The following is a 70365-nucleotide window of genomic DNA, read 5'->3' on the forward strand; positions in this document are numbered from 1 at the left end:
GGATTGTGGATTGTTGAGGCTGTAGGAATTGAACCCCGGAATAAATCTCATTTTTGTGTCAACTTTTTTAGTTTACAGCAAGTTTAAATTCCGCATATTTCCTTTTGTATAGTTGCATTCAAGGGTATTTTAGGCTACTAGCTCCTGGAACCTGCTAAAAATCGACAACTAAATTTGAACCGTCTATTTGAAAGCAGAGGAAAGGGATTCCTGCTCTGCTATGATCTGCTGAACCATTGCCAGGCGAATGTGCAACAGCACTATATGTAGAGATGTGTAAGGTGGACACCTAGTTCTCTTGCAGTTGAGGCATCTATTTTAGTTTTCAGTAACCATTTCCTGTTGATAACTTTAGTAGCAGAGCATGGATGAGGTTCAGGTCCCTGGTACAGTGGTCTAAGAGCATCTCCAGCCGTTCCAGGGCGCATAAAAAGCGCCCCCTGAGGGCGAGCCGGCGACGCAATCGGCGCTGGGGGCGGTTTCGCGCCCAGTCGTCGCCCCTAGGCGCCGAAATTGGCCCACTTTTCAGTCTCATTTCGGCGAATAAAGGGCCCATATGGGCGACAATAGGCCCATATTCGACGTGGTTCGCCGTTGTTCGGCGTTCAATTATGCACATAAATTTTTTTTATCACATATTTCATCACAAAAATATCAAATACTTCAACAAAATAGTACAACAACAAATAGTTCAATACAAATTATATAGTTCAACAAATAAAAACTCATATTTCATCACACGTCGCGCCCGGCGTCACCCTTGAGCCTCCATAGATGCTCTATCAGATCTTGCTGCAGTTGATGATGCACCTGTGGGTCTCGGATCTCCTGACGCATACTGAGATAGGCAGTCCAGGTTGCCGGTAGCTAGTGATCAACTTCGGTTAGAGGACCCTGCCTGTAGTATGGTTCAGTGTCAAACACCGTGTCTTCTTGCTCGCTCTCGATGATCATGTTGTGCAAGATGACACACCAAGTCATAATCTCCCACATTTGATCTTTCGACCAGGTCTGAGCGGGGTATCGGACAACAGCAAATCGAGATTGGAGCACACCAAATGCCCTTTCGACATCCTTCCCGCAAGCCTCCTGAACCTTAGCAAACCAGGCGTTCTTGCCTCCTGGCACAGGGTTTGAGATCGTCTTCACAAATGTTGACCATCTCGGATAGATGCCATCAGCTAGATAGTACCCCTTGTTGTAGTGTCGCCCATTGATCTCGAAGTTCACCGGAGGAGAATGACCTTCAACAAGCTTGGCAAAGACAGGAGAGCACTGCAGCACGTTGATGTCATTGTGAGTTCCATGAATGCCCAAAGAAGGAGTGCCAAATCCAGAGGTCCTGTGTGGCCACCGCCTCAAGCACCACACTGCAACCGCCTTTGGCGCCTTTGTACATCCCCTGCCAAGCAAATGGGCAATTCTTCCATTTCCAATGCATGCAGTCGATGCTTCCAAGCATCCCAGGAAATCCTCTTGCTACATTCTGTGCTACGATCCGAGCAGTGTCTTCCACATTGGGTGTTCTCAAGTATTGTGGTCCAAACATTGCCACCACTGCCCGACAGAACTTGTAGAAACACTCTATGCTGGTGGACTCGGCCATGCGCCCATAGTCGTCGAGTGAATCACCGAGAGCTCCATATGCAAGCATCCTCATTGCTGTCGTGCACTTCTGGATGGAGGTGAATCCAAGAGCGTCGGTGCAATCCATCTTGCACTTGAAGTAGTTGTCGAACTCCCGGATGGAATTCACAATCCTGAGGAAGAGCTTTCGGCTCATCCGATAACGGCGCCGAAATGTTTTCTCGCCGTGAAGTGGAGCATCAGCGAAGTAGTCGGAGTAGAGCATGCAGTAGCCTTCGAGACGATGCCGGTTCTTTGCTTTCACCCGCCCAGGCGCCGAGCCACCTCGCCGCGGCTTTTCATTTCTCGCCAGCAGCTGGGCGAGGGCGGCGAGCACCATAAGATGCTCTTCTTCCTGGACGTCGGCCTCGGCTTCCTCCTCCAGCAGCGCGGCGAGCGCTTCCTCGTCATCCGAGTCCATCGCCGAGGCAGGCAAATCGCCGAACACCTTGCGCTCGGTGGGCGTGTACCCGCCACTAAACCGTGCCTCCGCGACCGGAAACGCCCAACTGCTGTTGGAGGGGCTGCCGCGGTGAAGCGCTGCTATTTTTTCGGCGGGGAATGGCTATCTAGCGGTGTAGGGCGGCGGGCGGCGTTGGGATATAGCTACTGGTGGCCGAGGGCGCGAGGGGTGGGAGGCGAGTCGGGGAAGAAAACCTTGACTTTTCCCCTGACGGTGTGGGCCAGCCACGCTTTTCCCGTGCGCCGGAGCCCCAACTGCTCCCGAGTGCGCCGGGTTCGGCCTGTGACCGCCGGGCGGAAAAAGGGCCGAACCGGCGATTTTCGGCGTCCTGAGGGCGCGACTGGGCCGTTTTTTCGGCGCCGGCGCCGAAAAAGTGGCCTGGGGAGGCCTGTTGGAGGCGCGGCTGGAGATGCTCTAATCATCTTTACTACCCATCTTTGCAACGGTGGCTTACAGGTCACTGTGACGACTTGCTAGTGATGAGAGCACATTCTGCCAGTGCTGTCACAACCCATTGTGCTGATCCTATTCGAGAGAATTTTTTTTAAACAAAGAAGGTGGCAGGCTGCCGACCTTATATTTCAAAACAAGCCAAAGCCTGATGAAGTAACAAGTATCAGTACAAGTACAGCTTGTTTGGTGCACCAAGGTGCAACATACAAGCAGGCTGAAAGAAGAAAAGAGGAAGGAAGAGGAAGAGGAAGGGAGGGGAGGGGAGAAGGATTACATCATTCGTCTACACACTATGCAGCAGCTTTTGTCTCCAAACCTGGAGAACCTCCCTGGTGCGCTGATTTTGAGTTCTGAAACTCCAAAGACGGAGCATGTCTGCTGCATAAAGGCATGTGTATGTTACAGACCAGATTTTGGAGTTGAAGACTCTGTCATTCCTAGCATGCCACAAGGCAATAGCACAAGCCGCGAAAGCCACATTCCATTTGTGCCTGAAACTGAACTGGTGTTGTGCTTGCTCCACAAAAGAAAGAACATTAGTAGCCGAGCAAGCCAGAACGTCCAACTCCATCTTGCACAGCGTAGTAGTAAGTGATCGATTGACTCAACAGCGGGGCAACTGTCACAATGTGCAAACGGGGCAGCCTCCGACCAGCCTTTCTTTACCATGTTATCCTTAGTGTTTAGGCGGCCACGGAAAGCAAGCCATAGGAAGATTCTGTGCTTGAGGGGGATCACCACATCCCAAACCCAAGTGTGAAAAGTTGTCAAAACCCCTCGGAAGGTGAGTAGCCTGTAGAAGTATCCAGTGCAAAGCTGTCCTGAGCTCACAGAAGCAGATCGTTTGTCCTCATGCAGTAAGTTTGGAGCAATGCCCATCAACAAACCCTGCAGGGCAGCTAGCTCAATTGAGGCCGTTTGTGAGAGATTAGGGTGGAGCTGAATAGCCCATGAACCATTAGAATGTTGTGATTGTACTGAGCAAGCTGGCTGCGCCGCGAAGGAATACAGCGTCGGGAAGAGCTGGCATAAACGGCCCACTTCTAGCCATTGGTCCTTCCAGAAGGAAATCAAAAGCCCAGACCCTAGAACACATTTAGAGGAGTTGATGACCATAGGAACGAGATCTCTGAACCCTTTCCAGATGGTAGTGTCTCTGCTACTAGCACGTTGTGGAAGAACAGCCCGGCAGTAATGTGTGGCAAACCAGTTATAACATGGTATGTCCGAACCTTGTAGAACTTTGGAGACAAACTTGCACATCATAGCTTGATTGTGAGCCTGCAGCTGACGGATTCCCAACCCTCCATTGATACGAGGCAACGATACTGTATCCCAAGCCACTAGGCATTGGCCACCCTTGACTTTGTTCTTGCCTTGCCAGAAGAAAGCACGTAAGAGACTTTCTAATTTCCCAAGAGACTCCTTGGGCCAAGCAAAGCATGACATGAAGTAGCTTGGTATACCAGTGAGAACTGAGTTGATGAGAGTCAGTCTACCCCCTAAGGATAAGAAGGTAGCTAACCAGCCTGAAAGACGACGGTCAACCTTGTGTATAATAGGCAGTAACATACCATGCGTAATTTTGTGCAGAGAGAGAGGCAGACCCAGGTAGTTGCATGGAAAGGATGAAACGGGGCAGCCTAGGATCTGGACAATGGCCGAAGCGGTGCTGGAGTCCACAACAACAGGTACGAGAGTGCTCTTGTGGAAATTTATGGTGAGCCCAGAAAATGCAGAGAAAGCTATGAGGGCTGACTTAACAACTGCCGCCTGCTGCATAGTGCCTTGAAAAAGGATCAGCGTGTCATCTGCGTATTGCAGAACCGGGAAGAAACTGTCCGAACCGAGTGGGTGAACCAGGGAGCCATCCTGTAACAAATGGCAGCACATTCTCTGCAGTACGTCTGCAACAATAATGAAGAGGTACGGGGATAAGGAGTCGCCTTGCCGAAACCCTCGCTTAGCTCGGATGGGAGCACCCATCTCGCCATTAAGAAGGACTTTAGAGCTGCCAGTTGACAAAAGCGTATGAATCCAACTAATCCACAACTGAGGAAAACCTCTGGCTTCAAGTACTTTGTGTAAACAGGACCAACTGACACTGTCAAAAGCTTTATGGAAGTCCAACTTCAGAGCAATGACCGGCAATTTCCGTTTGTATGCATATTGGATCATTTCGGCAGCCAGGGTAAAATTTTCTATGATCGATCTGCTCCGCAAGAAGCCAGACTGGAGGGAGTGAATCAAGAGAGGGGTCCAAGTTTTCAGTCTGCATGCCAGAACCCTAGAAACCAGCTTGGGTATACTGTGTACGAGAGAAATTGGTCTGAAATCCCGCATCTCCAGGGGCGTATCCTTTTTGGGTAGCAGGGTGATGAGAGCAGAGTTAATACCAGCAATATCAACTTCAGTTTTGTGGAAATCATCAAAAAAACGGAGCAGGTCATCCTTTAGCAGTAGCTTGAAAGTCTTGTAAAACTCGTTGGTGAAACCGTCAGGTCCCAGGCTTCTGTTATTGGGTGAGCCACTGATGGCTTGCACGATTTCAGCCCAGGAAAACTGTGCCGTCAGGGCAGATAAATCAAGCGGAGTGTATAGGGAGTGCACATCCACTGTGTTCAAGGAGGGGGCAGGCTGTCCCAAGATTGCTTTAAAGTACTCTGTGGCCAAACTGAGTTTTTGACCATTCTGGAAATGCTCCACCCCATTGTGCACAAGCACTTTAATCTTATTACGCCGGGCCTGACAGTTGGCTGCAGCATGAAAGAACTGAGTGCTCTCATCTCCAGAGACACACCACCGCACCTTGGCCCGGCGCCGCCAAAACGCAGTCTGCCAGAGTATCAGCTGTTCGGCCTTGGCATTGGCAAAAGCTCTTAACACTATTTCAATATCGGATAGCGACCTCTTCTCTTCAACTACATTGAGATAAGAGACGACATGCTTGTTGTTGTCCAAGAGAACCCGCAGACTAGGCTTCATACGGCCCCAATCCCGCAGGGCTGCCTGAACACGCCTCATTTTGAAGCTGATCAGTGATGCAGAAGAGTGGATTTCTCGTGTGCCTCGACCCCAAGCCTCAGTGATGATGTTTCTAGGCTCCTCCATGTCCAGCCAGTAATTTTCCATACGGAACAGCTTGCTGGCAGGTGTGTCAGTGGAGAAGGATAGAAGAACAGGCGCATGGTCTAAAGTGGTTGAGTCAATGCAAGTAGCACTTGATTATAAGAAACTGAGATTCCAAGCTGCATTGACAAGTACCCGGTCTAAGCGAACAAGAGTAGGAAGATCTCGTTTGTTAGACCAGGTAAAAAGCCTGTTGTCAATCCACACATTATCCAAACCATGCCCTCTGATCCAAGCGTTGAAGCATTCCATCAAATTCCAATTTATCTGGCCACGAGACTTCTCATGAGCATATCTGTACATGTTGAAATCGCCCAGAACCACCCAAGGGAGATCAGGCGATCCAACAACCGAACTGACTACATCAGAGAAACTTGGCCTCTCACTGTTCAGACATGGAGCATAAACCGTTGTAAGCAGGAAGGAGGTGTTCGTTGTTGTGGAGGACATTCTGACAGTAACGTGAAACTTATGCAGCGCAACCACTTGTCCCATAACCGCAGCAGGGTCCCAGGCCACCAAAATCCCGCCAGCTGTGCCGTCAGAGAGAGTGACAACATGCTCTTTGAGGTGCATAGGCAAGAAAGCTCGCAACTTGAGAGGAGAGACAGAGGAGAGCTTGGTTTCCTGCAAGCAAATAACACTAGGACAGCAAGAGGTTATAGTGTCACGGACCAACGAGCACTTGTCATCCTCACCAAGTCCACGGACATTCCAGTTCAGAATCCTCATAATGCAGTAAAGAACACACAGCCAGGGACCGAGGGGCTAGGAAGCAAATACAGCATGATCATGAAAGTAAAGCAAGCGGTGCTAAGCATTGAGACATAGATGCTAGAAAAACAACATACAGACTCTAGACTGACAGACGACCAACACCCACTAACTCTGAAGAGAGACTGACTCTGACAGACTGAAACTCGAAAGACTAGACAGAACAACAGATAACTGCAGTACACTAACACAGGTAAACTCTTGATCCAAACCACTACAAGTAGCACTGCCCGAAGGCCTACAAGGAAGACGTCAGCTCTAACCATTGAAAGAGTTGAAGACACATGCAGGAGAGCCAGTAGAAGCACTGGCAGAGTTGGAGGCATCGCCCGAAGAGACGGAGACGGCTCTGTCCTTAGCTTGTTCCAGGATGGCATTGGCGTTGAGGTCGCAACACTGAGCGATCTGCTTCAGCTTGCCCCGAGTGAGCGGTGACGGTGTGTTCATAAGTGGTAGCTCGAGGAGTTCTGACACGGCCACTGTCTTGACTTTCTTGCGGCGCCAAGAAGAACCGGAGCGGTGGGACGATCCCAAACTGGAGTCGGATCCTGTTGCCACCGCCTTCCTCTTAGCAGCCCGCTCAACAGATCCCACGCGCACCCCGTCGTAGGCGCGCCTGATGCGTGGACTGCGCCTCGGCGAAGCAGTGAGCACTGGCGGTGGCGCTTCCTCCTCCTCCGCCGGCTGGCCAAGAACAAGATTGGGAGCCCTGGCCGCCTCCAGGGTCCCCAGAGCAGCCGGCGCCAGGTCCTGGATCTCCGCCGCATTGTTGAGATCGAAGGCCGCAGGGACGGCCGGGGCCGCCACCCCTACACCCATAGAGGGGGAGGGGAAGAGTCGCAGCGCGGCAGTAGATCACCAGCGGGAGGTTCACGCGGTGGTAAGCGGCCGCTGCAGAGGGCGGTGGCCACCTGGGGCGGAAGTGCAGCGCACGCCCCGTGCAGAAGATCAGTGGAGATGACTGGGGACGGTTGGCCGCTCAACAGTATCCCTGGCTCAGGACGAGGGATGCAGTGGAAAGGCCTGGAGCAGATGGGCCGTGCCACCAGAATCTGGTGGGCCCGGTAGTGTTGCTGGGCTGGGAATTGGTTCTCTATTGGCAAGTCGCTGGGTGCGAAAGCAAGTGCGGGCCCAACAGCAGGAAGCAGCCCAACATGCACATTAGCTTTAGGTGGATGCCTGCATTCCACAGACGGAAGCAATGGAAGGGTGCGAGAGCAAAGCCCCCCATCCAGCATCTTGGGCCAGAAGTTGAAGAAGAGGGAGCGAGAACTTTCCCGCGAAAGCTTCCCCTTGGTGTAATCAAAGCATGGGAAAAAACCATCATCCAAAGAGAGCAGGCGGACAGGAATGACACCCATAGCCTCCCTGCTGTTGTTGATCTCAAGCTTGAAAGTGAAGCTGAGATCGTCAGGGTTGAAGGAGACCGAGACGCACGGCTTGCGTACGTCCACCGCCCAGAGTGACGCGTTGAGGCAGACTCTAAGCTCGTCCTCGTGCAGGATTTGAGCTTCAGTGGGCAGTGAAAAAGCACTGCCTCTAATGAGCTTGGGCTTGGCCGCCAGCTGGAGCATAGCCAGGAAGTCACTTGGTGCAGCCATCTCTGGGTGCAGGAAGGCACGGAAGGCACAATCCGTCATGCCCTCGCCGCCATCCACACGCCCGCCATCCGCACGCCCTCGGCCCGAAGAAGACCCAGGGAGAGCATGCCCCCGTCGAGGCTCAAGATGAGCAGGAGGGCGGTGACCATTGGCCCCCCTGTCGTGTCCATCGTACCGCCCAGGTGGCCGTGGCGTGGCCGTGGGGGCGCCAAGGGAGCGAGCGACATCCTAGATCTCGTTGATGATGACATCGGCATAGATGCCGTTGTCGTCGACCCGATGGAAAGTGATATGGTGGGGGATGTGGTGCAGAGCTTCCACCTTGACGAGGACGAATATACTGGAGAACTCGCTGCCGTGGAGGTAGGCGTGCTCCAGACGGAAGAGGCTAGCAAAGCCGGCAACGCTCGCTGCCACCCCCTTCCGGTTCCATAGCTCCAACGGCATCTTCTCTAGCGAAAGGCTGACGACGTGGCGGTAGGCGAACCGGAACGCGTTGTCCCCGGCGTTGTGAGGCAGGATCCAAACGGTGCGGTCACCTATCTCCAACGGGCTAGCACGCATGGCAGCGACTTGTTCAGACTCACGCTGGAACACGACGAAAGCCGTGCCAACCGTGGATCCGGCAAACCGTACCGCAGTGATGCCAAGAAGGTTTCGAAAAGCCCTACGGAGCCAGGGGAGGAAGGAAGCTTTGGGTGGAGAGATAGTGACGAGGCATGCTAACGAGTTCTGGTCGGAGACCAGTGGGTAGTGGACATCAAGGGAGGAAGGACGACCATGCACGACCGGCTCCATAGCAAAGCAACTTATTCTTCTGGTCGATGCTGCAATGGAGAAAGAATTTATGCGCGTACCTCTTTCCTTTGTGCGGCCCGTGGAAACGACAGCGACGGCGGCCAGGCGACGCGTGAACCACCGCCGCCAGCCGTCGCTGTCGGGCACCGCAGCGCCCGTGACCGGCCAGGACCTGAGGAGGGAGTACACGCTTGCCCATGCCCATGCCCAGCAAGGAAAGCAGAGGAGGCATCCATGCCAAGATAAGCAAAAAATCTGAGATAAGACGGCGACGGCCCCCCATTGATGCGCTTAAGTGGCGAACCGCAATGAATGGCCGGATAATCCCGTCGCCATCGCCCGGACGCTTGTTCGGTTCGGACTGCGGTGCGCGTGCCGGTCACCGCGGTCACCGTCCGACACCGCAAGCTAGTGGGGGCGTGCGTGCCCCACGCATCAGCAGAACGTCCGCTCTGCCCCGCCGCTGACCTTGCCCAAAGCAGTATAAAACCGGCGCCACCTCCTGTGCTGTGCTATGCTATGCTTGGCCGCACCGACCGCACTAACCATGCCCATTTAACTCCACCGGCCACTGCAGCTAGCCTTCTCGTCTCCAAGAAGCAGAGCACCCGCAGCCAGCACCATGGCGAGTCGGGCTGCCGTGTCCGCGGCCCTGGCGCTGCTGGTGGCGTCGGCGTCCGCGTGGCTGCACGAAGAGTTCACCACGGAGGGCAACGTGCGCGCGGGCTACGACGCGCGGGGGCAGCAGGTGGCGTCGATCGTCCTCGACCGGCAGTCCGGTGGCGCCTTCCGCTCCCGGCGCCGCTACCTCTACGGCCAGTTCAGCGTCCAGATCAAGCTCGTCCCCGGCAACTCCGCCGGCACCGTCGCCTCCTTCTACGTACGTATTCCATTCCCGTTCAAATCGAGCACAGAATATATATCTAGTTGATTGACATTCGACTGACGACGCCGGCGTTGCTACTTGAACTTGATTGATGCAGCTGTCGTCGGGCGAGGGGCCGGGGCACGACGAGATCGACATGGAGTTCATGGGCAACACGACGGGCCAGCCGGTGGCGCTCAACACCAACGTGTGGGCCAACGGCGACGGCAAGAAGGAGCAGCAGTTCTACCTCTGGTTCGACCCGGCCGCCGACTACCACACCTACACCATCATCTGGAACGCCAAGAACGTCATCTTCAAGGTGGACGGCCTCTTCCTCCGCTGCTTCACCCGCCACGCCGACCTGCCCTACCCGGGCGCCAAGCCCATGGCGGTGCACGCCACGCTCTGGGACGGCAGCTACTGGGCGACGCAGCGGGGCAAGGTGAAGGTGGACTGGGCCGCCGCGCCCTTCGTCGCCTCCTACCGCGGCTACTCCGCGGACGCCTGCGTGCCCGCCGGCGCCGGCCGCCCGCTCGCCTGCCCCGCCGACACCGGCCGCTGGATGCGGCGCCGGCCCAGCGCCGCAGAGCGGGGCACCCTCGCTTGGGCTAAGAAGAATTACATGCGCTACAACTACTGCGACGACGGCTGGCGGTTCCCCAAGGGGTTCCCCGCCGAGTGCTCCCGCGGCTGATTCTCTTACTGGTTCTTGCTCGACACCGACCTCTTGTCGATCATCGGTGGACATACATGACATACGTTGGTTGCCTCTGTATGCCATTAATTCTTGCCTCCATGGATGTACATTTTGGCATCCATTGAGCCAAACTGTTCTTGATCTCGCTCTCTGCCTTTTCACTGTTACATAGTGATTGTTACCGAGACGGATTAAAGATAATAAAGGTGAACTCTTCAAGTAAAATGTTGGTGAAACTGTGAATTTGCCACTGTAATCGGGCGCCTGCACATGGTGTCAGTCTCGGGCAGGTAAAAACGAACCATAAACAATGCCCTGTCGGCTGATTCAGATTTGAATTGCGTTGAGATTCGCTGTAATCCATGTGGTTGTTTCCTCCCATTTCTCAAAGTTGTGCCTGGATCTGGCTTGGATTGGATTCCTTGCTGGAAAGCGTAGATAAATGCCGCCGGCTGCAGTAACTGCGGTCAGGTGAGGTGAGCGGACGAAGCTTTTCTCCCGACTTTCGGTTGCAGTCGTAGTACACGAGAAAGAGAGAGTACGGCGCATCTGCAGGAGTAACTTGCAACGCGGTGACATCAAATCAAACAGTTTAATTCCTCGTCTGCTTTTCGCCTGGATCTTCAAGTACATCCGCAAGGTCGCGCAGTTTCAGTGCATGCATGCTGTGTATACTGTACATTTCCGGTGCAGACTCTGTTCCGTGACTGTACATTCTGATAGTGTGCTGTTACAGCTTGTTGTGCTGGTCCCATATGAGAGCTACGGTGAACGTTTTAGCTTCAACCAGCTTCGTACTTTGTTGCTCTACTAACTACGTGTTTGGTTGCCGTAGTCTACAGTAGCTGCATTGCATAGCCTTTTCAACTCAGCCTGACTATGCAAATGCAGCCTCAAATACGCCATCTGCAAGTTGTTTGGTTGCCTGCATGGACTGAACCGCTATGCCCGGTGTTTGGTTGCATGCATCTTAGTGGACAAACCCAAGACATGGTGTTTGGTTGTATGCAATGCCTGGTGTGTGGTAACCTCTTTGGCTAGTCGGCGAGGTTACCAGCACACTTCGGCGCAACCATGTAGCACACATCATATGCAGAGCAGAGCATAAACAGAGCATCAACTACTTAACAACATAGTTCAGATAACATAGTACCACATATCATAACGATAGTTCAAACAGTTCAACGCATAAACCATAAAGCAGACTCGATAGTACTTGGGAAAGAGGTGCCCCGGCCCTAGTCCCTGGCGGCGAAGGCTTCGTCGTGCTTCCCGCACTTGTTGACCATCTCAATGCCATCGTCGTCGAAGATGATGACCTTGAGGGTGTCGGGAGTCAGGAGTTTGAACGTCACCATGTAGCCGATCGTGATCTGATGAACGCCGGCGTAGGTGGCCCAACCCTGATCCAGGGTCACCCTGCCGTTCATCAGCTTCACCGTCACCGTCCAGGAGCAGCCGGTGTTGTTCCTCAGCTTGAACTCCGTGGGCACCGCGACGAGTGCTTGGTGAAATCCAGGGGCATGGGGATGCACTCAAGCTTCGGTGCAAGGATGACCTTGCAGAAGTGAATTGGGCCACCGCCGTCCACGTGCACTGCTCGGGCCTGGCTCTGGAGAACTGCTGATTCGAGCGTTCCCAGGGAGCCAGGCCTAGAAGTGCTTTAAACATCATGCCATGCAGGCCCAACAGTGTATGCAGTCAACCAACACATGTTGTTTTCTTCCCGTGCGGGCCTAGTTGGGCCTCATGCAGGCAACCAAACACGGCCTAAGGAGGGAGAGTTTGTGCCCATCTTCTGCGCGCACTATTCTCTCAAATGTGTGCCAAGCGCACCTTTCCTTGAGTTGAATTATAATGATGATATCAAAATATGGAGTAAAGTGTGTCCTAGGCCCACACTGAGAGGTATGTTTTTGCTTCCGCGAGAGGCACGACAGTGCCTCTCGGAAACGAAAAAGCACACGTTTTCTCTTTTTTCTTCTTTCTGAAAGGCATAATTTTGCTTCCGCGAGAGGCACGACAGTGCCTCTCGGAAACGAAAAAGCACACGTTTTCTCTTTTTTCTTCTTTCTGAAAGGCATAATTTTGCTTCCGTAAGAGGCATGATTTTGCTTTCGTGAGCCTCTTGGAAACGAAAAAAAACATATTTTTTTCCTTCTGTGAGAGGCACGATTTTGCTTGCATGAGAGGCATGGTTTTGCTTTCGCGAGAGGCACGATAGTGCCTCTCGGAAACGAACCCCCCCCCCCCCCCCCCCGCGCATTTTCTCTTCTTTTTTCTTCTGTGAGAGGCACGATTTTGCTTGCATGAGAGGCATGGTTTTGCTTTCGCGAGAGACACGATAGTGCCTCTCGGAAACGACCCCCCTCCCTCCCCGCGCATTTTCTCTTCTTTTTCCTTCCGCGAGAGGTACGACAGTGCCTCTCGGAAACGGCTTCCAGAAAGGAAAAAAGTGTTTTCGGTTCGGTTTTTTCGTGAAAAAAGTTCGTCAAAATCTATCAACATGGGATCTAGTTTTAAAGATCTCGATGCGAGAAATCCAACGATAAAAACGGTTCGAGATTTGGATGTATGGTTTAAAAGATAAAATCATTTTGAATAGACCGATCTACGAAAAAGGGAAAACTCCCAGGTTATGACAAGTGACGCACATGCAATGCACCAACTATGACGACCTAAGAAGATGAAAGTGATCTTTGAAAAAAGTACTCCTCAATTAGTGATTTTTGAACAAAAGGTTTGATTTGGGAAGGATTCCCGAACGAACGAATACGCCGTGCGCTAATACTGCCGGCCCATCGATCACAATTCAGTCAGACCAAAAAACATGCTAGCACAGCCCCTTTGCTACTGTTGCACTACAAAAAAAAGCCCAAAACCCATAGAGAAAAAACATAACACCCTTGTGAACAGAACCACACAAATCGATTTGCCATCATATATGAAATGAAATTACCTATTATCTAAAAAAAACATATATAACAACTAAAGCTGCCATCATGTTCAAGATGGATCAAAACATAAAAACTTAACAAATACTCCCTCCATCTCAACATATAATTCGCCTTTTGACACTACCATAGTGTCAAAAATGTCTTATATTTTGATGCACAGGGAGTATGTTTTAAGCCACGTCGGCACAAGCAAGTTATGTTTCAACTTATGCTTGCCACTGTTTCATATAAAAGAAAGATGGCAAAACAGAAAATTTGAAAACAAGAATGTGAAAGAGTCTAATGAAAAAAATTCACCATATAATCAAAATTGCAATAGTATACAATTTTTCTACAAGGTTCTTTTCAACAAAGTTGTCATGTTTCAATTTTTTTTTTCAAAATAATAATAATTTATGATGGTGTGTGCGATACAAGTTTCCATGGTGGTGTACACATGAAGGTGTAAAACAATAAGTTTACCATGGTTAATAAAATTTCCCATGGTCTAATCATACATTTTGACCGTGTTTAAACTAATAAAATGTCCATGGTCCAAAATATAATTTTACCATGGTCTTAAACTACAGCAAAGTAGCCATGGTTCATTTTTTCCATGGTAGAAATATATATATATATATATATATATATATATATATATATATATATATATATATATAGGTAAAATAGATGGGGCACCTAGGTGCCTGGGCACCTTGTTAGTTTTGGAAACTATGATATATTAATTTGTTTTCTAATTATTCTTCATGCAAGACTTTCCATACTTACGTTTTATTTTTGGGTCTAATTATTAGGCATGCAACACTTGCCATACAATAAAATATATTAATGTTGATTTTGTTCGAATTGCTGCAGGTATATAATACACGTATTTTTGTTTTCTAACTATTTAATATGGGTATCTAATACCTACCAACGAAATTATATACATATGCATGTATGTATATATTCAGTAATTTATTTTTTGAACTATTACATTTTTTTCCTAATTATCTAAAATGGGTATCATACTTACTAACGAAAGGTTGTATGTACGTGGGTATGTATATGCACAATAATTTATTTGTTGACTAACTACATTTTATTTTTGTTTCCTAACTATCCAATACGGTTATACAATACCTACTGACGAAAATATTGTAACACCCAATCGACGTGTATAAGGCTATATGAAAAAGGGTAGAAAAATATTGTACATACCCAATCGATGTATATACCCGGTTATGTGAAAAAATGTAGAAAAATGTTATACATCAAATAATATACTTCAACTGAAAATACCCAAGGTGTCTGCACACTTGTATACCCGGCTGCGCGGAAAAAGCTTGGAAAATATTGTACATATCCAGTGGACATGTGTATCTAAAGTAAAATATGACTATGTATATGCCTGACTACGTGACGTATGGGTATTTAATATATATCCAACATATTTCGAGTATAAAAATATACCTAAGATATTTTAGGTTATGTATGTATATACCTAGTAATTTATTTAAGTTATTAGATAGTCGGTGAAAAATAAAGGAGCGCACATAAAAAAATACGACATCCATTATACACAAAAAATACCCAGCTACGTGACGTATGAGACATGCATGGACTTAATTTGGGTGGTCATTAAGTGTCCATATTAAGCAATAATTAGCAATAATTCTTTCCAAATAAAAATCTAACGCATTTATGAATTAGTGTTAATAGTAATTACACGTGCACACATCTTAGTGTGATCCAACGGTTTCTATATATATATATCCTAGGTGCCATATGGGGCACCTTGCCTAGAAACCGTTGGATCACACTAAGATGTGTGCTATATATATATATATATATATATATATATATATATATATATATATATTTGCCATATTATGAAGTATGAATTTTCCACGGCTAAACCAAAAAAAATTCCATGGTCAAGATTTTTTTTGCCATGTCCAAACAATGAATTTTCCATGGTTCAAACAAATAAAAATGTCATGCTCAGATAAAATAACCTTGCCATGGTTAAAAAGGTAAATTTGCCATAGACAAAAATAAAATTTGCCATGTTACACAATTAAAATTTGCCATGATATAGTACTAAAACAAATAATGTTCTCTAAAAATGATGGCAAACATGGAAAAGTTTATGCCATGGTATATTTTGAACAAAGAATGGAAACTTTGTTTCTCTAGACACAGGAAATTAGATCTTAAGATGCAATGACATTGTATTTGTAGTTTCCATGGAAAATTCAAAGGACATCTTGAAAAGTTTTTCATTTTGCACATGGCAAAATTAAGACCATTATTCTCTTGAAAATGATGGAACGTGTAGGGTATTTGTTCACTAGAGACAACATAAACAACCGTTTGAAAAAATGCCGCCGAACAAGTTTTACAGCATCTACTATAGATCATCTGTATTGTTCAGATCAAGAGTCAATCGACAGCCAGGGTATTGTTTATGCTTCGTTAATTGTACCTGGCCGAGACTTACACCATGTGCAGGTGCCGGTAGGAGATCAAGAACAGTACATGGGAATGTGAGGCAAAATGGCAGATCAGATCAGAGGATATCAGAGGTGAACCAAGAAACCACAGGCCAATCAGAACAACAATGAGCACGCAGGGACGACGGCGACGAATCAGTCGGTCATCAGCCGCGGGAGCATTCGGCGGGGAATCCCTGCGGGAACCGCCAGCCGTCCTGGCAGTAGTCGTAGTGCATGTAGTTCCTCCTGGCCCAGGCGACGGTGCCCTGCTCGGCGGCGCTGGGCTGCCGCTTCATCCAGCGGTCGGTGCCGGCGGGGCAGGCGAGCGGGCGGCCGTCGCCGGCGGGCACGCAGGCGTCCGCGAGGTAGCCGCGGTACGAGACGACGAAGGGCGCGGCGGACCAGTCCACCTTCACCCTGCCCTGCTCCGTCGCCCAGTAGCTGCCGTCCCAGAGCGTGGCGTGCACCGCCATGGGCTTGGCGCCCGGGTAGGGCAGGTCGGCGTGGCGGGTGAAGCAGCGGAGGAAGAGGTCGTCCACCTTGAAGATGATGTTCCTGTCGTTCCAGATGATGGTGTAGGTGTGGTAGTCGGCGGCAGGGTCGAACCAGAGGTAGAACTGCTGCTCCTTCTTGCCGTCGCCTTTGGCCCACACGTTGGTGTTGAGCGCCACCGGCTGCCCCGTGCTGTTGCCCATGAACTCCATGTCGATCTCGTCGTGCCCGGGGCCGTCGCCCGACGACAGCTGCACAGCAATGGCATCAGAAATCTATATGCTCTGTGCTCGATTTGAGCGGGAATGGAATACGTACGTAGAAGGAGGCGACGGTGCCGGCGGAGTTGCCGGGGACGAGCTTGATCTGGACGCTGAACTGGCCGTAGAGGTAGCTTTGCCGGGAGCGGAAGGCAGCGCCGGACTGGCGGTCGAGGAGGAGCGACGCCACCTGCTGCCCCCGCGCGTCGTAGCCCACGCGCACGTTGCCCTCCGTGGCGAACTCCTCGTACAGCCACGAGTCCGCGGCCGCCAGCAGCGCCAGCGCCAGCGCCACGGCGGCGGACATGGCAGCCCGGCCCGCCATGATCGACGGCGCTCTGCTTCCCGGGAGAGACGAGGACGAGGAGGCCAGTGGAGCGAGACGGGTATGGTTAGTGCGGTCGGTTCGGTTTGCGCGGCGGCCAGGCGAGCACGGCACGGCGAGGTGGGCTTTTATAGTGCGCTCGTTCGATGCTCGTCTCTGGGCGGGGGGCAAACGTTTTGCGGATGCGCGAGCGCCGAGTGGCGACGCGTCCCCGTGACGACGACGGGATTATCGCTCCGTTGCCATAACCGAGGGAGCGAGCGCGGCTTTCCTTGCTGGGCATGGGCAAGCGTGCACTCATGCTCACGTGAGCAGCGGAGGCGGTGGTTCACGCGTCGTGTGGCCGCCGTCGCTGTCTTTTGCACGGGACATACCCTCCCTCGCTTTCAGAGGGCGGATACGTGCCGCAGGAGTCGGTGCCCTGTGCGTGTCAGGTAGACGGTGGGAGCGGGGATGGACCGACGCGCGGTGGACGATAAGGCGCGTGACGTGTACATTGACTACAAGGTGTGTAAATTAATTGATTGTTTACGATTTTTCTTTCTTTCTTTCTTCTTGAAGAGTAATATCAACGTCACCAATTCATTCTTCCTTGTAAAACCTCGTTATTCCGATTTCTTTCAATTTTTATTGATTTTAAAGGGTAATACAAATGCCATTGATTTATTTATTTATTTTCCTTATAAAACCTCCCTATTTTGGTTCCGCTTTACTTTTTCTTTTTCCTTATTTAAGTGCAATACCAATGACACTAATCCATTCCTTCTTATATGGTATTACGCGTAAATTCCGCTGTCATACGCTTATTCTTGCATATTTTAAAAAAGTGCATTTGTCTGTGTGTGTGTGCGCGCGCGTGCAAATTGTCATTGCTCAATTTATTTTTTACAAAATCTTTCTTTTCAAAGGGTAAAACCAATGCCACTAATTCATTCTTCCTTAGAAACATTATTACGTTCATTTTGCTTCAGTTTTTATTTTATTTTATTTCTTCTTAAAGGGTAATACCAAAGCCGCTAGTTCATTTTTTCTTAACTTCATAATTTTGTTTTTTCTAGTTTTTATTTCATTTTTGCTTTTTCTTAATGGTAATGCCAATGCCACTAATTCATTCCTTCTTAGGAAACTTCCTTTTGTGAAAATTTCACTATTATATGCTTATTCTTCCATATTATAAAAGAGCATAATTTCCGTGTAAATTATGTGCAAAATTTGTCATTATTTTTTTTTCATTTTCTTTCTTCTCAAAGGGTAATATCAATGCCACTAATTCATTCTTTCTTAGAAAACTTCATTTTTTATTTTTTATTATGTTATCTCATTTTATTTGTTTTCAGGGTAATACAAGTGCTACTTACTCATTTTCCTTACAAAATTTCATCATTTTGACTATTTTCTTTTTTTTATTTTTTTATTTTTAGGGTAATACAAAATGTCACTTATTCATTCCTTATTAGGAAACTTTTTTTTGCTAAAATCCCGCTATTATATGCTAAATTTTGCATATTATAAAATAGTGCAGTTTTTGTGTTAATTTGTGCAAATTTTGTCATTGTTTATTTAAGATTATTTTTATTTTCTTTCTTCTTAAAGGGTACCAATGCCGCTAATCCCTACAAAATTCATTAGTTTTTTAGTATTAGTATAGGGGAAGAACAAGGCTGGTTGTCCACGTCACCATAGATTCAGTGCCGTCCTGCTCGGTGCCGCATTCATGTGTACAAAAGATGTACATAAACTATTTTCCGACGCAACGTAGACAAAATAAGTTGGTTGCTCTCATATAGGATTAGCACAACAAGCTGCAACGGCAGTAGCAGAATGTGCTCTCTCTCATGATGGATCAGCACAATAGGCTGTAACAGCACTGGCTAACAAGTCATCATAGCGACCTGTAAGGCACCGTTACAAAGATGGATATGTTGAGAAAGATGATTAGACAATACCACTACACCAGGGCCGGATCCGATTATCCGAACCAAACACATGCTCTGCTAGTAAAGTTATGCGGAGGAAATGGTTTCTGTAAAGATGCCTGAACTGAAAGAGAACCGATTGTCCACACTATATCTCTCTATATAGGCTGCTAGTGCAGGGAAGCACTTGTTGCACAGCAAGGACCGACAAAAATGGATACCGGAAGTTCACCTTGGTGGTATCAGAGGACAGAGGCAGTGTGTTCCTGTTTTTGTTGCCGCATTCGCCCGGCAATAGTTTCAGTAGAGCAGAGCAGGAATCCCTTTCCTCTCCTTCTTTTCCTGCCTGGAAGATCTTCCATTCTGGCTTCTCACGGGTGGAAGATGGACACTGTCAATTGGTCTTCCAAATTGTCAAGGATGAGGCGGCCATGAGGGTGTCCTAAATTTACCTGATAGAATAGCACCCTGCGGTCGCACACTGATGGATGTTCAGTTTCAGATACTGCTTCACAAGACCATATGCCACACCACCTGAGCTTGAATTATATGTACTGCATGTGTTAAATCTGTAAGAAATAACTGCAAGAAAACCTAATTCCGCATAAGTGGCTATGGAAAACAAGTACTCCCTCCACCCGAAAATACTTGTCATCAAAATGGATAAAAAGAGACGTATCTAGAACTAAAATACATCTAGATACATCTCCTTTTATCCATTTTGATGACAAGTATTTCCGGACGGAGGGAGTACATGACACAACACTGTGGACATGTCAAACTGCAGTGCAAGCACTAGTGATTAGGCCATAGATGTGGAAGCTCCAATATAGACACTAGATGCGGATGCTCCAAGGCAAGGACTAGCTCTCAAAACAAAACCCCTTCATTTTTGGTACCTGTAAGGATAATATTGGACCATTTCCTGCACTAGGCATCAGACAAACTCAGAATATACTTCTCTGACCATTCAAAAAAGAATACTTTTCTACTCCAGTACTGTAAAACCAATGAGTGATGGCAAAAGGAAAATTTATTCCTGTTAATGTCGTGCAATCTCAATCAACGGTCCCTTCAATAGAGGCAAAACACGGGTTGTAGACTTGCAGTGTAATATGGACTCGCAGCACTGAAGTCTCTCGTGTCGCTCTCATGCTACTACTTGTATATCTCCACCACACACACCATTGGTGCTCACCCAGACTTCTGATTTCATTCAGAACCATAGAATTGCTATCACATCCAAGCAAAAGCAAGAGGATTTTATCATGGCGGAGCTCATCTTCTCGGCGGTTGTCGGGGACATGGTCGGTAGGGTGATATCTCTTCTCGCTGGCCGGTTCAAAGGACAAGGGTGCACCGACGCCAAGCTACGGAGGATTTGCCATATGCTTGTCAAGGTTCACAGTGCAGTAGAGGAGGCCAAAGGGAGGCAGATCACAAACTGCGGCACCCTCGAGTGGCTCTCGGAGCTCAACGACGGTGTGTACCAGGGCCATTACTTGCTCGACACGGTCCGGTGCAGAGATCAGGAGCTTGAAGATGAGCATGCTGACAAGGTAGTGGGACAGCCTTTCTCTTTATCCCTGCTTAATCCTGCAAAGCGCGTGCGCGTAGCGGCGTGTGCCGTGAAGAGCCTATTGTCTCGCCATGATGTTGATGTTGGTGAGGACATAGATAGAGTGGTAGAGATCTTGGAAACCGTATCTACTGATCTCAAGGAGTTCATGATGCTCCTACACAACTGCCAGCCTATCCATCGTCCTTTGGCTACTAATATCTTTGTCGAGGGGCAGATGTTTGGCCGACATGTCGAGAAAGAGAGGATCATCAACTTCCTGTTGCACGATGGTGGTCCGTCAACTGGAGAAAAAGTGGGTGTGCTTCCCATCGTCGGCGACATAGGAGTCGGGAAGACCACCCTTGCGCAGCATGTCTGCGATGACGAGAGGGTGCGCAGCCACTTTCCAATAATCTTATATTCCAATCTCTCATACACGAGGGCAATGGCAAGGGGTAAGGCAGCGCTTGTTCTAGGATCCAGACACACAGTTAGAGATGCTAAAGAATTCATCGAGTCACTGCATGTACTCAAGCAGAAATACTTCACCAAGAGGTTCTTGATGGTATTTGAAGATGTTGACGCGGACAAGAAGCAGTTGCTAGAAGAGATATTGTTGATCTTAAGACATGGAAAACATGGAAGCAGGATCATAATCACCACAAACAGCAGGGCCATTGCGGCGAGCATGGGAACGGTGCAGCCCATCAGTCTGAAGGTTATGCCACACCAGGAGTATTGGTTCTTCTTCAAAGCGCACGCGTTTGCCGGCAGAGATGTCGAGGAGGACCCAAGGATGCTAGCAGAAGGCAAAGCGATTGCAAGGAAGCTAAATGGATCCTTCTTCGGAGCGAAAATCATCGGCGGGGTGCTGAAGGCTCATCCGAATCCTCAGTTCTGGCGCAGGGTGCTGAGAAGCAATATAGGGGGGTTATGTCTGTTGGGTGATGGAATTGAGTACATTGCAGATTTGACAGAGAATTTGCTACCGATCGGCGCAGACATGTGTAAGGTGACCATTTCTAAGAGTCCATATCCCTCTCAGACGGAGCTGGCTAGGTTGGTATATCAGGCAAGTCCTAGTGCTGGTGTTGTTGCCTCGCGTGGTGATAACGGGTTTGCAAGAGTCTTGTTGTGCAGGTCAGTGTTGCCCTTCCAATTATTGTACTACACTGCTCATTGCAGTGTCCGCGGGCCGAACTATTCACCAGAGTTCATCAAACTTGAAAGAAGTAGATTAGCCCATCTTACTCTTACTCCCATCAAGAAAAGATTTCCTAAAATTAGTAATATATGTGTGTGAAGATCCGACAGGAATTATGCCTATTTACATGGAATTGACAAATTGTAGAATACTCTGTTTTGAGTTGCATTGTACTAGTTCTTGTTTATTTCTGTATTCTTAGCTTGCTTGTGTTGCCTCCCCGGTATGTACATGAAGCTAGCTCGGATAACTGTAACCTGGCCCTTGATGTGTGGAATGAAAAGTAGTGAGACTCTTATGCGGTTCCCAGAGCTGTGACAGTAGCTTGATTATCCAGACTAATGTTCTGCGGGAGAACACTTGGGAACTAGTCATGAAAATCGGGTTAGAAGTTCCATTATGAGCTTTGCCGGTAGATTGATTATGTTGTTTCTGGTCCTGCCATCCACTCACCGAATATTCTAGGCACATATGGTTTTGGGTTTAGGTTGACCCAGGCAGCTCTGGAGAAGTGGTCGTTCTAGAAGTGCTTGGGCATTGGTCTTTAGTTTTCAAACATTTGACGAGATGTACAGACATTTCAAAATCAACAAAGAAAGTTGGTTGAAGCTAAATCGGTCAACCATTTATAGGGTCAGCATAATAAGCTGTATCAGCACTAGCAGAATGTCATCACTAACAAGTCATACCAGCCAATAAGCCATTGTCGCAAAAATATGGCAAGGGAAAGATGGATAACACTGAGAAAAGTATATTCAACTTTCTGTTGATTAGACTAGCCAATACCATATCCAGGACCCAAAACCATCCACTTGCAGTGAAGTTATGGACAGGAAAAGGTTTCTGAAAATTTCCATAGATGCAATTGTTGCAAAAAGAGATGATTGTACGCCGTATATCTCCATAATACAACTGCTTGTGCATAGAAACAATTGTTGCCTTTATCAGAAAGATAAATAGAAACACTTGTGGGGCATCAGACAAGGCATGGAGGCAAAGCTCATATGTATCAGAGAAGAGGCATTCACCTTGGTGATATATGAGGAAATATGCTCCTGCTCGCTGCTGTATTCGCCCGGCGATGGTTTCAGCAGAGCAGGAACCCCCCTCATCTCCTCCTCTTCCTGCCTGGAAGCTCCTCCCGTTCTGGCTTCCCACAGGCAGAAGATGGACTGTCAATTGGTCTTGCAAATTGTCAAGGATGAGGTTGTCCTAAATTTACCTGAAATAAGAGCACTTGCTGCAGCAGCACACAGACGGTCTTCACTGATGGGTTTTCACTTTCAGACACTTCACAATACCAGATGCCACACCACCTGAGCTTGAATTGCACTCTAACTGTTAAACATGTAAGAAATCATCGCAAGGAAACCCAATTCTACAAATGTGGCTATGGAAGATGACCACACAATTGACAGGTCAAATGCACTGCAAGCGCCAATGGTTAGGCTTCTGATGGCAACTGCACTGCAGTACCTCCTTGGCTTCTAGGGATGTTGATGGTCTAAGACAAGGGCTAGGCATTCACAGCATTAGTCATCAGACAAACTCAGAATATATTTTCATATTTAGCACTCCCTTTGTAAACTTTTATAATATCTTTTAGATCAAAAGATCTTATAAAAGTTTACAGAGGGAGTACTGTACAACCAATAAGTAATGGCCAACAGAAAATTAGTCTGTTGCTTTTTGCTCTGCCATGTCACTGCAATACTTAAAATATAACCACAATAACAGTTTCTTTCATAGAAGGAAAACACGTGTTATAGACTTGCAGTGCAATATGGAGTCAAAGCACTGAAGTCTTCCATGTCGCTCTCATGCTAATATTTATATGTCAGAAACTTGAAATTGATAGAAAGGCTGGGGTACCAGGAAACTTGCGAACATCACAAAGTTGCTAGAGGAATTTATCATGGCGGAGGTCATCTTCTCGGCGGTTGTCGGAGACATGGTTGGCATGGTGATATCTCTTCTTGCCGGCCAGTTCAAGGACCAACAGTGTTCCGAAGCCAAACTACGCAAGATTTGCCATGTGCTCGTCAAAGTTTATAGTGCAGTAGAGGAGGCCAAAGGAAGGCATATCACAAACTATGGCACCCTCGAGTGGCTTTCAGAGCTCAACAACGGCATGTACCAGGGCCGCTACTTGCTCGACACAGTCGGATGCAGAGAGCAGGAGCTTGAAGATGAGCAAGCTGACAAGGTAGTTGAACAACGTTTCTCTTTCTCCTTGTTTAATCCTGCAAAGCGTGTGCGCGTAGCAGCGTGTGCCATGAAGAGCCTATTGTCTCGCCATGATATTGCTGTTGGTGAGGAGATAGATAGAGTGGTAGAGATCCTGGAAACCGTATCCAGTGATCTCAAAGAGTTCATGATGCTCATACAAAATTGCCAGCCCATGCATCGTCCTTTGCCTACCAATATCTTCATCGAGGGGCAGATGTTCAGCCAATATGTTGAGAAAGAGAGGATAATCACCTTCTTGGTGCACGATGGTGATCCGTTAACTGGGGAGAAATTGGGTGTGCTTCCCATTGTCGGCGACATGGGAGTCGGGAAGACCACCCTTGTGCAGCATGTCTGCAATGATGAGAGGGTGCGCCACCACTTTCCAATGATTTTGTATTCCAATTTCTCATACACCAGAGCAATGGCTTGGGATGAGGCACCGTTTGTTCTAGGATCCAAACACGCAGTTAGAGATGCGCGAAAATTCATCGAGTCACTACATGTACTTAAGGAGAAATGCCTCACCAAGAGGTGCTTGATGGTATTTGAAGATGTTGACGCAGGCAAGAAGCAGATGCTAGAAGAGTTACTGCCGACCTTAAGACATGGCAAACGTGGAAGCAGGATCATAATCACCACAAACAGCAGGGCCGTCGCTGCGAGCATGGGAAGAGTGCAGCCGATCAGTCTGAAGGTCATGCCGCACCAGGAGTACTGGTTCTTCTTCAAGGCGCACGCGTTTGCTGGCAGAGATGTCGAGGAGGACCCAAGGATGCTAGCAGCAGGCAAGGTGATTGCGAGGAAGCTAAATGGGTCCTTCTTCGGAGCGAAAATCATCGGTGGTGTGCTGAAAGCTCATCCGAATCCTTGGTTCTGGAGCAAGGTGCTGAGGAGCAATATAGGGGGATTATTTCTGTTGGGTGACGGAATTGGGTACATTATGGATTTGGCAGAGAATTTGCTACCAATCTACGCAGGCGTCTGTAAGGTGACCATTTGTAGGAATCCATTTATCTTTCAGACAGAACTGGCTAGGTTGGAGGATCTGTATCAGGCAAGTCCACTTGGCGATAACCGGTTTGCAAAAGCTCTGTTGTGCAGGTCAATGTTGCCATTCGAACTCTTAAACTACGCTGCTGATTGCAATGTGCGTGGGCCGGACTATTCAGCAGAGTTATAAAATTTGAGGAAGTAGACTTTGCCCATATGCTCCCGTCAAGAAAAGGTTTGCCGATATAGGGATGTGAAGATTAGACGGGAACTAGGCCTGTTTACATGGAATCTGATGCATCCGTCCCCATGGAATTGACTGCTCCATGTAGAGCTGAATGCTCTGTTTTGAGTTGTATTATTGTTGTTTTTCTTGTCTTGCTTCGCTGGTATATACATGAAACTAGCTCCAATAACTGTAACATGGCCCTTGATGTGTAGAATGACAGTAGTAAGTGTAAAGTAGTTTGGGAAGTGTAGAACCCTTTGTCTCGGGCCGCGTTGTATATATTGAGGCAAAGCCTTGGTGGACAAGTTACAGAGGAGGAGATCGACCAGGGGGAGATCGACAGGAACAGAAAGAGATCGACCAGGAGAGGTCGTTACAAGAGATAGAGAGAAGAAGAGATAGATACAATTTAAACACCTCTCCTATCCCTATACAATAATTCTAACACTCCCCCTCAATCTAAACCTCAAGCCTTGCTAAGGTTGAGATTGTATTTGAACTCATCCAATCTTCTCTCTGTCAAGGGTTTAGTAAACCCATCTGCAAGTTGATCCCCTGTAGGAATGAACCGTATCTCAAGTAGCTTTCGAGCTACTCTCTCTCTCTGACAAAATGAAAGTCCACTTCAATATGTTCTGTTCGTGCATGGAAGACAGAATTGGCTGAAAGATAAGTTGCACCAATATTGTCACACCATAACCGTGCAACCTTCGAAGCTTTAATGCCAAGCTCATAGAGTAATGTTTGTATCCACATTACTTCAGCTGTGGCATTTGCTAATGACTTATATTCAGCCTCTGTACTTGATCTTGAGACAGTAGCTTGCTTCCTTGCACTCCATGACACAAGATTAGATCCCAGAAACACAGCAAAACCACCAGTGGATCTTCTGTCATTAGCACACCCTGCCCAGTCTGTTGGGGAACGTAGTAATTCTACGCACACGCAAGATCATGGTGATGTATAGCAACGAGAGGGGAGAGTGTTGTCTACGTACCCTCGTAGACCGACAGCGGAAGCGTTATGACAACGCGGTTGATGTAGTCGTACGTCTTCACGGCCCGACCGATCAAGCACTGAAACTACGGCACCTCCGAGTTCTAGCACATGTTCAGCTCGATGATGATCCCCGGACTCCGATCCAGCAAAGTGTCAGGGAAGAGTTCCGTCAGCACGACGGCGTGGTGACGATCTTGATGTTCTACCGTCGCAGGGCTTCGCCTAAGCACCGCTACAATATTATCGAGGAGTATGGTGGAGGGGGGCACCGCACACGGCTAAGAAAACGATCACGAAGATCAACTTGTGTGTCTATGGAGTGCCCCCTGCCCCTGTATATAAAGGAGTGGAGGAGGGGAGGGTCGGCCCTCTCTATGGCGCGCCCTAGGGGAGTCCTACTCCCACCGGGAGTAGGATTCCCCTTTTCCTAGTCCAACTTTATAGGAGTCCTTCCAAGTAGTAGGAGTAGGAGACAAGGAAGGGGAAGAGGGAAGAGAAGGAAGGAGGGGGCGCAGCCCCTCCCCCTAGTCCAATTCGGACTAGGCCTTGGGGGGGCGCGCGGCCTGCCTCTCCCTCTCCCCTAAAGCCCAATAAGGCCCATATACTTCTTCCCCCTTATTCCCGTAACTCCCCGGTACTCCGAAAAATACCCGAACCACTCGGAACCTTTCCGATGTCCGAATATAGTCGTCCAATATATCGATCTTTACGTCTCAACCATTCCCAGACTCCTAGTCATGTCCCCGATCTCACCCGGGACTCCGAACTCCTTCGGTACATCAAAACTCATAAAGTCATAATATAACTGTCATCGAAACCTTAAGCATGCGGACCCTACGGGTTCGAGAATAATGTAGACATGACCGAGACATGTCTCCGGTCAATAACCAATAGCAGAACCTGGATGCTCATATTGGCTCCCACATATTCTACGAAGATCTTTATCGGTCAGACCGCATAACAACATACGGTGTTTCCTTTGTCATCGGTATGTTACTAGCCCGAGATTCGATCGTCGGTATCTTAATACCTAGTTCAATCTCGTTACCGGCAAGTCTCTTTACTCGTTCCGTAATACATCATCTCACAACTAACTCATTAGTTGCAATGCTTGCAAGGCTTATGTGATGTGCATTGCCGAGAGGGCCCAGATATATCTCTCCGACAATCGGAGTGACAAATCCTAATCTCGAAATACGCCAACCCAACATGTACCTTTGGAGACACCTGTAGAGCTCCTTTATAATCACCCAGTTACGTTGTGACGTTTGGTAGCACACAAAGTGTTCCTTCGACAAACGGGAGTTGCATAATCTCATAGTCATAGGAACATGTATAAGTCATGAAGAAAGCAATAGCAACATACTAAACGATCGGGTGCTAAGCTAATGGAATGGGTCATGTCAATCACATCATTCTTCTAATGATGTGATCCTGTTAATCAAATAACAACTCTTTTGTTCATGGTTAGGAAACATAACCATCTTCGATTAACGAGCTAGTCAAGTAGAGGCATACTAGTGACACTCTGTTTGTCTATGTATTCACACATATATTATGTTTCCGGTTAATACAATTCTAGCATGAATAATAAACATTTATCATGATATAAGGAAATAAATAATAACTTTATTATTGCCTGTAGGGCATATTTCCTTCAGTCTCCCACTTGCACTAGAGTCAATAATCTAGTTCGCATCGCCATGTGATTCAACACTAATAGTTCACATCACCATGTGATTAACACCCATAGTTCACATCGTCATATGACCTATACCCAAACGGTTTACTAGAGTCAGTAATCTAGTTCACATCGTTTATGTGATTAACACCCAAAGAGTACTAAGGTGTGATCATGTTTTGCTTGTGAGATTATTTTAGTCAACGGGTCTGTCACATACAGATCCGTAAGTATTTTGCAAATTCTATGTCTAGAATGCTCTGCATGGAGGTACTCTAGCTAATTGCTCCCACTTTCAATATGTATCTAGATCGAGACTTAGAGTCATCCAGATCTGTGTCAAAACTTGCATCGACGTAACTTTTTATGACGAACCTTTTGTCACCTCCATAATTAAGAAATAATTCCTTATTCCACTAAGGATAATTTTGACCGCTGTCCAGTGATCTACTCTTAGATCACTATTGTACTCCCTTGCTTAACACAGTGTAGGGTATACAATAGATCTGGTACACAACATGGCATACTTTATAGAACCTATGGCTGAGGCATAGGAAATGACTTTCATTCTCTTTCTATCTTCTGTCGTGGTCGGGATTTGAGTCTTACTCAATTTCACACCTTGTAACACAGCCAAGAACTCTTTCTTTGACTGTTCCATTTTGAACTACTTCAAAATATTGTCAAGGTATGTACTCATTGAAAAAACTTATCAAGCGTCTTGATCTATCTCTATAGATCTTGATGCTTAATATGTAAGCAACTTCACCGAGGTCTTTCTTTGAAAAACTTCTTTCAAAACACTCCTTTATACTTTGCAGAATAATTCTACATTATTTCTGATCAACAATATGTCATTCACATATACTTATCAGAAATGTTGTAGTGCTCCCACTCACTTTCTTGTAAATACAGGCTTCACCGCAAGTCTGTATAAAACTATATGCTTTGATTATCTCATCAAATCGCATATTCCAACTCCGAGATGCTTGCGCCAGTCCATAGATGGATCGCTGGAGCTTGCACATTTTGTTAGCTCCTTTTGGATCGACAAAACCTCCCGGCTGCATCATATACAACTCTTCTTCCAGAAATCCATTCAGGAATGCAGTTTTGACATCCATTTGCCAGATTTCATAAAATGCGGCAATTGCTAACATGATTCGGACAGACTTAAGCATAGATACGAGTGAGAAACTCTCATCGTAGTCAACACCTTGAACTTGTCGAAAACCTTTTTGCGACAATTCTAGCTTTGTAGATAGTAACACTACTATCAGCGTCTGTCTTCCTCTTGAAGATCCATTTAATCTCAATGGCTCGCCGATCATTGGGCAAGTTAATCAAAGTCCATACTTTGTTCTCATACATGGATCTCATCTCAGATTTCATGGCCTCAAGCCATTTTGCGGAATCTGGGCTCATCATCGCTTCCTCATAGTTCGTAGACTCGTCATGGTCAAGTAACATGACCTCCAGAACTGGATTACCGTACCACTCTGGTGCGGATCTCACTCCGATTTACCTACGAGGTTCGGTAGTAACTTGATCTGAAGTTACATGATCATCATCATTAGCTTCCTCACTAATCGGTCTAGTAGTCACAGGAACAGATTTCTGTGATGAACTACTTTCCAATAAGGGAGCAGGTACAGTTACCTCATCAAGTTCTACTTTCCTCCCACTCACTTCTTTCGAGAGAAACTCCTTCTCTAGAAAGGATCCATTCTCAGCAATGAATAACTTGCCTTCGGATCTGTGATAGAAGGTGTACCCAACAGTCTCCTTTGGGTATCCTATGAAGACATATTTCTCCGATTTGGGTTTGAACTTATCAGGATGAAACTTTTTCACATAAGCATCACAACCCCAAACTTTAAGAAACGACAACTTTGGTTTCTTGTTAAACCACAGTTCATATAGTGTCATCTCAACGGATTTAGATGGTGCCCTATTTAACATGAATGCAGCTGTCTCTAATGCATAACCCCAAAACGATAGTGGTAAATCGGTAAGAAACATCATAGATTGCACTATATCCAATAAAGTGCGGTTATGACGTTCGGACACACCATTATGCTGTGGTGTTCCAGGTGGCATGAGTTTGTGAAACTATTCCACATTGTTTTAATTGAAGACCAAACTCGTAACTCAAATATTCGTCTCTGCGATTAGATCGTAGAAACTTTATTTTCTTGTCACGATGATTTTCCACTTCACTCTGAAATTCTTTGAACTTTTCAAATGTTTCTGACTTATGTTTCATCAAGTAGATATACTCATATCTGCTCAAATCATCTGTGAAGGTCAGAAAATAACGATACCCGCCGCGAGCCTCAACACTCATCGGATCGCATACATCAATATGTGTTATTTCCAATAAGTCAGTTGCTCGCTCCATTGTTCCGGAGAACGGTGTTTTAGTCATCTTGCCCATGAGGCATGGTTCGCAAGCATCAAGTGATTCATAATCAAGTGATTCCAAAAACCCATCAGCATGGAGTTTGTTCATGCGCTTTACACCAATATGACCTAAACGGCAGTGCCACAAATAAGTTGCACTATCATTATTAACTTTGCATCTTTTGGTTTTAATATTATGATTATGTGCATCACTACGATCGAGATACAACAAACTATTTTCATTGGGTGTGTAACCATATAAGGTTTTATTCATGTAAACAGAACAACAATTTATTCTCTTACTTAAATGAATAACCGTATTACAATAAACATGATCAAATCATATTCATGCGCAACACAAACACCAAATAACACTTATTTAGGTTCAACACTAATCCCGAAAGTATAGGGAGTGTGCGGTGATGATCATATCAATCTTGAAACCACTTCCAACACACATCGTCACTTCATCCTTAACTAGTCTCTGTTTATTCTGCAACTCCCGCTTCGAGTTACTAATCTTAGCAACTGAACTAGTATCAAATACTGAGGGGTTGCTATAAACACTAGTAAAGCACACATCAATAACATGTATATCAAATATACTTATGTTCACTTTGCCATCCTTCTTATCCGCCAATCATTTGGGGTAGTTCCGCTTCCAGTGACCAGTCCCTTTGCAGTAGAAGCACTTAGTCTCAGGCTTAGGACCAGACTTGGGCTTCTTCACTTGAGCAGCAACTTGCTTGCCGTTCTTCTTGAAGTTCCCCTTCTTCCTTTTGCCCTTTTCTTGAAACTAGTGGTCTTGTCTACCATCAACACTTGATGTTTTTCTTGATTTCTACCTTCATTGATTTTAGCATCACGAAGAGCTTGGGAATCGTTTTCGTTATCCCTTGCATATTATAGTTCATCACGAAGTTCTACTAACTTGGTGATGGTGACTAGAGAATTCTGTCAATCACTATTTTATCTGGAAGATTAACTCCCACTTGATTCAAGCGATTGTAGTACCCAGACAATCTGAGCACATGCTCACTAGTTGAGCGATTCTCCTCCATCTTTAGCTATAGAACTTGTTGGAGACTTCATATCTCTCAACTCGGGTATTTGCTTGAAATATTAACTTCAACTCCTGGAACATCTCATATGGTCCATGACGTTCAAAATGTCTTTGAAGTCCCGATTCTAAGTCGTTAAGCATGGTGCACTAAACTATCAAGTAGTCATCATATTGAGCTAGCCAAACGTTCATAACATCTGCATCTGCTCCTGCAATAGGTCTGTCACCTAGCGATGCATCAAGGACATAATTCTTCTGTGCAGCAATGAGGATAAACCTCAGATCACGGATCCAATCCGCATCATTGCTACTAACATCTTTCAACACAATTTTCTCTAGGAACATATCAAAATAAACATATGAAAGCAACAACGCGAGCTATTGATCTACAACATAATTTGCAAAATACTACCAGGACTAAGTTCATAATAAATTTAAGTTCAATTATCATATTACTTAAGAACTCCCACTTAGATAGAAATCCCTCTAATCTTCTAAGTGATCACGTGATCCATATCAACTAAACCATAACCGATCATCACGTGAAATGGAGTGGTTTTCAATGGTGAACATTGCTATGTTGATCATATCTACTATATGATTCACACTCGACCTTTCGGTCTCAGTGTTCCGAGGCCATATCTGCATATGCTAGGCTCATCAAGTTTAACCTGAGTATTCTGCGTGTGCAAAAACTGGCTTGCACCCGTTGTAGATGGACGTAGAGCTTATCACACCCGATCATCACGTGGTGCCTGGGCACGACGAACTTTGGCAACGGTGCACAACGAATTTCAGGAAGTAGACTTTGCCCATATGCTCCCGTCAAGAAAAGGTTTGCCGATATAGGGATGTGAAGATTAGACAGGAACTAGGCCTGTTTACATGGAATCTGATGCATCCGTCCCCATGGAATTGACTGCTCCATGTAGAGCTGAATGCTCTGTTTTGAGTTGTATTATTGTTGTTTTTCTTGTCTTGCTTCGCTGGTATATACATGAAACTAGCTCCAATAACTGTAACGTGGCCCTTGATGTGTAGAATGACAGTAGTGAGTGTAAAGTAGTTTGGGAAGCATAGAACCCTTTGTCTCGGGCCGCGTTGTATATATTGAGGCAAAGCCTTGGTGGACAAGTTACAGAGGAGGAGATCGACAGGAACAGAAAGAGATCGACCAGGAGAGGTCGTTACAAGAGATAGAGAGAAGAAGAGATAGATACAATTTAAACACCTCTCCTATCCCTATACAATAATTCTAACACTCCCCCTCAATCTAAACCTCAAGCCTTGCTAAGGTTGAGATTGTATTTGAACTCATCCAATCTTCTCTCTGTCAAGGGTTTAGTAAACCCATCTGCAAGTTGATCCCCTGTAGGAATGAACCGTATCTCAAGTAGCTTTCGAGCTACTCTCTCTCTCTGACAAAATGAAAGTCCACTTCAATATGTTCTGTTCGTGCATGGAAGACAGAATTGGCTGAAAGATAAGTTGCACCAATATTGTCACACCATAACCGTGCAACCTTCGAAGCTTTAATGCCAAGCTCATAGAGTAATGTTTGTATCCACATTACTTCAGCTGTGGCATTTGCTAATGACTTATATTCAGCCTCTGTACTTGATCTTGAGACAGTAGCTTGCTTCCTTGCACTCCATGACACAAGATTAGATCCCAGAAACACAGCAAAACCACCAGTGGATCTTCTGTCATTAGCACACCCTGCCCAGTCTGTTGGGGAACGTAGTAATTCTACGCACACGCAAGATCATGGTGATGTATAGCAACGAGAGGGGAGAGTGTTGTCTACGTACCCTCGTAGACCGACAGCGGAAGCGTTATGACAACGCGGTTGATGTAGTCGTACGTCTTCACGGCCCGACCGATCAAGCACTGAAACTACGGCACCTCCGAGTTCTAGCACACGTTCAGCTCGATGATGATCCCCGGACTCCGATCCAGCAAAGTGTCAGGGAAGAGTTCCGTCAGCACGACGGCGTGGTGACGATCTTGATGTTCTACCGTCGCAGGGCTTCGCCTAAGCACCGCTACAATATTATCGAGGAGTATGGTGGAGGGGGGCACCGCACACGGCTAAGAAAACGATCACGAAGATCAACTTGTGTGTCTATGGAGTGCCCCCTGCCCCTGTATATAAAGGAGTGGAGGAGGGGAGGGTCGGCCCTCTCTATGGCGCGCCCTAGGGGAGTCCTACTCCCACCGGGAGTAGGATTCCCCTTTTCCTAGTCCAACTTTATAGGAGTCCTTCCAAGTAGTAGGAGTAGGAGACAAGGAAGGGGAAGAGGGAAGAGAAGGAAGGAGGGGGCGCAGCCCCTCCCCCTAGTCCAATTCGGACTAGGCCTTGGGGGGGCGCGCGGCCTGCCTCTCCCTCTCCCCTAAAGCCCAATAAGGCCCATATACTTCTTCCCCCTTATTCCCGTAACTCCCCGGTACTCCGAAAAATACCCGAACCACTCGGAACCTTTCCGATGTCCGAATATAGTCGTCCAATATATCGATCTTTACGTCTCAACCATTCCCAGACTCCTAGTCATGTCCCCGATCTCACCCGGGACTCCGAACTCCTTCGGTACATCAAAACTCATAAAGTCATAATATAACTGTCATCGAAACCTTAAGCATGCGGACCCTACGGGTTCGAGAATAATGTAGACATGACCGAGACATGTCTCCGGTCAATAACCAATAGCAGAACCTGGATGCTCATATTGGCTCCCACATATTCTACGAAGATCTTTATCGGTCAGACCGCATAACAACATACGGTGTTTCCTTTGTCATCGGTATGTTACTAGCCCGAGATTCGATCATCGGTATCTTAATACCTAGTTCAATCTCGTTACCGGCAAGTCTCTTTACTCGTTCCGTAATACATCATCTCACAACTAACTCATTAGTTGCAATGCTTGCAAGGCTTATGTGATGTGCATTGCCGAGAGGGCCCAGATATATCTCTCTGACAATCGGAGTGACAAATCCTAATCTCGAAATACGCCAACCCAACATGTACCTTTGGAGACACCTGTAGAGCTCCTTTATAATCACCCAGTTACGTTGTGACGTTTGGTAGCATACAAAGTGTTCCTCCGGCAAACGGGAGTTGCATAATCTCATAGTCATAGGAACATGTATAAGTCATGAAGAAAGCAATAGCAACATACTAAACGATCGGGTGATAAGCTAATGGAATGGGTCATGTCAATCACATCATTCTTCTAATGATGTGATCCTGTTAATCAAATAGCAACTCTTTTGTTCATGGTTAGGAAACATAACCATCTTTGATTAACGAGCTAGTCAAGTAGAGGCATACTAGTGACACTCTGTTTGCCTATGTATTCACACATGTATTATGTTTCCGGTTAATACAATTCTAGCATGAATAATAAACATTTATCATGATATAAGGAAATAAATAATAACTTTATTATTGCCTCTAGGGCATATTTCATTCACAGTCTGCATCAGAATATGCAGTAACAAGGAAGGGGACTTGACAATTTGAAGTCCAAACCCTTGAGAATACTGAAGATACCTTAGGATTCTTTTAACTGCCGTCCAATGAGTAGTTCTAGGAGCATGCGAATATTGACATACCTTATTCACTGAATAAGAAATATCTGAACGTGTAAGTGTTAAATATTGCAAAAGCACCAACAACACTTCTATAATTTGTTGCATCTTCTGGACCAAGAGCTTCTCCACTATCAACCGTAAGTTTTTCTGAGGTGGAAATTGGTCTGCTGACAGGTTTGCAATTCTCCAATCCCACCCTCTTTAGAACATCAGCTGTATATTTTTCTTGTGAGAGAAGTATGCCATCTCTGACTTGCTTTACTTCTATGCCGAGAAAATAGTGAAGATCACCTAGATCCTTGAGAGCAAATTCAAGTTTTAAATCCTTAAGCAAACAGGTGGTGGCCTCTTGACTTGAACTAGCAACAATTATATCATCAACATAAACAAGCACAAAAACAGTGATATTGCCTTTGCTATAAAAGAACAAGGATGTATCTGCTTTGGATGGCGTGAACCCAAGATGTTGTAACTGCATGCTCAGCCTAGAATACCATGCTCTTGGAGCCGGCTTAAGTCCATATAATGCTTTATCCAACTTACATACATAATGTGGTGTGCTATGACTTTCATAACCTGGTGGTTGCCGCATGAACATTTCTTCCTCAAGAACACCATGAAGGAACACGTTCTGAACATCTAGCTGTCGTAAGCTCCATCCTCTGGAAATGGCAATGGACAAAACAAGGCGAATGGTAGTTGCTTTAACCATAGGACTAAAGGTATCATCATAATCAATTCCAAACCTTTGCTTAAAACCTTTTGCAACCAACCTTGCCTTGTACCTGTCTATACTACCATCAGGTTTCCTTTTTATCTTGTATACCCACTTACAATCGATTATGTTAGCACCACGTTGTGGTGGTACTAAATGCCAAGTCTGATTTTTTATGAGTGCATTGTACTCATTATCCATGGCTTCCTTCCAATCCTTGCTAGCAAGTGCATCATGCAAATTAATAGGTTCACCAATAGTAGCAAGAAAGGCACGCTTAGTCGGATTATACTTTATTGTACCATCACTATATTGTTTTTCCTTGACAATACCTGACCGAGACCTGGTGTGTCGACGAGGAGGTGAAGGAGCCACAAAATCGGTAGCTGTGGACTGCGGCACAGGAGATCCAACAGCTTCGGCAGCGCCCACAGAAGATCCAGCGTGGTGGATCGGCTCCTGATCCGAGGAAGATGCGCGCTGCTCCTCGGTCTGGCGGCGCACTGGATCGACCAACGTGGAAGACGAGGAGTCGCTCCCCCCCCCCCGCGCGCCGCGCTCGACAGCCGGATCAGGCTGCGCAGGCGAGGATTGGCGAGGCACGCCCGGAGTCGCGCCTGGACCCACGCCCGCACCTGGTCCGCTGTGGCCCGCCTGGTCGGCTTGGCGTGACTCGCCTGGACCCACGCCAGGGCCCGCGCCTGGACCCGCGTGACCCACCTGGTCAGCTCGGCGTGGCGCGCCCGGAGCCGCCCTTGGACCCGCGCCTGGGCCCCTGTCGCTGTCGCCTGCCAGGGGCAAATCTGCACCGGATCACGTGCCTCCCTGCTCTGCAGGCTGTCGCGGATCTGCCTGGGATCGCGCGCTGACAGCCAGATCCTCCTCAAAGACTGCGCCTTTGTCCTGTGTACACATAAAATGACGAGTAGAATTTGTACAAGACCCATTTGAGACGCATTTTTCTGTGGATTTTTGCACATGATCATGATCATTTAATTCACCCCCGTGATCAGGATGTGTAGAATAGTCTGGTAGGAGTGCAATTTCTGCACGAAGCAAGGCGCCAGCATTGGGATGAAGGAGAGAAAAAGGGAATAATGTTTCATCGAAGATAACATCACGGGAGATATAGATGCGTAGATATAGATGCGTCCAGTAGATGGTTCAAGACATTTATACCCTTTATGAAGGTTACTATACCCAAGAAACACACATTGTGTGGAGCGAAACTCTAGTTTGTGACGATTGTATGGACAAAGGTTGGGGTAACATGCACACCCAAATTTTTTTAGAGAGTTCTAGTCTGGCTTTTGATGATACAATCGTTCTAAAGGAGTTGAATTGCCAATAACCTTACTGGGAAGACGGTTGATAAGATATGTAGCTGTGATGAAAGCCTCATCCCAATACTTGAGGGGCATAGATGCATGAGCTAAAAGGGAGAGACCAACTTCGACGATATGACGGTGTTTGCGTTCAGCAGAACCGTTTTGCTGATGAGCATGAGGGCAGGACACATAATGAGTGATCCCAATGCTACGGAAGACGGAGTTGAGTTTTTCATACTCTCCTCCCCAGTCACTTTGGACTGAAATAATTTTCCTATCAAAGTGGCGCTCAACTAGCTTCTGAAACTCTTGGAAGATTGAAAAGACTTTGGATTTATACTTAAGCAAATAAATCCATGTGAACTTGCTGTAATCATCAATGAAGCTAACATAATATTTTTTCGACCAAAAGAATCTCGAGCATGACCCCATACATCACTGAAGATCAATTGTAATGGGGCATGAGACACACTAGTAGACTTAGGATAGGGAAGCTAATGGCTCTTGGCGCATTGACATGCTTCACAAACAGACTCTTTATTCGAACTATGTGACAAAGGAAGTTTGTCTTTATTGACTACTTGCCTAACTATGATTGATGAGGGATGTCCTAATCTTTGATGCCACCGCTCGAAAGAAGGCTTGACGATGGAGTAGACGCGACAATGCTTATTGCTAAGAGCTCCGGAGGAGATGGGGTAGAGGCCGACGCATCTACCGTGATAGAGAGGTGCCCTCGTTGCCCGATCCTTAATGAAAAAATAGCGAGGGTGAGTTTCAAAGAAAACATCATTATCGGTGGCTAAACGAGTCATCGAGGCAAGATTTTTGTCAGCTTGGGGAACATGGAGAACATCCTTAAGAACAAGATCACGTTGAAGACTAGGGGAATTAAGTGAAACTTGACCAATGTGACAAATCTCCATACCTTTGCCGCTGGCTGTGTGGATCTGATCGTTGCCGTGATACGTCTCACGTAGGGCAAGTTGCTCAAGCTCATTAGTGACGTGATCGGTAGCACCAGAGTCAACGTACCAGACACCGTCCCCGCCTTGCTCGCGCATAGCTGCTGCAACTAGTTTGGAGTCAGGAACGAAGTTTTCATCGTACCGATGCCAGCAATCGATGACCTCATGGCCAGCCTTCTTGCAGAGTTGACACCGAGGGCGAGAACGAGAGGGGGGGTTGCGGCGGCCAGTGTTGTTGTTGAAGCCGCCACCCCCGTGGTTGTTGTCGTAGCCGCCGTCGTAGTTGTTGCCGTAGCCGCCTCCAGAGCGAGCACCGTCGCCCGAGGAGGCACCGCGACCGCGTCCGCCACCACGGTTGGTGCCCTGGTGACCACGGCCACGACCACGTCCCCGGGAGGCGGAGTACGCAGAAGATTGCCGAAGATCGCCGCCGTGGAGGAGGGTGAGGCGGGCGTCGAAGCTGAGTAGCTGGCTATGCAGCTCTGGAACCGTGATGGGTTCCACTCGTGCCGCCAGTGCAGAGAGGACTGGATTATATTCCATGTCGAGGCCGGCAAGAATCTTGGAGATGATCTCCGGGTCGGAGAGGGCCGAGGCGGTGCAGGCAACTTCATCGGTGAGGGTTTTGATCTTGCCGAGGTACTCTGCCATGGTCAAGTTACCTTTTTTAAGGTTGGTGAGCTCGATGCGGGTGTTGATCGCCTGCGCCTGGCTCTGGGCGATGAACATGTCGTTGATGGCGCGCCACACCTCGGCCGGCGTCTGGAGCGTGGCCACCTGTGACAGAATCTCGCGGGAAAAAGAAACCCATCAAGAACCCTTGGAGTTGTTGTTGTTGCGCATACCAGAGGGTGCGGGCGAAGTTGACAACTTGGTCTTCTTTGCCGTCCTTGGTGATGGTGAGGGTGGCCGGCGGTGGCGGGCTCGTGGCGTCAAGATGGTGCTCCATCTGAGCACCCTTGATCTGAGGAAGCACGATGGCTTTCCAGAGGAGGAAGTTCCCCCTCGTCAGCTTCTCCTGTGGTGGCGATCCGAGGAAGGTATTGGTAGTTGTGGATGAGGAAGCAAAGGTGGAGGCGGAGGAGGTGGTGGTGATCGCGCCCATGGTGCTGGGTGACATGGAGGCAGAGGTGGTGGACATGGCTTGGTCGCGAACGGTAGCTAGATGCGATCTCTCTTGATCTGATGAGGAAGAGGCTCTGATACCATATTGTATTCATGCTACAGCCAACTCATCCAAAAGTCCGAACTAATGGAAGGAGGCGGGCAATATATTTCAACACTATTGTATTCATGCTACAACCAACTCATCCAAAAGTCCGAACTAATGGAGGGAGGCGGGCAATATATTTCAACACTCCCCCTCATGTCTAGGCTATTTTAGTTCTTAGACGTGGGATCGATGTAGGCCACAGAATTGTTTTTATTTAATACTGCGTTGGCAGGGTCTTGAACTCAAGACCTCTTGGCTCTGATACCATGTAAAGTAGTTTGGGAAGCGTAGAACCCTTTGTCTCGGGCCGCATTGTATATATTGAGGCAAAGCCTTGGTGGACAAGTTACAGAGGAGGAGATCGACCAGGGGAAGATCGACAGGAACAGAAAAAGATCGACCAGGAGAGGTCGCTACAAGAGATAGAGAGAAGAAGAGATAGATAATTTTTTAAACACCTCTCTTATCCCTATACAATAATTCTAACAGTGAGTCATGTCAGTGTTTACTGTGCATGTCAGTGCTGCCATTCCAACTTTTGCGCTACACTGCTGATTGGAATGTGTGCGGGCCGGACTATCCACCAGAGTTCATAAAAAATGAAGTAGATTTGCCCATATTACTTGTAATGACCCAGCTTGTAAAACCTTGTTATTGGTAACTTGTGACCAAGTAATTTAATGCACCGCATTTCATGGCATCATCATACAGTTGCATGGTTAAATCCCTTTTAGGTCGACACCTTGCAAGATGCTTAAATCTGCCCTCAAATAAATGTTGTGAAGAAAATGTCATCCAAAAGTTGCTGTGGTACTTCCCTAGGCCCTACATGTCATAAACAACCCCTCTGAAAATTCTCAGATGTCATGGACTAGTTTTAGTATTTGGAGCAAGTGCTAAATGTTCAAATTCAAATATTGGAAGAACTGCAAAATATCTTGTTGGCAATGATTCCTGTAGTTAAAATTCATGAAAAAGATATCTGAGGCAAGTATGTTATATTATATCCCCAGTAAAATTCATAAGTTTTATAATCATATTTCACCTACTTGCGGTTCAAACCTGAATTGGGGGCAAAATTGAAGTTGAAATCAAATAGTTGTCAAAAACTACATGGACAAATCTGGTAAATTCATGGTGGTGCAAAATATCATTCATAACACCTAGGATTTTTTCTAGATTTTCTTTAGAAAGGTTTGGATCCTTAAAAATTAAATGTAAAAAAAGGGCAGCCCCAGTGCATGTAGCTCCCGCTTGCGCAGAGTCTGGGGAAGGGTCCGACCACTTTGGGTCTATTGTACGCAGCCTTTCCCTACATTTCTGCAAGAGACTGTTTCCAGGACTTGAACCCGTGACCTCATGGTCACAAGGCAGCAGCTTAAAAAAGAAAGGAGAAGAAAAAAGGCCTAAAAAACCCTATAGGGGTGCTGAATGCTCATCCAAATCCCCAGTACTGGTGCAAGGTACTGAGAAGCAACATTGGGTGGCTGTCTCTGTCGGGCGATGGAATTGGGTACGTGCAGATTTGGTAGAGAATTCACTAAAGATCCACATAGACATGTGTAAGGTGACCATTTCTAAGAGTCCATATTCCTCTCAGGCAAGTCCTGGTACTAGTGCTGCTGTCCCGCGTGGTGATATCCAGTCTGCAACAGTCTTGTTGTGCAGATCAGTGTTGCCAATCGTGTACAACATTGTGCATTGAAGTGTGCATGGGCCGAACTATTTATCAGAATTCATCAAACTTGAAGGAGGTAGATTTGCCATTTTACTCCCCTAAAGAAAAGATTTGACAATATATGTGTGTTAAGAGCAGAAAGGAATTACGCCTGTTTACATGGAATCTGATGCGATCGTCCCCATGGAATTGACTGGTCCATGCAGAGCTGAATGCTCTGTTTTCATTTGTATTGTTGTTGTTATTTTTCTGTTTTTCTTAGCTTTGCTTGTCTAGAATGAAACTGGCTTGGCTAACTGTAACATGGCCCCTGATGTCTAGAATGACAAGTAGCGAGTCTCTAATGTGGTGCCCACAGCTTTGGTAGTAGCTTGACTGTTCAGTTGAAATTATATTAAGAGTACTGTTCTGTGGGAGAACCATTGGGGGTCAATGATGAAAATCCGGTTAGAATTTCCATTATGAGCTTAGCTTGATCATGCTGCTGCCGGTACTTCCTAGACGACCCCTCCCTCAGGATTGGCTGCGTCCTGCCATCCACTCGCCGATTCTTTTTAGGTGCATATGGGTGGGTATTACGTTGACCTGGACAACCCTGGGGGCGTGGTTGTGCTACAGAGGTGTCAGGCACCGGTCTTTGATTTCACACATTTGAAATGAATTAGTGTGCACAAAAGATGTAAATAAACTCTTCTCCATTGCAACTTCAACAAAGTAAGTTGGTTGAAGCTAAATCAGTTCGCTATTGCTCTCTTGTGGGATCAGCACAATAAGCTGTAACAGCTCACTAACAGGTCGTACAACCTGTAAGCCATCATTGCAAATATAGCAAGGGAACGATGGATAATACTGAGACCCAAATCCATACACTGTTAGTAAAGCTATGAAGAGGCAATGGTTTCTGAATCTCATAGATGCCTGAACTGAAAAGGAGATGACTGTCCACATAATATCTCTATTTTTTTTAAGGATGCGGTATATATCTACTGCTCGCACAGCAGACAGCATGAAAGCTCATATGTATCAGAGAAGAGGCCTCACCTTGGTGAATCTGAGGAATATGCTCCTTCTCAGTGCCACATTTGCCCGGCAATGGTTTCAGCAGAGCAGGAACCCCTTTCCTCTCCTTCTCTTCCTGCCTGGAATCTCACCTGACCTTGGCCCCTCACAGGTAGAGGATGGACACAGTCAATTGGTCTTGCAAATTGCCTAGCAAGTGCTGTTTGCAAGGTGTTCAAAATTTACCTGATAAAATAGCTATGAGGCCGCACACAGATGGTCTTTCCTGATGAATTTTTAATTCCAGATACTTAACAGGCCCAGATACCACCCCACCTGAGCTTGCGTTGTGTGTGTTAAACCTGTAAGAATTCATTGGAAGAAACACAACTCTGTAAATGTGGCTATGGAAGATAACACAACACAATTCACATGTCAATTGCACTGCAAGCACTATTGATTTGATAATATAGACAGGTTGTAAGCTCATATACAAGTTGTTCAGCTTTTGTTCACTGATATTGAGTCAGTTCTGTGATGGTTATCCTAAATTTGAATGAAGTAACAACCAGATGTACAGAGAACAAACCTCTGTCGCATCTTCGCCATCAGCATCATCTTATCAGCACCAACCAGTCCAAACAAACCTCAAATTCACTTCCGACAAAGCCAAAAGACCAAATGAGGAGTTCATCAGATCCCTGTACAAACAACATGCAAAATTACTGAATCACACATCGAGCAGTTAGAAGATGGCAGAGCAGACAGCAGACCAAAATGCTTTGACATTGCATCATGCATTGCTCAACCCCGTCACTGCAGCACCACGCTACATCGGACAAGAACACCATTGCAAAATCACAAAGCAATCAAGCAGCAAACAGAGGACAAAATTAGCAGCAGATGATAACTGAACTTTTCATTGCCATTTCATTCCAGGCTACATAGGGCAGTACGGCACATCATATCAACACCAACAGGCAGAAGACACCAGACACGAACGGCTACTACCCAGTATTGTCACCGGCGGCGACCCAAAACCTAGGCGCGCTCCCCACGGATGCGGCGGGCGAGCTGGATGTCCTTGGGCATGATGGTGACGCGCTTGGCGTGGATGGCGCACAGGTTGGTGTCCTCGAAGAGCCCCACCAGATACGCCTCGGCGGCCTCCTGCAGGGCGGAGACGGCGGAGGACTGGAACCTGAGGTCGGTCTTGAAGTCCTGCGCTATCTCCCTCACCAGGCGCTGGAAGGGGAGCTTGCGGATGAGCAGCTCCGTGCTCTTCTGGTACTTGCGGATCTCACGGAGCGCCACGGTGCCAGGGCGGAAGCGGTGGGGCTTCTTCACGCCGCCGGTGGCCGGGGCCGACTTGCGCGCCGCCTTGGTCGCCAGCTGCTTGCGGGGCGCCTTGCCGCCGGTGGACTTGCGCGCCGTCTGCTTCGTGCGGGCCATCGGAGCCGGAGGCTAGGGTTTAGGTGTGGATGCTTCGCCGGTGAGGGATTTGAGTTTGGGTGGAATGGGACGGAGGAGGCGGCGGGGGTTAAATAGGGGAGCGGGGCGTGGGCGGGGGATCGGGAATTTTCGGGGCGAGAAGGCGCGCGGCGTCGGGGTGGGGGCTGGAGGAGGGAGATGAGGTTTGGAGCGTTGGACTGGTAGAGAATGGACGGATGGGATTGGTTTTCTGGGCGACTCACGCGGATCGTGGGGAACCGATCCGTGGGATGGAGGTTGCTGTGACGTGATTGGCTGGGTCTTTTTTAAGAAACTCGTGATTGGCTGCTGGGGTGTGGTGTCACGTAACTCTGGGTATCGGGCCGGGTTTCGTTCCGGGACTTAGCTCAAAATGCAAAGCTTGGGACCCAGTCTGTCCGGTCCATGGCCCAGATAAATGCCCATTTACCCCTAGAAAAGATAAACGCTCATTTTCTAATTTAAAAATAATAAATAAAATATATTTGGAATCAAGTAACGCTACATCATACATGTATTTTGTATATTACCCCAACATATAGCATGTCTAACTGACTTTCTTTATATCGGGCTCTGGACTGTGAAAAGTGAGGCTTGAACCTGGCCTAAACATCGGTCTACTCATGAAATCATAATCGTGCTTCTCGCGGAAGCAAACCCGTGACTCTCGCGGAAAGAAAAAAATGCGTTTTTTTTTTCGTTTCCGAAGAGGCACGACCGGGACTCTCGCGAAAGTACACTCGTGCCTTTCGCGGAAGCAAAACCATGACTCTCGCAAAAGTACAACCGTGCCTCTCGTGGAAGCAAAATCATGACTCGCGAAAGGAAGAAAAAACAGTAAATACAGTTTTTTTCGTTTCCGAGAGGCACGGCCGTGACTCCCGCGAAAGGAAAAAAACAGAAAACGCATTTTTTTTTTGTTTCCGGGAGGCACAACCGTAACTCTCGTGAAAGGAAGACCGGTAGAAAACCAAAACGTCGAAAAACCCCGAAAAAACTCCGTATAAATAGCCGAAAACGCGTGCGGAAAAATAAAAAAATCCGGAGGAAACGCACATAGCGCGACACGTGATAAATGGCTGAGAGCGCGCCAAGTGACGCTGATCGTTGCGAGGCTTCCGAAGGAGTGCTCGTTAACTAGTGGCTCCCAGGTTTTGGATCCTTGGATCGGGTTGCTGGCTTATTTGTTGAATATATATTATTGTAACAAGGCACCCAGGATGGGCTTTCCAACTTGAGAAAAGAGCGATTTATCAGGCAGGGCTCGGGCTTGTCTTTTAAATGTTGGATTCATGCAAGCCCGGCCCGGCCCGACAAATGCCCAGGTTATCTCAGACCGACATTTCTATGCGCCACTATGTCTCACATTAAAGGAGACGGCGGGAACCTTCGGTGAAGGATGGCGCCAGTTGGGCCGGCCCAGGCGCATGGGAACAACATCCTCATTATTTGTTTTGTTCTTTTTCATGCTTTTTGTTTCTTTCTTTTTTTGCTTTTTTAAATTTCAATTATTCTAAATAAATGTATACAAAAATCACTCTACATAAAACATTTGAAAAATGTTGACCAAGTGTTTGCAAAATGTTAAATGTTTATAAAGAAAATGTTTATCACGTATACCAAAAGTGTATAGAAAATAAAATATGTATGAAACAATTTGATCATGTATTAAAAAAATATGTTAATCAAGCATTTCAAAAAATGTTGAACAAGTGTTTGAAAAATGCTAATCAAGCATTTAGAAAAGGTTAAATGTATATAGCAAAAATGTTGACTATGTTAAAAAATGATGAAAACATTTGATCATGTATATAAGAATGTTAATCAAGCATTTGAAGAAATGTTGAACAAGTATTTAAAAAATGTTAATCATGCAACTGAAAAACATTAAATGTGTATAGGAAAATGTTGACCATGTATGAAAAAGTGATTGGAAATTTCTATGATGTATATAAAAATTTAGTCAAAAATTTGGAAAACAATGTTGAACAAGTATTTCAAAAAATTTAATCAATCATTTAAAAAATGTTAAATGTGTTTAGAAAAATGTTGACCATGTGTTCGAAAAACATTAAAATTTCATTTAAAAATATTAATCAAGCATTTGAAAAATTGTTAACGCACATAGAAAAATGTTGACCATGTATTATAAAATTTTAATCTTGTATTTAAAAAATGTTAATCAAGCATTTGAAAAAGTTTAAAAGTGTTTATAGAAAAAATGTTGACCTTGTATCAAAAAATAGTAATCTTGTATTTAAAAAAGTGTAATCAAGCATTTGAAAAATGTTCGAAACGTGCATAGAAAAAAAGTTGACAATGTATTACAAAAATGTGTAATTTGTATTGAAAAATGTTAGACGTGTATTAGAAAAATGTTGTTGACAAAAAATGCAATAAAAACCAAAAGAACAAATAAAATTGAAAAAGAAACAAAAGAAAAAATAAAGCCGAAGAAACAAAATGCAAAAAAGAAGAAAAAAGAAAAGAAAACGAAAATAAGAAGAAAAAACAGAGAAAACCGGCTGGAATCGTCTCAAGTAGGACGCGCCCCTACTAGTTACCACCAACGGGACTTGGGCGGAGTGCTCTGTTTATTACTTTAACTGTGGCGCGTGAATGTGCTTATTGCGAGTGGCTGCAACTGCCTGCACGTGTGGTTTTGGGCTGTATCACTTGTTCTTTTATGTCGAAACAAGCCGGTATATAATTAAATCGTCGAATCACTAACTCGGGCCCATTGTCGAATCCTACTCAGCCGAAAAAGGGGGTACTTATATATGGCGGAACGGGCCAATCTGGTCTTTCATAATAAAAGAGATAGACGGAACTGGTATGAAATCAGACGCAAAAAAGGAAAGAAAATAAAAACCAAGCCGGTGTATCCTACCCGGCCGCAGTTGCAACAGCCAACAGCTGCCGGAGTGTTGTGCAGTGTCGTCGCCAGTTGACGATGACACGAAGCAGCCCTTATTAAGCCCTCCTCCAAATTTGGCGCCAAAGCCTACCCAAACTTAGCGACCACAAACTCACCTTCTATTTACGTCCCGCTCGAGGCGCAGCCGACGGTTCCTTCCATCCCATCCCACAAAACCCCCGGCACCATCGCCATTGATCGACCGCCTCCTCCGACCCACAACACCATTAACCCGAAACGGAGGGGGCGCTGCCCGTCGCCGCTACCCACCCACCCATCCCGACGACCGAACGGCGCCACGCACGGCGGCGACGGTCACATTGCACATTGCACGCTCCGCCCACGCCGAGGGAGGCCATCCATCGGCCTAGCATCTCTCAAGGTCCGACGGCCGCGGTCCCAGCCCCGGCCGTCGGTGCGCGTTTGCCCCCGTTCGTGGAGAGGCTAGCTAGCGGCGAGCGAGCATGGCGTTGGGACTCCGGGAAGGCGGCGCCGGCGAGCTGCAGGGCAAGGAGGGCAGCGGTGAGGCCACGGCGGCGGCTCCGGCGTACCGCTACGCCGCGACCGACTCGTTCGCGTACGACGACATGCCGCCGCTGCCGCAGCAGATGGACCGGCAGCCGCCCGTGGTGCTCGGCGGGGAGGGGATGCTCGGCGACGGCCGGATCCCGGCGTCCGTGTTCGAGCGGGACACGTCGGAGCCCGGCAGGGACTGGAGCATGATGTCCACCGAGTCGGTGTTCGGGCTCCAGGTCGCGCCCTCCTGCGACTTCACCGGCTACTTCCTCTCGCACCCGGAGCTCATGGACATCGCCACGCCGCCCCGCGACAGCTCCGCCGACGTCGCCCGCCCCTCCGCCACGTCCACGCCGCGCCAGTTCAACGCCGTCCCGGAGCTCGGCGACGCCGCCCCGAGCTACTCCTTCGCCTTCCCCAAGTACGCCACGCCTTTGGTCACTTCTTTGTTCTTTCGCATTACATCATGCACGTTCTTCGTTCGTCGGTAAAATTCCGAGCTGATGCACAACACTTGCTCGATCATATGTGCAGTCTGATGGAGGACAAGAGGTACAGCTCCAAGAGAGCTCGGCAATCTATCGACATGCCGCCGACGCCGAGAACGGCGCAGCCGGCAGCGGAGACGCCGGCGCCGGAGGGGGCAAGCAGCAAACCGGAAGCGGAGCCGGAAGCGCCCAAGGGCGGCATGTTCTCGTGGATGCCCTGCTGCTCTTGATAAACGACGTCAACGGATCGCCGGCGGCCAAAACCGGCTAGGAGGGGTGATCATCTTGTCGGGACCATCACCGGCAACATTAGCTCGAATGGTCGAAAATGGCGGCCAGAGACAGGAAAAGGAAGTATGAAATTATGGATCGATTCGAAGGACAAAAAACACAATCAAAACCAGCTTTTAAAATTTTTCTTTGCCCCAGAGTCGTGTCTTGTAATAGATTGCTTCCCTTTTTGGTCACAAATGTCGCCCACAACGATGAATTTGAGATTTATGTGAACTATCCATTTAACATTTCAGATCTTCTGAATGTATATAACAAGAGAAAAAACAGGTTAAACTCATGTAAGGTACTATATCTACCTAACCAGATGCATGGCATTTCTCTATGCAAAAGATACCCACTGCACAATACAGAAACCGGCAAAAAATGCTAGTATCAGATTCGTCACCCGTTCACGACACCGAGAAAATACAAGGTAGATTGCAGTGACTGATATGCTGCAAATAAAGGAGCAATTTATACAAGTTCAATGCCAACCCAAGCTCTCCACAGCAGTAAAAGTGTCATCTGCTTGGCCCTTTACAACACACAGAACAGGCTTCATGGACACATACCATTGAACTAGGGTGACTCGCTACTGGCTGCTGGAGACCGGAGCGCCATCTTCGCTCTGCACACCTTCAATGGCCAGAATTTTCTTAACAACTTGCTTGGGAATGTCAAGGTCATCCTGCATGCAGCGTAGCAAGGGGTGCGATAAGATGATGCATATCTGGCGGAACAGGACCCGGGCAAGCCCTTGGCCGCTCTCAAGAATGTAGCCCTCGTACTGGCTGACATGCTCAAGGGCATCAACCAGCGAGTCATACACGTTTTGTGGGCAGTTATCAGCAGTAGGCTTGTCGTGCAGATAGACTATGTCCATGGTGAAGTTCTTCGGCTTTACGGGCCACTGATGGTGTGGCTTGGTTGAGGACCGGCAGTAGATGAGTACCTGGAATAATCGGTTCTCTTGGAAATCAAAACCAAGTCGCAATCCACAAATAACAACAGCATGCACACACAAAGCAGTACTGTACTATATACGACACATCTTATTCGTATTGTTAACCTTCTGTGCACATCAACCTACTAGGCCATTCCAGTTTAGAATTGTACATGCATTTTATACATGTCGTGAGATGCAGTAAGCCTTCTGACAAAAAAAAGATCTGAATGATATCAAATCATTCTCCACCAAAAACAGTTTAGAATTGTACTGCTAAACTTGTACTCCCTCCGTCCCATAAATGTAAGATGTTTTTTGACACTAGTGTCAAAAAACGTCTTACATTATGGGATGGAGGGAGTACATTTTGTAAGTTTTGTCAACCCTCTGTTGACACGAACCTACTATGCCTTTTCAGCTTAGAATTGTACTGCATTTTATACATAACACAAACTACAGTGAGCCTTCTACAAAAGAAACTTCTGAATGCTATCAGAACATTCTCCACCCAAAATAGGCAGATGGTAGGCTAGGTGATGCAGAAATACAGTGCAAATGATCTCAAATAGTGCACAAAGCACTGGAGGCATTGTTATACAAAAGGAAGATTGGTGTGGCCATACAACAATCAACAGATGACCCTAGTACCTTTGATAAGAGGTACGAATGGGTATCCTACCACTTCGTACACGCAGGGTCCCATAATGGTTGTCAACCTGTTAACTATTTCGTCTTGGGGATATCAGAACTACTTATTAAGCAGTTTATGATTGATGTTTTATGCTATGCTAGGACATTAGATGACAAGTGGTGAAGTGGAATTGTGGATGACCAACACCAGCCTGCCCAGGACTTACATGCCCTTGTGTCGAAACACATTATTACACAGCATTGTTTAGAAAAAAACATTGCCATTTATATGTCAATTACTGGCTTCCCACATGCTTAGAAACAATGCCATTTCTGCCTGGTGGTAGGCTAGTTACAATTACTAGCAAGACAGAAAATGTTACCAGAAATTAGAGCAACTTGCAGCAAGCTTACCACTCTAAGTAGTCGCCCTTGCGTTTCTGCCCTTTTCCCTTCCTCGTACGCTATCTTGAAGAGATGAGTGAGATCAGCCACTGCATATCTCGTGTCAGTAGCAGCCAGGGACCGGATAGTCTCAATTGAAGAAGCAGCATCACTGGTGAATTCTTTGCTTATCTTAAATTCAGAATAAAACAAGTCAATCCCCAGTTCACCATCACATTGCAGAAAGCAATATATGAGAGTAACCCACAAAGCTCAAATCAAAGTATCAAACTACAAACTTAACTTCAGAATAACTAAAGGCAATCCCTCAGTTCATTACCACATTGCTGAAACAACTTCTGGAATTCATTAACCCACAACACTAAAGGCAAACTAAAGAATATCAAGAAACTAGCATAGGTTAATCAATAGGGATAATTTTGTGGGGCCAATGTTCTGCAGTTGGGGAAATTTTTGGGCAACTACTCAGTTTTCATGTCCATTTCTTCATGTATCCGGATTCGGCATTCAAATGGGCAACATCATAAATCGTTAAGCAAACAGATCTGCAGTGAGTGGCAAAAAATCGCACACATGAACTGAAACGGTTAACCCTAGAAATCAGGGGGCGTGTACCGAAGCACTCCTCGTCTGGTTATCTACCCGAGAGAGTGAGGGGACAAGGAGGGCAGTAGAGTACTACCAAGGAGACGGTGTCGCGGAGGGAGGCGAAGGCGAAGCGGTGGTCGGGGCACATGGTGAGCTTGCTGTGGAGGAAGAGCATGAGGGCCTGCTTGACGGCGTCCATCCGCCGCACCGCCGGGCGCGCGGAGCGTGGGGGCGCCGCCGGATCCATGAGCGCGCCGGGGCCGGGGGAGCCGGTGGAGCCGGAGGAGGCGGGGGACGCGGACGCGGACGCGGCGGCGACCTTCATCTCGGAGCGCGCCTCGGCGTCGACGTCGACGCAGAAGAGGATGTCCTCCAGCGGGAGGCGGCTCGGCGGCAGCGAGAACTCCGGCGAGGTCGCCGGCGCCGCCGCGGAGGAGGAGGAGGACGGCGGGACGCCGTGGCGCGGGGCGTGGTCCATGGGGGGTGGATGGATGGATGGTCGTCGGGATCGGGTGGGGGTGGCCTCCGAAATGCCGGACTCGAGGGGTGCTTTCACTATTTGCTCGCTCCTTGTGACTGAATAACCTGGTCTCATACGATTTTTTCCCCTCCCCCTGCAAGCTTTTGGGTAAAGCGGAATAGAATCGACTTGGCTTGTAAGTGGTATAGAAAACCCATACATCTTCTCTCAAATAGAAATTATGGTATGTTTAGAGCGCCGCCAAATGAAAACATATGCGTGGACAAACCCGACCCGACATAATGGATCGTCATCATTCGTCGCACTCAAGATCACACGGTGTCTATGACATAATCGTTAGTTTTATGTCTTTGTTCACCCCTGTTTGGCGAGGCGATAGGTTATGAATGACACTTGCGGCCACCCTCGACGAATGTTATTTTTCTCAACAGCTCTGTGGCATCCATGTTGGGCCAGGTTGGCTGATGATAGCCATGTTCCTTGTAATGTGTGCAGGGTTATTTTTCCTGATTTTTTTTTACAAATCCAGACAATTCTTACTACGTTCTCAATTAATGAAAACGGTAGATCTCTCGCCTCATTTAAGAAAAATGCACAATATGCCTTTATTGGGTTTGAGTATTCTTCAATGCAAGACTTCTATATGAGAGAAATATCTTGATTCCGATTTTTACCAAAACATGTATAGAAGAAATAGAATGCACATTGCATAAGAATTTAATGTTCTTTTTCGCGAGTATAGTTTTCGAAGGAATACTAATTTCATCCCCAACCCTTTACCCTTTGTCCTACCGTTTAAGTTTATATCCACATTTAACCCTTGAGTTGCCACTATGTATCAAAGGTTGCACAATCTAAGTTCTCATCTAGTTACCAGATATTGCACATTATTCTGCAATTTAACCACTTTAAAAAATTTAGTGAGTGGCTTACATGCCAGAACCATGAGGAAAATAAAGGTTATGGTTTTGCGGTATATTGTAGAATATAATATCTTTAAATTTTCAAGAAAATTCACTCATTTTATTGTTAGAATCAGTGAGATAAAATCCTCTCAATATTAATAGAAATTTCATACAATTATTTCTAAAATTTGTGATATGCTATTGTGACATCTCAAACTTAATAGGAATGATAGACTACTCATATAAACAAGGTGCACATTTTTTCGGGAGCCCATCAAAAAGGAATCTCAAAGTTAAGCGTGCTTGACTTAGAGAAATTCGAGAATAGGTGACCGAGTGGCAAGTTGGTCCCGGGTGCGCACAAGTGAGGACAAAGTGCGGGGCCAGTCTAGATCGCTAGCACAATGGCCCGGAACTAATGGATTTGGTCAGGGCGTTACAATTGGTATCAACGCCGGCCCTCATGGTTAAACGGGCGTGTGCGGGCCAATGATGCATACATGGGGCATGTGTGGATGGTGGCACTAGCACTCACAAACCTGTGCCAAGAGAGAACGTTCTAGCTAGGCCGACAGGGACGTCGACTGCTTTGAGGGGCGTGTATGTGACATCCCGAATGATAGACTACTCTTACAAACAAGGTGCACCTTCACAATTCGAGGATGGGTGGCAGACCGGAAAGTTGATCTTGGGTGCGTAGGAGTGAGGATACAGTGCACAGGAAAGACTAGTGTTGGTGTGTGGGACTAGTCTAGATCGTTACAGGCAACCACATGTGGCATCTCAGTTCTGTGCCACATGAACATGTCATGTGAGGCCACCCTATCAAATCCAGAGAAGTTTTATATATCTTATAAATTGTGTAATCATGCACAATCTGTGAACAAAAAGGCAATCAGTCTTAATAGGTACTCCCTCCTTAAAGAAATATAAGAGCATTTAGGTCACAACTTTAGTGATCTAAACACTCTTATATTTGTTTACAGAGGGAGTATTGTTTGACACCTTCCGATGTTTCATGGATGAAAAAAAAAGAAATTACTAAGTAAGTGTAAGAAAACAATAGTGCCCCAGGCATGTAGTTTGGGTGTAAAAGAGGAGTGAGGCCGGGGGACCCTCTTTCTCCTCTGTTATTTGTCTTAGCTGCAGACTTTTTCCAGACAATCTTGAATAATGCAATGCAGAAAGATGTTTTGGAAGCCCCAATCACCTGTATTGCATGGCCTGACTTCCTCGTTCTGCAATATGCTGACGATACCATATCATCATGCAGGCATGCTCAACACAACTCTATCAGCTAAAGGGATTCATGGTTCTCTTTTCTAAAGCATCAGGACCGAAAGTCAAATACCAAAAATCCAACATGCTTCCTATTAATATTCCTAAAAATGGCATTCATGCTTTGTCCCACATTTTGGAATGCAAGGTTGGGGCCTTCCCGTTTACTTAGTTGGGAGTGCCCCTCAGCTATAACAAACCAAAGATGAATTTTTTTCATGTATGTTATTGAGAGAATTCAAGAAAAGACTAAATTGCTCACAACACCTGAGTTATGATGGCAGACTACTAATTGTTAATGTTGTGCTTTCCTCTTAGCCCACATTTCTCATGAGTTTCCTGCTTCTGTACAAAGGTATTATTTAACAAATTGACAAGTATAGGAGACACCGCTTTTGGAGAGGCAAAGATTTGGAGAAGAAAAATCCACCACTTGCTACCTGGGAGTTAGTTTGCAAACCAAAGGATCAAGGTCGATTAGGGGTGCTTAATTTGCACACTCAGAACATAAACCTCTTTCTTAAGATGGTGCGCAAATTCCTCAATCATTTGGATCTCACATGGGTTCATCTAATTTGGGAATCATACTTACCCCAAGGCATTACTGGTCTATCCCAGCCCACGGTTCCTTTTGGTGCATGTCGGTGTATAAGGAGAAGGCAGTCTGCTTGCCTGAAAATGGCCAAACAACGGAATTTTTTGGACTAATCACTGCGATGGTATTCCCAAATTGCAGTTATCATTATTAGGGAAAAGCCTAGCAGCAGCGCAGGTTTTCGGCCTTTTAGTAGCGCGGGGGCCGGCGCTACTAATAAGGCGCTACAGCTAACGTATAGCAGTAACGCTAGTCCACCCGCGCTACTGCTACACAAGTGTTGCAGCAGCGCGCTTAAAGGAACCTCGCTGCTGCTAATAGCTATAGCACGCTTCCCCTATGCGCGCTACTGCTACAACCGCGCTGCTGCTAACTTTTCTCCACTCGCTACTGCTAATTTTATTAGTTTTTTGTTTTTTTTTCCGGCATATTTGTTTTGTATTTGAACAGGCTTTATAGAAGAATCTTTAGCACATACAAATGTCATCATGATACACATACAAATGCCTGCGAGACCACAAATGTAATCATAGCATATACATACAAATAGTCTCGTCATAATCATCATCCAACACAAAGTGGTATCTTGTCATCATCTCGAAAATAGCGATACATGCAAGTCTCGAATACTTGCAACTACAACATCATCCATCTAAACAAAGGTATACGCGAGAAGAGCTATCACTATGAGTGAGAGCGGAACTATGCAGTACATGAGATGGCGGTTACGAGTCCTCTCTCGCGCTAGCGTGAACCTGTGGTTATTGGTGTGCTCTCTGCCGGCTCCAGACGAATAAGATTCTTCGGCCATAGCAGCACCCAACCCTTGCAGCTTCCAATCCGCGGCGGGGTCTCGTCGTCCGCTCCCACATGCTGTACTGGAGGAGGCAAATCCTCGTGCCCCGATTTCACACTGGACAAGCTAACCCTGAAGTGCCCAACAGGGATCGGCTAGTTGTGGAACGTGGGTTGCAAGGGGTCCATTATCATCCCCTTTCCCACGTCCACCTTCTGGCCTTTGATCAAGTAGAGTATGGTGCACGGGGTTTCTTTCGCCTACAAACACATATGTCTGTAGCGTAAAACATCCGAAAGGCAACAAAAATGGAATATTATATATATATATATATATGGTGGTGCGACATGTAATTACCGTGATGGCGTCGAGCTCAGCCAAAGACGAAGGCCCACCGAGCGCGCCAGAGACTGAGGACGGGCTGCTATGAGCGGGAGCGGCTGCGAGAGGAGGCCCGGTTGCGTGGGCAAGTGATGGTGCGATGATGTTGTTGTTCATGGAGTTGCTCCCGTTGAAACTGGGCAACGGGAAATCATGTACCGTCTTGTCTGGATTTTCCTTCGTCCAGTTGATGATAACTGGAACCAAGTTAGTAGCGAAATTATTTCTGCAGGCAGTTACAGCTGCATTGACTGCCTGCTGTAACAACTCATATTTGTCCTCGGCTGCTTTTTTCGCGTCCTCAGCTGCTTTTTTCTCGACCGCAAGCTTCACCTTCGCGTCGATGTCCGCCTGACTAAACTTCTTTTTCTGCTTCTTGGCCTCTGGGCCCTCGTTGTAAAACACCTTCCACGTGGCGCCATCTCCAGCGCCGTGCACACGACCATATTGCGGTCGCTGGCCCAAAGGGAGTCCCTTAAGTTCGTTCAAGGCCCGGTTGAGAGGGGTGTCCCACTTGGGCCTCATCGGAGAAGTAGGGTTTTCGGCTGCAAGCTGGTGTTGCTTCTCCAGTAGTCTAATCAATTTCCTCGTGATCTTGTCCGTGTAAAAAACCTTTTTCTCCTTGTCTCACTTGTAGCGGGCCCTGATGAAGTCATGCTCCAAGGGGTTGGTGAACTTCGCGAAGGGGTCTGGGAGACCCGCGGCTTCACGTTCCGCGTCCTCCTTATCCCATATGGGCCTTTTACCGAGGTAGCCACGGCTTCCGAGGCGATGCTTCCCCGTGTTCCTTTGCTGAAGGCTCTTGAATTTCGCAGCCTTAGCCTTGGCGTCCTCGGTAGCGCAAGTGTCCTTGATCTTTTCGAACTCCTCTTCCGTAAGTGTCGGATTTTCCTCCAGAATCTTGGACAGGGGTTCCTCAGCCTCAATAGCTCGTTTCACCCTCGATTTCCAGGAGGCCAAATCATTGCTGAACATGCCCATGGCGTGATTGTTAATCTTTTTCATCTTCGGATCATCCCACAGTTGTTCTATGTTATCATCCCGATCGGGGAACTTGAATCTCTTGTGCAACTTCGTTAGGAGCAACTGCGTCAAATGTTCTTTACTCCTTAAGTCATCGTCATTGATGCTCGCGCATTCCCGTAGGATGCATCCTACTTGGTTCCCATAGCACTTGCGAGGTTCTTCCGGCTCTAACGGCTCAAACTTGCCAGGTGCCATCTTTGTGATCACAAGTCGTCCAATCCCTAGTTTGTTAGGTTTTCGTATCCTCTGCTTCTTATGCCTCTTTTCGGTACCGGCATCGGCGCCGGTATCTTCCCCGGCGGTACCTTCCCCACCAGTCTCGGCGCCGCCATCGGTGCCGGCGCCGTCGGTGTCAGTGTCAGTACCATCATCGAGGCGGACCTGCAAACCTTGCTTAGCAGTCAAAAAGTCGAGGTAGTCTTGTTCACCCTCATAATCCATCTCGTCTGCATCTTGGTCAGAAGGCCCAGTTTCTTCATTGTTCGACATGTTTTCTATGATTAAGTGTCCTCATTTATTTCTAAAAGTATGAATAAATGAGAAATGAGATAAAAAAGAAATCTATGTGCCAGCACTCGATATGCCAACTATGTAGCACAAATCATGCCTTTATTCACGGGAAATTTTGGCATGACCTTTGCTAAAAAATGGACATATCGAGCGCCTGTAATTCACCGGAATGGAAATGAATCAACATTCCGGCGTAACATAGGCAACTCGGATCATTTACCAAAACATGACATGTCCAAAACATGACATATCCACATATCACATGTCCAGTTCAAATTTGCATATAAATTCAGCAAATTTTGAAACCTATCTAAATTCATAACTAAATAGATAACCTAATTAACATAACTAAAACCTAAGTAAATTAACCCTAGCTAGCAGAGAGATAGGAGGGGGCGGTTTACAGAGGGTGCAGGGCGAGGAGGCAGGCCCGACGACGGCCGAGGTTGGGAGGGGAGGAAGCAGAGGAGGGAGGCGAGGGCCGACGGGTCGGGGGCGAGCGCCGGCGCCGGGGGCGAGCGCGCCGGGGTCGGGCGCGGTGGGGTCGGGGGCGGCGGGGTCGGGGGAGAGCGCGCCGAGGTCAGGGGCGGGCGCGGCGGTGCGACGGGGCCGGGGAAGAGAGAGTGGAGATTTGGGGGAAAAGAGGCGGGATGAAGGAGGGAGAGGGAGAATTTTGGATTAAGTGGACGTAGAAGTAGCGCGTTTACACGAAACGCGCTACTACTATTACGAGCAGTTATAGCGATTTTCTGCAGAAACCGCTACTGCTACCTTGACTAGCTGTAGCTCTTTTTCACTAAAGCGCTACTGCTATAACCAGTTTCCCTTTTTTCTTTTCCTCAGCATAATAGGAACATATATATTACATCATTGGACCCTTGCATAATAATGGCTAAGTGTGTATACAAAATAGGAACATATATATATTACATCATTGGACCCATGCATAATAATGGCTAATTAAGTGTATACAAAATAGGAACATATATTTCCATTTTGCAAAATCATGAAATATTAATCACACCTCTATCTCGAGATCGAGCACACGGTGGAGATGATGATGTAGGGAGGTCAAAAGTGCACAAAGTTCTTCTTGACAAAGAAAGATCTAGTTAGGGGGCAAATAGGTCACTTAACTAAATGCTATATCTACCTATCTAGCTAATTTGGGAGGAGACAATTTCAACTAGTGGAGGGGGAAGGAAAAAGAGAAAGAAGATGAATTAATGGAGGTGGTGTAGTTATAGCTAGGAGTAATGAAGAGAGAGAAAGGTAGGTAGAAGAGGGAGAGTAATGGGGGGAGAAGTATTGAGGAAGAAGAAGAGTGAGAGAGGGAGGATGTGGGAGGTAGGGGAAAGGGAGGAGAGGAGATAGGGAGGGGAGGTGGAAAAGGTGGTGGGTGCTGCGTCTTAGCAGTAGCGCGTGACAGGAAAGCGCGCTGCTGCTAAGAGCGTAGCAACAGCGCGCTTTCCTGTCACGCGCTACTGCTAAACGGGCTAACCCTGTGCACAATTTCAAAATTAGCAGCAGCGAGGTGACAAAAAAGCGCGCTGCTACTATGGCATTAGCAGCAGCGCGCTCCCTGGCGCCGCGCTACTGGTAAACTTATGTCATTGTGTACTGTCGGTGGATTTTTGTAGCAGCGCGGTTTAAGCGTCACGCGCTACTGCTAAGTTTGCACCAGTAGCAAGCTTTCCGTAGCCGCGCTGCTACTACTTAGCAGCAGCGCCTGTTTTTATGCCGCGCTGCTACTAAGATTCTGTGTATAAGGTTTTCCCTAATAGTGTTTGGCCATATTTGCACTCCTTCTCTTATAATCAAACATATCTTTACACTCCATTGGTCGTTTGGAGGACACAACAGACCATTTCCATCTTCCCCTGTTAGAGGAAGCCTTTGCCCAATTTCAAGACATGGCTTATATGCACCAAAGTCTCTCTCTCTCTCTCTCTTAAAGACTTTACCTTGTATCTTATTTAAAAAACAATAAAAATATGCAGCAGAGTCCTGCTGTTTCCCTAAGAAAAAGTGCAATAGAACAAGTTGCATTTTCGGTGAAGTGAATTTGTACACATTGACAAGTATAAAGTGTCGTGTGCCAAACATTAATCAATCAAAAACTCTCGCGGCACCTATGATGACACATGCCATCAGCACCGTCCTCTTCCCCAGCTCCTCCTAGCCCTGACCACTCCCTTGTTGGCATAGTAAGATGAAGGAAATATGCCCTAGAGGCAATAATAAAATTATTATTTATTTCCTTATTTCATGATAAATATTTATTATTCATGCTAGAATTGTATTAACCGGAAACATAATACATGTGTGAATACATAGATAAACAGAATGTCACTAGTATGCCTCTACTTGACTAGCTCATTAATCAAAGATGGTTATGTTTCCTAACTGACGGTGTCCTGGACTAGGGGGTACTCACCACGTCGTCTCCCGATCTATTAGATTGGGCCGAGGACCCCCGTGGCCGTATACTCATGGGCCAGTTCGGACGGCTACCGCATACAAGGAAGATTCCACAAGACTTGGCAATCAAGACAAGGACTTCTCCCCACCGGCGTATTCGGCTAGGACTCTTGTTATCCTAGGCCTCCGGTGCATTATATAAACCGAGGCTAGGCTAGTCGATAGATACACAACAACAATCATACCATAGGCTAACTTCTAGGGTTTAGCCTCCTTGATCTCGTGGTAGATCTACTCTTGTACTACCCATATCATCAATATTAATCAAGCAGGAGTAGGGTATTACCTCCATCGAGAGGGCCCGAACCTGGGTAAAAAACATCGTGTCCCTTGTCTCCTGTTACCATCCTGCCTTGACGCACAGTTCGGGACCCCCTACCCGAGATCCGCCGGTTTTGACACCGACATTGGTGCTTTCATTGAGAGTTCCGTTGTGTGATCGACAAAAGGATCGATGGCTCGCCTACAGATCAACTGCGACTTCGGCATCTTCGTCACCAGCTCGAATGGTCACCTTGGTTCGACCAAGAATTGCGCCCCGTGTTCGGATCACCATGTCCGGACAAGGGCCTTCATCAAACATCAACTCCGATCTCTATCAAGATCACGGAGAAATCATCTATGGAGCTCGGGGGCTCAACGTCAACATTGCCCTCAAGCGACCGTGCTGTTTTTCTGGACAGCGAACTCGTATCTGCCACCACCACCTCCTCGAGTATCGCTTTGACGATCGCTTTGGTGGAATTGTGCAGAAATTGAGTCTACAACAACCCTGGAAAATTTCGTCGAGTTCCGATGGAGGAATCTCTGGCAATCCACGATATACCGGAGCCCTATCAAATCTGGACGGGAATTTGGATGAGTTTAGGACGTGGTGTCAAGCTTCTAGCTCGGACGTCCTTTGGAAGATCCAACCGTTGAGCGGCTGCGGAATTCCTATATCTACCACCTGTCAAAATTTCGGCTCGATCCGACCGTCCAAACTCCGGGAACCTTCCAATTAGTGCATCACTTTTTGGATCTGTTTTCTGCGCGAAAACGAATCCGACCTGAGTTCATCTTTTTTATGAACAGGATTTCGGACATCCCTTTTGAAGGAAGTTTTGTATGGGGTATTGTGTTTTGTTTCCGAACACATCCCACTAACTGTAAGATCTTTTGAACATGATCTTCAACATCATGCTGGTGTCAAACCAGTCCGGCAATATTACTCCACGGCTGCCGACCTGTGCTAGACACGGCGTCACTTTGTTGAGCCGAGCTCAACTTCTTCGGATCATCATCTCGGCAAGCCGAACAAGAGCCCGGCATCGCGAAGGATAAATCATCACCAACATCGCCGCCCCACGGATTACACGGAGCGGGCATACCAGCATCGCCGCACGGTCGCTTCATCAAGCCGGCATCGACCACGTCACGACCTGCATCGACATGGCCGCACTATTGCTTCTTCAAGCTGGTGTCCATCACGCCGACCTACTTCGACTCATCGGCTGACATCGAGGCTTCGACATCTCGGCTGGACCGGGGGCTTCGCCATCTCTTCATCAACCTACTCCGGACACTTCGGCGTCACTAGTCGACCAGCTCCGTCACGTTAGCTGGGCCGAGGGCTTTGCCTCGGCGAGTCAACCTTTACCAACATTGCCATGCTGTCGTTTCATCGCCCATCAGGCAATGGGTGTGCGGAGCGGGTCCCAATTTTAGGAATCACCTTCCTTCGGATTGCTACAACAAATAAACCAGGTGCTATTAATCCCAGTATTTTTTGCTTATTTGGGTTCATTTTTCCCAAGGAATTATTACTCTGGTTTGTTCGTCATATGTACACAGGTCTATCAAATGGTGGCTGCATTAACGACAGTCGCATGGTGGTTCAGTCAGTTTCCGTACATAGTCCGGCGAACGCCGCACTCGGAGCTTGGACCGACCTGCGAATTCAGGCTTTGCCACGGCTTTACCGCATCACGCCGACGCCCTGCATCGACTTGACTTCGGCGCCAGGACATATTTCTTTTATTACTCACTTTGCATAAATTATTTATTATGCAACGATTTTTTTAATTATCATTATTACTATTATCTCCGGTTTGCACTATTTTTTGTGCACAGGAAAATGATCCGGGGACTTCGGCATCACTCTGCCGGTCTGCATTGATTGTGCTATGTCACCACTTCGGCGTGTCAAGCTCTCCGCTCCGCCACCTCGGGACCGGCTTGAGGGATGGAACCTTGCCCCGCATCAAGCTCGGACCGCGTCATCAATACCGAACACATTAACCAGCTAAGTCGCTTTCATGCTCAAAGCTTTAATTTCTAACTTGCGTTCGGTTCGACCAAGCATTATACTTTTTTTGGAAAAAAGTTGTTTCTAAAAAATTTCCTTGTCCAAACTTTGTTTGTGACGCATAAATTCAAATACCCCGTTTACTTGGGGGCTTCCTTTATGAAGCTTTTCCTGTTGCATATGATTATACTTGTACGGCTTCGTTCCTTGTTCGTGTATTACGCCACAATATGCACCACATTGACTTAAGCGATTTGCAAGCTGGGTTGCCTCGCTCCTGTGTTTACCCCTACGTTCCCGATTGTTCGGCTAGGGAGTAAAGGGAGCACCTCTGTGATTGTCACGATCGGGTCACCCGAGCCGGACCTCAGACTGGGTGAAGCCGAAAGCTAGCGCTCTTATAGTTATTCAATGATGGTCGGCACACAACGGAACTCATGAGTACAAAAAATCTATTGCACAAGTCTCATAATAACAATGAGCACCGAAGAAAGGTATCGGTGGGGGTACTATTTTCTTCGAAGATGCTTCTTACTCTTCGCAGTAATATAACATAAGTTCCCTGAGCGCGCTTTGTTTGTTACAACCTTATGGCCTGATTGCCTGGTTATTGGAAACACCGTCGATATTCCCGACCGATGGAGTACATAACACTTTTCGGTCCTTAACCGAAGAGGGAGAAGCCGACGGTCGGTTAAGACGCGTTTAAAGTTCGGTTGAACATAGATATGATATAAGTATTTCGGTACATGCAATCATTCTTCTACCCAAGTCACTTGGGGGCTCTTAAGTTTATTTGAGCCGTTTTATAATAAGTGTTCTTCTTCTCAGTCATTGCAAAGTTCTATTATTATTATTTATCACTCCTTTTTTCGACGCGAGTGCGCGGTCACTAGCTGGGGAGCCTAATTTCTCTCTCAAAGCCGCTAGAGTTTAGTTTGCTAAACTGGCCTAATGAGAAGTACTCCGCCCTTGGGATAGGAGGTTGAAGCCGTAGGCTGACCCGCTCGAAGTCTTGAGATAGGATGTGTCATGTTAAAGGACGACAAAAGCACTTCTTTTTTCTAAGACCAATTTTCGGATTGGCACTGAACACTTGATCTTGTTCGGACGTCATGTTTTTACTGACGTTTCTTGGTTTTCCAAGATTTTTGGCACTTTTAAACTATTTGTGCTTTTCCAGCATTAGTCTCGCAGTGCAACGTCGGACACCTTTAGGGATTCGGCAAAAACATTCTCAGATATTGCTATATATGCATCGGTTTCGAATTGTATCTTCGGTCAATAGTTGGGTTGCCCGGCTCCTGCACTTGCTTCCTACGTTCCGTTTTGTTCGGCTAGGCGTGCAAAGGGAGAACCACTGCAATTGTGCTTCCAGCTCACATGGTTAAGCAACTTAGTGGAGAAAGCCGAAAACTGACTGTCACAATAAGCGTAAACTGGTCAGCGATCCGATGACTATGACGGGCCATTCATAACATTGGCCGAAGTGTTTACGGCTTGACCTCGACTGTCGCCGAACACTACCGGGGGCTATTAACTGGCCTCCCAAACTAAATCCTCGATATTTTGCTCTTACATTCAAGCCGAGGTTTCATGATCATGCTTAGCATGACAGCCCAAAGAAAGGAACCGATAGCGGGACTATTTTCTTTGGAATACATTTCTTCTGTTAAACAGTAATATAACATATCTCTCTGCGTACCTTTGTTTATAAAACTGTGTGGCCAGATTGCCTTGTTTGTCGTAAATCTTTGCCCTCATAAAGGCTTTATAAAGTAGGACAAACACTCCTCGGCTACTGGCCAAGGAGGTGGAAGCCGATGGTCGGTCAACAAAGTTTTGTACAATGCGGATCTGAGCATTAATGACGTAAAGTACTTGGATACATAGAGTCATTACACATAATTTGTGATTTTACTATGGATATTGATCCTTAATTCGGCCACCCGTGCCCGCATTAAGGCTCGGGGGCTACTGGGCTTCGGGCTTATTATTTACAAATATTAAAGGGGCACATCGATCCCCTGATCTGGTGTTGCCACCCGACCAGTGTCTCGGGGGCTACTGCATTGCTTGTCCAATGCAGAAAATTTTATGTGCAATATAGTTTCCAAGGAGATTTTGATCCTCAGGTTGGTCGGCCGCACCCAACCTGAGTCTTGAGGACTGAGCACGCCGCTTTTGTGTCCCGAAGTATTCTGCCGAGCTAGGACTTGATCCTCAGGCCGATTTTGCAAATCAACCTGAGTCTCAGCGGCTACTGGGATCAGCGGTCTTATGTCATCCTTCATGTGCATCTTGGGTTTTAGACCGATACACACCTTGAGGGCTACTGGCTATATATCTCGGCAGAGAATAAATTGCACCAATAAAAAATATTGACAAAAAATCGGCCCATAGTCGGGGTGGTGCACCACCTCGGAAGCAGTCCGGCATAAAGCTTGGGCGCTAGTGGCTGGCTCCATAGAGGGCATTTCCGGCATTAAGCTCGGCTAAACTCCTTCAACTTTTTTGAACCAAGGTGATATGACACCTCGGATATAGTCCGGCATTGGAGCCTGGACACAGTCCGGCGTTGGAGCTCGGATATATTTCGGCGTTGGAGCTCGGATATACAGTCCGGCGTTGGAGCTCGGATACATAGTCCGGCGTTGGAGCTCGGATTCATTCCGGCGCTAGAGCTGGGAAGCGGTCCGACGTTGGTGCTCGGCTGCAAAAGATACCTCGAATGCAGTCCGGTGTTGGAGCTCGGACGCAAGAGGACCCTGCCTCCCGGGAACAACTTCAAACCCGAGGTGTGGCATAAAAATAAACAAGGCATTGATAAAGGCCGGAAACTTAAAGGGGCTCCTCGGATACCCGACGTGTAAACTCGTCGAATGCATTTCGGCGATCCTCAAGATCGAAGATAAAGAAGATTTGTTGAACCAGTTTTCAAGACCGGCAACTGAAGATGAAGAACAATTTGGAAGAATCGAGAAGCGTCCCTAACTTGAAGACCGCTTCAGGGGGCTACTGATGGTGTCCTGGACTAGGGGGTACTCACCACGTCGTCTCCCGATCTATTAGATTGGGCCGAGGACCCCCGTGGCCGTATACTCATGGGCCAGTTCGGACGGCTACCGCATACAAGGAAGATTCCACAAGACTTGGCGATCAAGACAAGGACTTCTCCCCACCGGCGTATTCGGCTAGGACTCTTGTTATCCTAGGCCTCCGGTGCATTATATAAACCGAGGCCAGGCTAGTCGATAGATACACAACAACAATCATACCATAGGCTAACTTCTAGGGTTTAGCCTCCTTGATCTCGTGGTAGATCTACTCTTGTACTACCCATATCATCAATATTAATCAAGCAGGAGTAGGGTATTACCTCCATCGAGAGGGCCCGAACCTGGGTAAAAAACATCGTGTCCCTTGTCTCCTGTTACCATCCTGCCTTGACGCACAGTTCGGGACCCCCTACCCGAGATCCGCCGGTTTTGACACCGACACTAACCATAGACAAAGAGTTGTTATTTGATTAACGGGATCACATCATTAGGAGAATGGTGTGATTGACTTGACCCATTCCATTAGCTTAGCACTCGATCGTTTAGTATGTTGCTATTGCTTTCTTCATGACTTATACATGTTCCTATGACTATGAGATTATGCAACTCCCGTTTACCGGAGGAACACTTTGTGTGCTACCAAACGTCACAACGTAACTGGGTGATTATAAAGGAGCTCTACAGGTGTCTCCAAAGGTACATGTTGGGTTGGCGTATTTCGAGATTAGGATTTGTCACTCCGATTATCGGAGAGGTATCTCTGGGCCCTCTCGGTAATGCACATCGCCTAAGCCTTGCAAGAAATGCAACTAAATGAGTTAGTTTCGAGATGATGTATTACGGAACGATTAAAGAGACTTGCCGGTAACGAGATTGAACTAGGTATTGATATACCGACGATCGAATCTCGGGCAAGTAACATACCGATGACAAAGGGAACAACGTATGTTGTTATGCGGTCTGACCGATAAAGATCTTTGTAGAATATGTGGGAGCCAATATGAGCATCCAGGTTCCGCTATTGGTTATTGACCAGAGACATGTCTCGGTCATGTCTACATTGTTCTCGAACCCGTAGGGTCCGCACGCTTAAGGTTTCGATGATAGTTATATTATGAGTTTATGAGTTTTGATGTACCGAAGTTGGTTCGGAGTCCCGGATATGATCGCGGACATAACGAGGAGTCTCGAAATGGTCGAGACATAAATATTGATATATTGGACGGCTATATTCGGACACCGGAAGTGTTCCGGGGAAGTTTCGGATAAAACCGGAGTACCGGGGGGTTACCGGAACCCCCCGGGGGTTAATGGGCCTCATGGGCCTAAAGTGGAGAAGAGGAGGGGCTGCCAGGGCAGGCCGCGCGCCCCCTCTCCCCCTAGTCCGAATTGGACAAGGAGGGAGCGGCGCCCCCCTTTCCTTCCTCTCCTCTCTCCCTTCCTTCCCCCTCTCCTACTTGGACAAGGAAAGGGAGGGGAGTCCTACTCCCGGTAGGAGTAGGACTCCTCCTGCGCGCCTCCTACTAGGGCCGGCCTCACCCCCCTTGGCTCCTTTATATATGGAGGCAGGGGGCACCCCTAGACACACAAGTTAATCCACGTGATCGTTTTCTTAGCCGTGTGTGGTGCCCCCTTCCACCATAATCCTCGATAATACTGTAGTGGTGCTTAGGCGAAGCCCTGCGACAGTTGAACATCAAGATCGTCACCACGCCGTCGTGCTGACGGAACTCTTCCCCGACACTTTGCTGGATCGGAGTCCGGGGATCGTCATCGAGCTGAACGTGTGCTGAAACTTGGAGGTGCCGTAGTTTCGGTGCTTGGATCGGTCGGATCATGAAGACGTACGACTACATCAACCGCGTTGATATAACGCTTCCGCTGTCGGTCTACAAGGGTACGTAGATCACACTCTCCCCTCGTTGCTATGCATCACCATGATCTTGCGTGTGCGTAGGAAATTTTTTGAAATTACTACGTTCCCCAACAGTGGCATCCGAGCCTAGGTTTTATGTGTTGATGTTATTTGCATGAGTAGAACACAAGTGAGTTGTGGGCGATATAAGTCATACTGCTTACCAGCATGTCATACTTTGGTTCAGCGGTATTGTTGGACGAAGCGGCCCGGACCAACATTACGCGTACGCTTACGCGAGACCGGTTCTCCCGACGTGCTTTGCACAAAGGTCGCTAGCGGGTGTCAGTTTCTCCAACTTTAGTTGAACCGAGTGTGGCTACGCCCGGTCCTTGCGAAGGTTAAAACAACACCAACTTGACAAACTATCGTTGTGGTTTTGATGCGTAGGTAAGATTGGTTCTTGCTTAAGCCCGTAGCAGCCACGTAAAACTTGCAACAACAAAGTAGAGGACGTCTAACTTGTTTTTGCAGGGCATGTTGTGATGTGATACGGTCAAGACATGATACTAAATTTTATTGTATGAGATGATCATGTTTTGTAACCGAGTTATCGGCAACTGGCAGGAGCCATATGGTTGTCGCTTTATTGTATGCAATGCAACTACGCTGTAATGCTTTACTTTACCACTAAGCGGTAGCGATAGTCGTGGAAGCATAAGATTGGCGAGACGACAACGATGCTACGATGGTGATCAAGATGTCGCGCCGGCGATGATGGTGATCATGACGGTACTTCGGAGATGGAGATCACAAGTACAAGAAGATGATGGCCATATCATATCACTTATATTGATTGCATGTGATGTTTATCTTTTATGCATCTTATCTTGCTTTGATTGACGGTAGCATTATAAGATGATCTCTCACTAAATTTCAAGATAAAAGTGTTCTCCCTGAGTATGCACCGTTGCCAAAGTTCGTCGTGCCCAGACACCACGTGATGATCGGGTGTGATAAGCTCTACGTCCATCTACAACGGGTGCAAGCCAGTTTTGCACACGTAGAATGCTCAGGTTAAACTTGACGAGCCTAGCATATGCAGATATGGCCTCGGAACACTGAGACCGAAAGGTCGAGCGTGAATCATATAGTAGATATGATCAACATAGCGATGTTCACCATTGAAAACTACTCCATTTCACGTGATGATCGGTTATGGTTTAGTTGATTTGGATCACGTAATCACTTAGAAGATTAGAGGGATGTCTTTCTAAGTGGGAGTTCTTAAGTAATATCATTAATTGAACTTAAATTTATCATGAACTTAGTACCTGATAGTATCTTGCTTGTTTATGTTTGATTGTAGATAGATGGCCCGTGCTGTTGTTCCGTTGAATTTTAATGCGTTCCTTGAGAAAGCAAAGTTGAAAGATGATGGTAGCAATTACACGGACTGGGTCCGTAACTTGAGAATTATCCTCATTGCTGCACAGAAGAATCACGTCCTAGAAGCACCGCTGGGTGCCAGGCCTGCTGCTGGAGCAACACCAGATGTTACGAACGTCTGGCAGAGCAAAGCTGATGACTACTTGATAGTTCAGTGTGCCATGCTTTACGGCTTAGAATCGGGACTTCAACGACGTTTTGAACGTCATGGAGCATATGAGATGTTCCAGGAGTTGAAGTTAATATTTCAAGCAAATGCCCGAATTGAGAGATATGAAGTCCCCAATAAGTTCTATAGCTGCAAGATGGAGGAGAACAGTTCTGTCAGTGAGCATATACTCAAAATGTCTGGGTATAATAATCACTTGATTCAATTGGGAGTTAATCTTCCAGATGATTGCGTCATTGACATAATTCTCCAATCACTGCCACCTAGCTACAAGAGCTTCGTGATGAACTATAATATGCAAGGGATGAATAAGACTATTCCCGAGCTCTTCGCAATGCTAAAAGCTGCGGAGGTAGAAATCAAAAGGGAGCATCAAGTGTTGATGGTCAACAAGACCACTAGTTTCAAGAAAAAGGGCAAAGGGAAGAAGAAGGGGAACTTCAAAAAGAACAGCAAGCAAGTTGCTGCTCAAGAGAAGAAACCCAAATCTGGACCTAAGCCTGAAACTGAGTGCTTCTACTACAAGCAGACTGGTCACTGGAAGCGGAACTGCCCGAAGTATTTGGCGGATAAGAAGGATGGCAAGGTGAACAAAGGTATATGTGATATACATGTTATTGATGTGTACCTTACTAGAGCTCGCAGTAGCACCTGGGTATTTGATACTGGTTCTGCTGCTAATATTTGCAACTCGAAATAGGGACTATTGATTAAGCGAACACTGGCGAAGGACGAGGTGACGATGCGCGTGGGAAATGGTTCCAAAGTCGATGTGATCGCGGTCGGCACGCTACCTCTACATCTACCATCGGGATTAGTATTAGACCTAAATAATTGTTATTTGGTGCCAGCGTTGAGCATGAACATTATATCTGGATCTTGTTTGATGCGAGACGGTTATTCATTTAAATCAGAGAGTAATGGTTGTTCTATTTATATGAGTAATATCTTTTATGGTCATGCACCCTTGAAGAGTGGTCTATTTTTGATGAATCTCGATAGTAGTGATACACATATTCATAATGTTGAAGCCAAAAGATGCAGAGTTGATAATGATAGTGCAACTTATTTGTGGCATTGCCGTTTAGGTCATATCGGTGTAAAACGCATGAAGAAACTCCATATTGATGGACTTTTGGAACCACTTGATTATGAATCACTTGGTACTTGCGAACCGTGCCTCATGGGTAAGATGACTAAAACACTGTTCTCCGGTACTATGGAGAGAGCAACAGATTTGTTGGAAATCATACATACAAATGTATGTGTTCCAATGAATGTTGAAGCTCGTGGCGGATATCATTATTTTCTCACCTTCACAGATGATTTAAGCAGATATGGGTATATCTACTTAATGAAACATAAGTCTGAAACATTTGAAAAGTTCAAAGAATTTCAGAGTGAAGTTGAAAATCATCATAACAAGAAAATAAAGTTTCTACGATCTGATCGTGGAGGAGAATATTTGAGTTACGAGTTTGGTCTACATTTGAAACAATGCGGAATAGTTTCGCAACTCACGCCACCTGGAACACCATAGCGTAATGGTGTGTCCGAACATTGTAATCGTACTTTACTTGATATGGTACGATATATGATGTCTCTTACAGATTTACCGCTATCGTTTTGGGATTATGCTCTAGAGACAGCCGCATTCACGTTAAATAGGGCACCATCAAAATCCGTTGAGACGACGCCTTATGAACTGTGGTTTGGTAAGAAACCAAAGTTGTCGTTTCTAAAAGTTTGGGGCTGCGATGCTTATGTGAAGAAACTTCAACCTGATAAGCTCGAACCCAAATCGAAGAAATGTGTCTTCATAGAATACCCAAAAGAGACTGTTGGGTACACCTTCTATCACAGATCTGAAGGCAAGACTTTTGTTGCTAAATTCGGAAACTTTCTAGAGAAGGAGTTTCTTTCGAAAGAAGTGAGTGGGAGGAAAGTAGAACTTGATGAGGTAACTGTACCTGCTCCCTTATTGGAAAGTAGTACATCACAGAAACCGGTTTCTGTGACACCTACACCAATTAGTGAGGAAGCTAATGATGATGATCATGAAACTTCAAAACAAGTTACTACTGAACCTCGTAGATCAACCAGAGTAAGATCCGCACCAGAGTGGTACGGTAATCCTGTTCTGGAAGTCATGCTACTAGATCATGATGAACCTACGAAGTATGAAGAAGCGATGGTGAGCCCAGATTCCGCAAAATGGCTCGAAGCCATGAAATCTGAGATGGGATCCATGTATGAAAACAAAGTATGGACTTTGGTTAACTTGCCCAATGATCGGCAAGCAATTGAGAATAAATGGATCTTCAAGAAGAAGACTAACGCTGACGGTAATGTTACTGTCTACAAAGCTCGACTTGTCGCAAAAGGTTTTCGACAAGTTCAAGGGATTGACTACGATGAGACCTTCTCACCCGTAGCGATGCTTAAGTCTGTCCGAATCATGTTAGCAATTGCCGCATTTTATGATTATGAAATTTGGCAGATGGATGTCAAAACTGTATTCCTGAATGGATTTCTGGAAGAAGAGTTGTATATGATGCAGCCGGAAGGTTTTGTCGATCCAAAGGGAGCTAACAAAGTGTGCAAGCTCCAGCGATCCATTTATGGACTGGTGCAAGCCTCTCGGAGTTGGAATAAACGCTTTGATAGTATGATCAAAGCATTTGGTTTTGTACAGACTTTTGGAGAATCCTGTATTTACAAGAAAGTGAGTGGGAGCTCTGTAGCATTTCTGATATTATATGTAGATGACATATTACTAATCGGAAATGATATAGAATTTCTGGATAGCATAAAGGGATACTTGAATAAGAGTTTTTCAATGAAAGACCTCGGTGAAGCTGCTTACATATTAGGCATTAAGATCTATAGAGATAGATCAAGATGCTTAATTGGACTTTCACAAAGCACATACCTTGACAAAGTTTTGAAAAAGTTCAAAATGGATCAAGCAAAGAAAGGATTCTTGCCTGTGTTACAAGGTGTGAAATTGAGTAAGACTCAATGCCCGACCAATGCAGAAGATAGAGAGAAAATGAAAGATGTTCCCTATGCTTCAGCCATAGGTTCTATCATGTATGCAATGCTGTGTACCAGACCTGATGTGTGTCTTGCTATAAGTCTAGCAGGGAGGTACCAAAGTAATCCAG

The 70365-nt window shown here is 46.6% G+C and overlaps 7 protein-coding genes across 7 annotated transcripts; 4 read left to right on the plus strand and 3 right to left on the minus strand.

Annotated features, from left to right (window-relative positions):
* The first annotated feature begins 9349 nt into the window (after window positions 1-9349).
* On the plus strand, window positions 9350-10634 carry LOC147958004 (xyloglucan endotransglycosylase/hydrolase protein 8-like). The gene is made up of 2 exons (XM_087534383.1): window positions 9350-9724; window positions 9828-10634. Exons 1-2 carry the CDS (start codon window positions 9467-9469, stop codon window positions 10404-10406), a joined length of 837 nt encoding a protein of 278 aa, XP_087390509.1. The 5' UTR covers window positions 9350-9466; the 3' UTR covers window positions 10407-10634.
* A 5173-nt stretch (window positions 10635-15807) lies between these two features.
* On the minus strand, window positions 15808-17035 carry LOC147958005 (xyloglucan endotransglycosylase/hydrolase protein 8-like). Its single transcript, XM_087535479.1, has 2 exons — window positions 16654-17035; window positions 15808-16586 (listed from the first exon to the last, which is right to left on the minus strand). Exons 1-2 carry the CDS (start codon window positions 16918-16920, stop codon window positions 16008-16010), a joined length of 846 nt encoding a protein of 281 aa, XP_087391605.1. The 5' UTR covers window positions 16921-17035; the 3' UTR covers window positions 15808-16007.
* Window positions 17036-19986: 2951 nt separating this feature from the next.
* LOC125532099 (disease resistance protein RGA2-like) lies at window positions 19987-21788 on the plus strand. The gene has a single exon (XM_087536096.1). It carries the CDS (start codon window positions 20105-20107, stop codon window positions 21698-21700), a length of 1596 nt encoding a protein of 531 aa, XP_087392222.1. The 5' UTR covers window positions 19987-20104; the 3' UTR covers window positions 21701-21788.
* Window positions 21789-23087: 1299 nt separating this feature from the next.
* Window positions 23088-25245, plus strand: LOC147958006 (disease resistance protein RGA2-like). Its single transcript, XM_087536097.1, has one exon. It carries the CDS (start codon window positions 23517-23519, stop codon window positions 25011-25013), a length of 1497 nt encoding a protein of 498 aa, XP_087392223.1. The 5' UTR covers window positions 23088-23516; the 3' UTR covers window positions 25014-25245.
* Window positions 25246-42586: 17341 nt separating this feature from the next.
* On the minus strand, window positions 42587-43232 carry LOC125532098 (histone H3.2). The gene has a single exon (XM_048696274.2). It carries the CDS (start codon window positions 43143-43145, stop codon window positions 42735-42737), a length of 411 nt encoding a protein of 136 aa, XP_048552231.2. The 5' UTR covers window positions 43146-43232; the 3' UTR covers window positions 42587-42734.
* Window positions 43233-46334: 3102 nt separating this feature from the next.
* Window positions 46335-47610, plus strand: LOC147958007 (uncharacterized). The gene is made up of 2 exons (XM_087534638.1): window positions 46335-47017; window positions 47131-47610. Exons 1-2 carry the CDS (start codon window positions 46545-46547, stop codon window positions 47312-47314), a joined length of 657 nt encoding a protein of 218 aa, XP_087390764.1. The 5' UTR covers window positions 46335-46544; the 3' UTR covers window positions 47315-47610.
* A 117-nt stretch (window positions 47611-47727) lies between these two features.
* Window positions 47728-50502, minus strand: LOC147958008 (uncharacterized). The gene is made up of 3 exons (XM_087534637.1): window positions 50021-50502; window positions 49348-49509; window positions 47728-48309 (listed from the first exon to the last, which is right to left on the minus strand). The coding sequence occupies exons 1-3, from the start codon at window positions 50402-50404 to the stop codon at window positions 47950-47952; spliced, it is 906 nt and encodes a 301-aa protein (XP_087390763.1). The 5' UTR covers window positions 50405-50502; the 3' UTR covers window positions 47728-47949.
* Window positions 50503-70365: the final 19863 nt, after the last annotated feature.

The sequence above is a fragment of the Triticum urartu genome, chromosome 7A (genome assembly GCF_056163025.1).
Source record: "Triticum urartu cultivar PI428250 chromosome 7A, HENAU_Tu73, whole genome shotgun sequence".
Taxonomy (NCBI): Eukaryota; Viridiplantae; Streptophyta; class Magnoliopsida; order Poales; family Poaceae; genus Triticum; species Triticum urartu.

What these genes read in the sequence shown, in the direction of transcription:
- LOC147958004 (XM_087534383.1), top strand. Translation starts at nt 9,467, where the DNA reads ATGGCGAGTCGGGCTGCCGTGTCCGCGGCCCTGGCGCTGCTGGTGGCG. An exon ending in GCACCGTCGCCTCCTTCTAC is followed by an intron (nt 9,725 to 9,827) that starts GTACGTATTCCA and finishes TGATTGATGCAG; the next exon opens with CTGTCGTCGGGCGAGGGGCC.
- LOC147958005 (XM_087535479.1), bottom strand. Translation starts at nt 16,920, where the DNA reads ATGGCGGGCCGGGCTGCCATGTCCGCCGCCGTGGCGCTGGCGCTGGCG. An exon ending in GCACCGTCGCCTCCTTCTAC is followed by an intron (nt 16,587 to 16,653) that starts GTACGTATTCCA and finishes ATTGCTGTGCAG; the next exon opens with CTGTCGTCGGGCGACGGCCC.
- LOC125532099 (XM_087536096.1), top strand. Translation starts at nt 20,105, where the DNA reads ATGGCGGAGCTCATCTTCTCGGCGGTTGTCGGGGACATGGTCGGTAGG.
- LOC147958006 (XM_087536097.1), top strand. Translation starts at nt 23,517, where the DNA reads ATGGCGGAGGTCATCTTCTCGGCGGTTGTCGGAGACATGGTTGGCATG.
- LOC125532098 (XM_048696274.2), bottom strand. Translation starts at nt 43,145, where the DNA reads ATGGCCCGCACGAAGCAGACGGCGCGCAAGTCCACCGGCGGCAAGGCG.
- LOC147958007 (XM_087534638.1), top strand. Translation starts at nt 46,545, where the DNA reads ATGGCGTTGGGACTCCGGGAAGGCGGCGCCGGCGAGCTGCAGGGCAAG. An exon ending in TACTCCTTCGCCTTCCCCAA is followed by an intron (nt 47,018 to 47,130) that starts GTACGCCACGCC and finishes TCATATGTGCAG; the next exon opens with TCTGATGGAGGACAAGAGGT.
- LOC147958008 (XM_087534637.1), bottom strand. Translation starts at nt 50,404, where the DNA reads ATGGACCACGCCCCGCGCCACGGCGTCCCGCCGTCCTCCTCCTCCTCC. An exon ending in TCCGCGACACCGTCTCCTTG is followed by an intron (nt 49,510 to 50,020) that starts GTAGTACTCTAC and finishes TCTGAATTTAAG; the next exon opens with ATAAGCAAAGAATTCACCAG. An exon ending in AAGGGCGACTACTTAGAGTG is followed by an intron (nt 48,310 to 49,347) that starts GTAAGCTTGCTG and finishes CGATTATTCCAG; the next exon opens with GTACTCATCTACTGCCGGTC.